Below are 71,696 nucleotides of genomic sequence, written 5' to 3'. Positions count from 1 at the left end.
AACTGAACTCTCCACTTCTCACTTTCTCAGGTCACCTGCAAGCACTAAAGATTTATGTGAGCAAGAAATATTGTTACTTTTTAACATGGCGATGTTTTTTTAAGCAACATATTTCAGATAGAGATTTAGCCCCATGATGCATACAAAGAAAGAGACTTTGCCTTGAGAGGATTTGGTATGAACTGGGTCACAAAGGCAATTAAAAGTCGTAAACCAGATGTATTATGTCTGTTCTATCCTTTTCCTTTGTGTCAACGGGTGAAATCGTAGCATGGTACGCCCTGGCTCATTTTGTCATTCTAAAGCCAGAAATGATGTAAATTAAAAAGCAGCTCTTTTTTAAAAAAATTTTTATTTTAGTGTTGTGAAAGACAGTGATTTTATTTCACTTAATGCCAAACTCAACGCTGAAAATGCATGTGTATTTTTAAAGATTCTGATTTTTAAAAGTACATTCCATAGTCTGTATTCACTTTCTGATTAATTTGTTTTCTTCTGTATCCCCAAGCACAGGATGAAACACATGTAAATAAATCACACCATTAACACTGTGTTTTCCTTCACCTGTGGAATCTTTCAGAGGAGTTACTGGCTCGTTTACAGGACACACTTCAACTTTCACGAGACTGAGCTGCGCTTCCAGTGAGCTTTCTGCTTCCACGGAGGATCAGTTAAACACAGGGAAAGAAGCAAATGATGTATGTTGTTGCTCAGCGCAGAGTGACTCAAGTTAATTACACTTCTGTTGGTTTTGGCTAAAAGCTAACGCTGCAATGTTTACTTTAATAATTTGAAGTAAGCACTGAGCCTCTTTAAAATCACACTCCATAGAGTGCAAAAACTGTAAACACTGCAGAACTAGGATTCCACTCGAAAATAGATTCATTACTTATTTGCCAAGCTTCCTGCAGTTGGAGAAGACTGCTGTTCTCAGTCGGGTCTCTTCATATGTCACTGCTGGGAAAACTAGTCCAAAAACCTGGTGGCACAGCTGTGCTGTGGCATCATTCCTAAATAAATGCCATCACTGAGAGCTCTTGGCCTCTTTGCTACCTGAGTGGAGATCAGTAGCTAGTAAGTTCATAAATGTGTCTTGTATGCCCCTTTCTCTGCTCCAGTCCCAGAGATGCGCTGTGCCTGGCTGCCCAGATCTCCAGAAGCTTAGGGTGCTGTGGCATAAGAGGTGTTGCCTTCATTCCTTCAGTTTTCCTGCATTTTCTGTGACATCAGCCCCTGAGACAGGGGCTAATAAAAATGGGTAGAGATTTCCATGGCTGCACCTCAAAAAGCTCACCTTCACAAACCATCTGGTCCTTTCGTTCAGCTTGCTTCGCTTGGGTCGTGCCTGTGCTCTGATCTTCACCTGAGGGACTTCCAGACTCGAGCTTGACACTGTTATCTGCATTTGGTGGCAGAGGGGGAGGAAATGCCATATGTTGTCCCTAAATAGCTGACTTTCCACAGCCAGACAGAAATGTGCCTGCAATTTGCTTTATACTGCCAATACTTTTTGTAAGAGGAAATTGTTGGGGCACTGGAAGTTATTTATTTTCCACTATATTTTATTAGGTTATTTCCTGTTTTTCTTCCTGTTCCTTTGCTCTGTCTAATTTGGCAGATTGATTTTCTTCTTGCACTTTCCTTCCCTTTAGCTTGTTGTCTGAGTCCTACCAACCATCCAAACTTTCTGGTCATCAGCTGAGTCTCAGAAAGCAGAGCTGGCCAAGGATTTCAACATTTAAAATGTGGATAAAGCTTTTCAGCTAGTTTAAACCTTCAGGCTTGCCATTAGACCGATGTGCAAATCTACAAAACTGTAACTTCCTCTGTGATTTTTTTTTTGCATAATTATTTTTCCCTTTAATTTATTTCCCCTCAACTTATGTTAGCTTCTATTTTATCTTGTTCTTGTTCCCACTAAAGTCAGTTTGACTGAATTCTCCTAATTCTTATTTAAGGTATTAACATGTTCCCAAAGACTCAGGCACCTTGACCTCTGTAGTGTTTTGACGTTTAAAACGGGGCTGGTAGAGGGCAAAAGGACTGGAAAATAACAAAACATTATCACCTGATGAATACTGGGTCAAAAAGAACATTTTTGGGCTCAGGTAAGCAAGCTTACCTGGCCCAAGGCTTTTATTGCTGAACACACTCACCTTCCTTCTCTGTTAATATTCAAGTCTGGCCTCCAGCTCAACCTCTGTTCTATCCTGCATATTTTATTGTCATGGAAAGAAGCGAAAATTGCTCATTTCATGATGAAAATTAAGCATATTTCTGTGAAGGTGAGTTTTCCAATCTACCAGCTCACAAATTTCTAGTGAAATGCTTCAGGAAACCAGCCCCTCTAAACTTATGTGTCCCTCTAGACTGAGATAAGTTGAACAATATTAGATGCATCTATACCTTGGGAATAGAGATCACTAAGTTCAACTCACGGAGAAATAGCCCCAGGAGACCTTGGGCTTATTCAGGCTAGCCAAAGGCCACAGCCAGCATTGCAAAAATTCCAAATTTTGACATATCTAAGCTATTCATTTGAATTGCCAAATAGTCTTTAGGCATACTCTTACAGAGCCCTGAAGTGGAATTGCTCATCAGTAAATTTTAGCTGCATCCACACGTCTTCAAGGAAGGCAGGAATGTTGTGCAATTCCTGCAAATTTTATTGTTTCTTCCCTCAGAAAAACCGATTGGATTTGTATTTGTTTTTAACAAAAGCATTACTTTTGTCATAGGTCTTGAAAATAACCAGAGCCATTACAGAGCTATTGATTCCCATGTCAATGGCACATAAAACAACGGAGGGGCTTACCAAAATGTTATCATTACAAAACCCAAACGAGGGAAACTCGTTTATTTTAATTACATATTTAGTAGTAACTGTGCACGAGCCATTGAAACCGGAGAGGGAACCTCCTAACATTGCTTTCCTAATCCGTTTCTGAAATGTTATCTAAGTTTCAGCATTTGTTAACTAAGCACAAATTTGATAGCATTGAGGGGAAGCAATACACTCAAAAGAGATTACAGAGACAAGAATATGCTGATACTAAAGGCAGTGAAAAAATATTTTTTATGCCAAGAAAGAAAAAAAACTTGGGGTATGACCTGGAAATTTGAACACTTGAAGAACAAGGGTTCAGCGTTTCTTGTTCTTCATTTTTGGCACAATCCATTCACTCCAATTTACTGCTCGTGTGTTTGGACACAGATTCAACTGTCTCCTGTATCCAAGGATAATGACCTAGGACTCCAGTGATTTAGCAAACCTCAACTCTGTGCAGCCACTCAATCAGTGATGGGCTAATCCCTTAATGGCCATTTGTGTCTTTCCAGTGCATCCTAAAGAGTCCTGCAACACTCCGATTCTGCTGCACAGAATTATGTGCACTTCTTCCACCCTCGTTATCTTATCAGGTAGCTAATTCCCACAAATGATCATGCAGTTTCAAGTGTAAGATGAAATTGCAATTGAATCATAAATTTGTCACTCTCCAGACAGCTGCTAAGTCAGTAAAATCTTGATCAAGTGGGGATTAGTCACTGGATTGAACAATTAAGACCTGTGAGTGCATCTGGCCCTCTGTCAGAGACATGTTTATTGATAAAAAAAATAGTTTATGTAGAGATTTAAAATGTTATTAATTCTGAAGTGGGGTACAATCCTTTATCTAGTATATTATGACACATAGCTAACTATCCCACTAACATCTTGTTCTGCTCAATGGATTATTTAAACAGAATTAATCTTTTGAAATAATAATGACTGTGAGCCTTAAATTACCAGAGCACAATGCAAAGAGAGATGTCATTTACAAAAAAAAAATTTGTTTGCTTCTGTGACTTTTTTTTTTTTAATTATAAAGGGAAATAACCTTTCAGGCCATTCCCTAGTTCTAATTAAAATGTTGGGCTACACTAAGCAATTTATTTCCTAAATAAGAAAAACCTGTTTGCTGCAGAGAAATGTCGTAGATGTACACCTCTGAGACTTATTTCAGAAAAAATGGAGGCACAGTGGGATACTGGAGTGCTATTTTGCACTGCTCATTACATAATGGAAACAAATAAAGGAGATAAGCACTTCCCTCAAGTTAGTGAGCCCTGTCCAGAGTTTTCTGTAGTAGATACTTCTCCCATTGTATCATGTATCCATGTTTCACCAGGATCCATTTTGGTTAGTTTATTGTAGGAAAGAGAAAATCTCTGAAACATGAAATGGGACTGTTCTATGGCTGTAAATTTTACACCTCTTATATTTGTAAATCCAAAGCAGTCTCTTAACTACAGGTAGGTGCGGACTGAGATTCTGGTGACTTCTATAGTTCACTTATGGACTTGTCACTGTGTTATCAACCAGAACTCAACTTGCTGAACAGAGCGCGGGCTAAAAGCCTCATTTCAGGCATCCTACAAAGAGCAGCAGCTTTTGTTCATCTTTGTGCTGACTGGGACCTCAACTGGTAAATCAAAAGTAAGTGATTTAAGGTATGATTCACTAATGATAGCATGAGTGTCTGCAGTCTTGTTACCTGACAGATTCAGTGCCTGCTAGGTCTGTAGTAGGTGGCCATTGACCAAGCTCTCCAGCACCAGCAGTATCAGTTTTTCTGATTTATCTGGTGTAATGAAAAAAAAAACAAAAAAACCAAACACCAAAAAGCAGAAACAAAAACAAAAAAAAGAAAAAACCCCACCAAAAAACCCAAAAAAACCCAAAAAACCAACCAACCAACCCCCCCCAAAAAAACCCAAAACAAACAAACAAAAACAGTAAAAAAAAAAAAAAAAAAAAACCCACAAAAACACAAAAAAACACACACACACAAAATAAAAACAAACAAAAAAACCACCCTAGAATTCCTGTATCTCTAAACAAAAATGTGATTTGCTTCCCTGTTGGAAATCTCCATGCTGTACTTGTTTATTAGGGAAACGATTCACTGGAATTGCACCAGAGAAAGGAGAAAAATTGAACTTGCACTTTCTGCAGCCGAAATGCTCTCATTCCACATTTCTGAATACAGGACTTCTTTGTTAAGCAGATCAGTACCCTTCAATCCCTTTGCTTTTGTTTTTTCAAGATACTGAAACAAAATATTCAGTTTGGGGTTTGAGAGAAACATTTTGTTCAACTTGACATAACAGTTTTCACCATTTTATTTCTAAAAAATAAAAAAGGCCCCAAAGGATTAAATGTAAATTTGGCCAAATTAATTTGAAATTTGAGATAGATATCAAGGATTGGATGCCCATCTGAAAAATTAATTCATAACCCTAATTAACTTAGAAATGTTTCAGTGTTCATAGCCATATCAATACCAGAATCCCACACCAGAAGCCAAGAGGAATTAATGTTGTGGAGGAAATTAGTACCTCCTTATAGAAACAGAATGGTGAAATTTTTTCCTTGTATGTTTACAGCACCAAATGCAGTATCACATGCAAAAAACAATCATCATAACTTTGAGCTCTGTGAAATGTTCATGAGGCTGGAGATAAAGGTTACATCATAAAATGCATGGGTTTGTCAGTGCACAGTTAAATTCTGTGTCTTTAAAATACTCTTTGTCAGGCACTTCATGGCTGCTGCAGGCCCTAAGTAAGGCGTAGAAATGAAATCAAGTGTGGTTGAAAAAGTTCTCAAGGGACAGCTGAGTCAGGTAGGTACTTATACCTGCAGTACAAATATTAGGTGGGTTTAACAGTGGGATTTGGTGGGAAACTTCATGTCTAAATCAACTCAAGAGTCCCAGCCATCTCACAGACAGCATTTCTGCAGCCCATCTCACTCCAAAATCCTCACCATACACTTATGGGTCACAGCTATTTTATTTTACCCTTGCCTGTGGCTAATTAATGCAAATTAAATCTTATGCCAGTCAGCTCAAGAAACCTGTACAATGTACAGAAGAGTCTCCAATAGATGGCAAAATTGCTTTCACCAGCTATTAACATTTTCACAAAAAGAGTCAAGAATGCACTAACTTATTTCCAGCAAATGGTCAAGTTAAACAATACAAACTTGCGAAATTTCCTCTGACTAAAAACAATGTAATTTTTTTATGATTATTCACTATATTGCTTCTAAAGTGACTTCATGGTTTGGGACAGTATGGGTCTGAAGATTAGCTCACTCCTATAATCTAGAATTTAATACTCCTTCCAGGCAGAGAGCAGAGTTTAAAACAATAAAACAACAAACCAACAAAAGTAACAAAAAACCTGCTTTAGTTTTGCCTGTCACCTGAAATTTTATTCTGCTTATGTATCATTTACAAATCTTACCATGTTAAAGGTAGAAACACCTACCAGAGGTACTGGAATACATCTGAACTATAAAATATACAGAATATAATCCCAGTATATAGACCTTCCAGTAGTATTCCTGTCCATGCGACAGAACATCCACTAGCTGTCTACCCATGTGGAATAACTAGGACACTAAATTTGGAATAAACAGTGAGATTTGAATTTTTTTTCCTCAGGTAAAAGTCCTATGTGTATTAACTTCATGAACCTGGGGCATTTCTAAGTAAGAGTCTAAGGCTGCACTTTCAGCAGAGGCTCATACTATTAGGAATGCATTTACATCTATTAACAAGGGACATTAATGTTTTAACTGGCTAGTCTCAAAATTCATGGCTAATTCAGGGTCTTTAGCATGTTTTTGTTCCCTACAGGACCCAGTTTCAATAAGCACTCCAGTGCTATTAGTAATTACATTGCACAAGTGTCTCTTAAGTAAAACATTTCAAGATGTAAACCCTTAAAAAGAGCAATATATGTTTTACTGAGGCTATCCCTCTGAAACTGATTTTTATCCCTCTAAACCACGATTTTTAATATGATTTTGGATATCTAGTCCATTCAAAACTTTTCATAACCTAATTAGATAGAACAAAATAGCATACCAAAGGAAATAACGTGAAGTCTAGAGGCTCTTCACTATGAAAACTTCACTTCCTTTATTTCTTTGAGATTATTTCATGGAGAGTTTCAGTTCTCTCTGAAATGTACAAGAAAATATTTGTTCCCTAGGCAAAATTCACCTGTGCATCTGTGAGGTTTAAAATGTTATGGTTCTACAGCAATCATCACTGAATAGCTGAATAACATTGCCAATGTATCAGCTGCTTCAAGTTTGTCAGTGTGGATGTGGAGTCTTCTCCTGTTAGCTGAGTGCCTTTAATTTGGACCAATCTCATGATAAAATATTTGGCTGGAGGACTAGTGGCTGATGTGAAGGGAGCCTGGGACTATGTTTCAGGTTCTAGAGGCTTTATTCTCCCCGTGTGCAGGTATGAAGCACAAAAGCCAAAGATGGGAGGGGAGGAAAAGCAATCTTTTACCTTCCCACAGGGTGCAAGTCTAGGACTCTCCAACGTGGACCTGAAGCACAGTGCCTAGAGTGAAAAATAGGTGTCTACTGCCTATTTTATGTGTTGTGTGACTAAAAGAAGGCTCTGTCACCTGGGGAAGGAATATTTCCCCATCAGTGCACTCAGTAATTGTTTGCCTTTAGTAGTGAAAGGTTTCTAAAGGAGACAGTGGAAATTTCCTCAGTATTTGATTCAGCTTTAGGAAAAACAGGAAGTTCTGAAAGACTTGAGTATGATACCTGTGGGTGTTGGATGAGAACGAAAGGGTTAAAAAGCAGCCATCAAGCAGCAGAGAGTAGCAAACACTGGACATAAACAGGTGATAAAAGGCGATAAGAGAGATGAAAAAATTAAGAAAATAAAGAACACTGTTATAAAGATTTATAGATCAGCTAAAGCAGAGCAAAATAAATGATAACAAACACTGATAAAAAATAAATGGGGCATCAGCCTTATAAACACGCAGGGAACTTCAATGCTTCTGTGTAGTACTATGACACTGCTTTGTTTACAGCAGCATTGACCTTTTGCTCCCAAAGAAGTTTATTAACCATCTTGGTCTTTCTTTGTGTTGCTTTACTCATCAAGAGAAAGTTGCACGGGGTTGATTCTGATGAATGACTTTTTCAGAAAGTCAAGTTATCCTTGACTAGATGCAGATGGCCTAGTAAAAAATGAATGCTGCCAGCAGACATTGTCTTTATCAGTAGTAAAAGTTCAGCAGGGACTAGACTTCCTCATCTCTGGCCAGAGAAACCCAGCCTTCTGTTTCAGCACCATATCACATATTGTCCTAATGAATTCTTGTAACACACTGCAGCCCAGATAAATATGCTTATATTAATGTTTTTTGGCAGTCTGGGGCATGGTACAGAATTGACACAAGTGTTTGGATTCTGCCTGCAGCAGACACTAGGAATTTATACGGCTCAGAAATATTGGGCTGTTGTTAGGTTGTTTGTCCCGTGCAATGACCTTCAGTGTTGCAAACTGCAGCTCACCCTTCCCAGACTGGCTTCACAGAAAGGGAGTCTGGAGCAAGGCAAGCTGAAGTCCTGCAGCCCAGAGCTGGGAAGGGAGCAGCTCACTCAGGGCTCCATCCACTCCACAGCCATCCCAGCACCGTGGAACCTTTCCTTTCCTCGAGTCTCAGTCATTTTTCCTTCTAATAACAGAAGCACCCATCCCCACAGTTCTGAGGTGACAAGCAGGCAGTGGTTTGGAGTACACACCCTTCAGAGCATGAAGCACCATCCTAGGTAACCTCAAGGACAGCAGAGGAGTTGGCCTTTGAAGAGCACCCTAGGCAACCAGATTTTGGGAAGTTTTTAATCACCAATAGTTACCCAGAGTCACGGGGATAGAATCTGTGCCTGTGACAGCAGCAGCACAGTAGCACACGTGGGCTCTGGATGACATTTGGGGTTGCATCACATGAGAGTCTCCAGCTCTGACTGCTGGTTTGTGAGGGCTATAACTCTCTGTTGCAAGTTTGGAAACTCCTCCAGCAGCAGCAGGGGCTTGGTGGCCCCACACTCCCGGGAAGGCAGCTGTCCCAAGAGCCAGCAATCCCACTGGGCCAGGCCATCTTACGGCTGGTAGCAAAACCACCTTCCTGCTCTGGACAGGGCTCTGCTGGGCTGTGGGGATGGCCACACAGCTCATAAAAACCCCTCTATTTGCCTTCACAATGCACCTTTGCTGTGCAGCCATGCCATAACTTAACCTCAAAACTTCAGTGATAGAGTTAAAAATGTCAGGGACCTTCCTGGAAGGAAACATAAGGCAGATGTGATTATTGAACCAACAGAGCATGTGAACAAGGACACGCCATTTCCCAAGAAATCCTGGGGCAGGATTTTTCCAGGCAATGAGATTAGTTTTTTTGGGTTTTGTATTTTGTGGTTATGTTTTTCAACATTTCATTCAAATAAATGGGAGTTCTGGGGCATGACTCAGATGAGAATGAGCCAACAGTCTGAGAACAAGTACAGTTGTATTTCTGCCCTGCACCTCCATACTAAGGTGTCTCAGTGCCCTGTGTTATCTTACAGTTCCTTTGCAGAGGGCTTTTTATTTGATGTTGGGGAAGAACAGTTAGTTTTATATCAGATTTACTTAGCCATTCAAGTCAGGATGTCAGTCATGTCTTTCTGTTATTGCTCAGACTATTTTTACAGATCAGGATCTTGGTTCTGCCACAGTTCATCAGAATGTAACAAGTCTATCACTGAAAAACAAACTGTGATGCAATTAGATTCTGCTTATCCCTGTGGGATAGTAATTTAGTCATCAGGAACAGGAAAGTCCTGCCTGCAAGAAGACTTTCTAGTTCAAGATTTTTCATCTCTTGAAACGTTTCTTTTTAAAGCCTTTTCTGTGGCCTGCACAGACTCTTTTGGGCAGAGTCTTCCTCCTACTCCATTTCTCCAGCACCTGGCAAAGCTCTGTCCATGTTACATGTCCCTTCTAGGAGAGAACCATCTTTCAGATCATCCTCACCGCTCCAAGTGCTTTGGGGTATCAGAGCTGACGTTTTTTAGCTGCAGAAGCTGGCATTTGTGTTTGGGTTGCAATCTATACAGAAAACTGCACTTTGTTCCTTTGATTCTCTGCCTTGCTTCCCCTGGCTGTGCTGGTCTTTTCTCCCCCCACCCTCATTTAACCCCCTTGCTGTGGTGGTGGAACCAACATCTGCTTGTCAGTGCAGAGATGGCCAAGCCAAGCCCTTCCAACCAGGCTCCACCATGCTGCTGTGCGAGGCTATGCCAGATTTTTTTATGGGAATTGACCCAAGCTGTGCTGACAACGTGAAAGCATGCAAAGCCCCATACAAGTATAACCTCTGTATATTTTGTCTTTGCCTCATTTGAATCATATTCTAGTCAACCCTTTTCTTTCTTATGTTACAAGTGGACTTTCATGAAAAACGAAAAGTAAAAAAACAAGGGAGTTTTCTTCCTGGGATTTTCTTTTTTTCATCTCTTCCTGTGCTTTGCATTGGCAACTTGCAACAAGACAAGCTGCTTGGGCAGGATTTCTTCAAAACTTTACTTTTCAGCAAGTTTTCAGGCAATCTCACTGGTGAAACCAAAGCAGCACTTATGATCAGTGCATGGAGAGCACACCCACTGCTGTCTGCCAGGCCCACCTTCCTCTCAGACTGCTCTGGCAGATCCCCTTCACCCCTCACAGGACCCTGCCAGAGCCCTGGTCAGCCTCCCTTGAATTCCAAGAGCTGCTCTACATCTCTGCTGAGCACCTGGGGCTCCGAGCATTCTCTGAGGCTATTGGCCCATCACTGTCCTCTGGGTTTATCTCAACTCTACCCCCAGTTTTGTCACTGTATCCTTCAATCCCCTCTCTCCCCATAAAAGTGTCTAGCTGTCTCTTAAACTCACTTTACCATTTGTATCTTTGACCTCGCTTGGCAACTTATCCTTGTGTTTATTATTTGAGGTGGAATAGTTCTGGCTACATTCCTGGTTTTACTCTTAATTGTCTAATTTTTAGAATGGTGTCCGTGGGGTTGGGGTTTGGGTTTGGACTTTTTTTTAACTCATCACTCTTGTGACCAGGTCTTCTGTTTCATTAGGCTCCCTTGTGTCATCAGGACTTCCAACAGCTCAAAGAATCCTAATGAATCTTTTATTAGATCTTCCCAGATATTGCAGCTGCACATTCTTGTCCATTAGTGCTATTCTGAACTGCATGCACTGCCTTTAATTACTTTTTTTGTTAATTGGAGGGCAGGAAGGGGAATGAGGATTTTCCCCAAGCAAGGAAAATCTCAGTGATTTTTCCCTGCTTGTCCCAGGGGGAAGTTACAAACAGGGCTCAAGCAGGACTGAGCAGTAGAACTCTCCCACGTCCTCTGGCAGCTGGTGCCACCTGTGCCTGCTGGTGGCCTCTGGGTGCCCACTTCATGCTAGGAGGAGGGACCTGGGGCCTCCCTGGAGCTTCTCAACCTGCTCCAGAGTTTTTTCCTTGGGCTTTTAGACAAAGTGCAGGGAGCAGCTTGCTTACCATGCTGGATTTGCTGTCAGGTCCATGGATGACAAAAGCAGACTGCACACAACAGGCTTTTCTCAGAGCCCTTCTGGGAAGCAGCAAGGACAAAGAAACAGTGGTTTAAGGCACCTACCTGAAACTTCAGGAACTGTTCCCTGCTGCTGTAAGGTGGGTTGTTGGAGCAGTGAAATGAATCCTACTGACATCCTGAAACAGATAGGCCTGGTTGGAGTGGCTTCTGAAATGAAGAACTTTCTTAACCCTCCATGGAAAGAGAAGGAAAGAGCTACTTCTTTACGCCTCCCCCCCCCCAACTTCCCTTACAGGAATCATCACCTGTCTGAAGGATGGGTTACCTCCAGGTGAGTTACCTAACTGGATTAACCTCCTGTTTGGTCAGCACAGTCCATACCCGTGAAGACACGCACCAGAAGCAGATCATGTGGCTACAGCCCAGGCTGGTTAACTCTCATGCTTTCCTAAAGCAGACAGACACTTTGCTGGATTCACCTACCTCAAGAATATTCACCCAGGTCAACTCTTGAATCCCAGTTGACACCATCAGAGAGGGAAGAGCTGACATTCCCTTTTCCACTCAACGTATTGTACTTCATGAAGTGGCAAGAAAAAGGAGAAGTGTTATCTATATAATTAACATCCTCCATTCAGGGCGGCTACAGAAGCCATGGGACAGGAAAAGTGTTCCAGTCCCACTAGGACATTAACCACCAGCCAAAATCACATAGTCTTAAGTCACCATTTTCTGTTTAAATACGGAGGACAGTGGCATGAAAGTTTTGATCAATCAGTTGTGGGATTGAAAATTTCCCAGAGAGCTGAGGATATTTGTAAGGTATAATAGAGTGCAGCCCCCTCACCTCTCATATGGAGATCAAGCTCACAGAAACTCAGCCTGCTGATCAACCTCTGCATGTCCCAAAAAGAGGAATTGCATGCTGCAAGAGCCAGCATCTGGGAGCTGCTTCTGAGAAATTCAAGCAGTAAAGCACTTCCATAAAGGTGGCTTACCTTGCTGATAGAATCCTGAAAACAGGGAAATGAAAGGCAGAGACATGAAATGCCTCTCATAACAAACACCATAAAACAAATGGGAATAAAAATCTTTAAAATCTTATAAACCTTAAAATCTTATTTACCATCGTCCTCTCCGTGCTTCACATGTTGGAGGACATCATGATCATCAAACAGCAGAGTAGCAGTAAGTCTTTCACTGAAAAAGTGGTGACAGCAAAAGCGAAAGGACGTGCTCTGTCACTCATCCACCCACGCTTCATTTTTTGTAGCCATCTACTATTATTATTAGGCATGTGATTCCCCAAGCAGCAAACAACAAAACTATCTTTCACAAAAGATAGTTTTATTTATGTTTGACTGATGCAGGCAAAACTGGAGGCTGATTTTTCTTTTTTTGGCTTTTAGTATAAACACTTGTGGCAGCTCTCTATTTTGGGTGCAGGCTGAAAAACAGATTGTTTTGTAGTTGCCGAGAACTGCCTGGGTAAATCAGAGGACATTGTTATTGCAGCTGAACTTCTCTTTCAAGAAAGCAGGAGGAGTTGCTTTATTTTTTTAATTCTGTGCAGTTTTATGTACACCATTCGCTCCAAATATTTGATGTTTGCCACACTTGTTCTGATTTTCTCCAGAGAGATGCTGTCTTTTGGCAGCAAAAGATAAAGTTGACTGATACAAATGAGTCACAGTACCCCAACAGTAATTAACAGTGATGCAATACCCAGGCGAAAAAGAGGACTTGAAGAATTAACTGTTGAGTTTTCTTGACCATGCAGCTGCACTTTAAGAGAGAAAGCTCAACCCATCATAGAACTCCATTGTGTACATTAGAGAAAAAAGCTTGGCAAGATACATTAAAGATTTTTTGCTAAAGAGATACAAATATTTTGCAAGGGCAAAGGGCGCTGAGGCAGGCTGTACTTACTTCCAAAGAAAAGTAGGCAGGATGACAAAGAAACAGTAATATTTCTTTATCTTCGTTTTCACACTTCATCATCTATGAAAGACTGTCTTTTTCAACCTGCTGAACTGATTTAAGCCACCCCAACTCTAAATTAACTTTTACTTAAAAGTCACTCTATGACATCCTAATCTAGGAAGTTATCTGTGCTTATGGTTTCAGCCCAGTTCTACAGAAGGCCAGTTCTGCTATTTATAAATGGGATTTTACTTGTTCTATAAAGTTCTTACACAAATCTCTCGGGTCGAAAGAGAAGGAATGGTTGGGTAAGAGGACGAAACGATTGAAGCAACTGCTTTATAGCACAATATGAAACTTGACACTGTTTTCTGCTGCCAGTATGATTCCCAAGTGAGATGGATAAATTGTGGTCAAGACCTGGACAGGTTAACTAGTGGTCATCAGTGCTGGTGGTACCTTTATATACAAAAAAAAAAAAAAAAAAAAAGGATACTATTGGACAGGGCATTTGAAATTTAATACCAGACATGAAACAAGACATCTGTTGGACTCTCATTTGTTTCTCTTTGAATGGGCTTTAATTGAAAGCTCAGTGAAAAATGCAGGTTACATTCTTAGTGTTATCAATAGTTTGTAACAGCGACAACATCAGAACAGTGATGCTTCTAATATTTATACATTTTCTAATTGGAGATGTCTAAGAGCAATACATTATCAGATATATATATATACACACCATTTCAAGCAATTAAAAGTAAATAATAAACCCCTCCTCCCAAAACCCTGAAATAATATATTTCCTTACACTAATAATGTCTTTTTCACATATACTTGACAAAGAGTCTTTTTTAAGTTACTTATCTTAAGAGTAATCTGTTAATGGAGATCCTGGACCAGCCCCATTAGAAGTTCAGTTTTAAGTTTATACAGCTTGCTAGCCACATAACCAGCATGGCTTTACATTGTAAACAAATCCCAAATGTCTACAATGATTGCAATTAGTTTTGTGTAAAGGAGATCTATGCATCTCATGATAGAATAGTTTTAAACCAATACATTAAAAAGAGAGAGAGAAAAGGAGAGAGCTAATTGACAAACAAAACAGTTTTGAGTGTTCAATTATGCAATTATTTAAAAACCAAGTTAACTTAATGGTAAGATTCTTATTTTCTGTACAGAGAGGCTCTGGTTCATCTGGTTTTAGCTGCTCTAGAAAGACAACCTTTAAAAAAATATTTGACTTGTGAAATTCAAAAGCAGAGCTTCCAGCTCTAAAAGTCTGCCCTTTGGCAGCACGAGTACAAAGGTTACCAGGAGTGTCTCAGGTGACTGTTCCTTCGTTTTGTGAGGAAAGCTGTACTAGCATCCAGGAACCTCAGCATATGCAGGGATGATGTAAGAGCAGAGCTAACCTTCAACAGGGAGGAATCATCCTACCCACTGCAGGAGTTAAAAAGGTACAGTAAATTGTACCTAGAAAAATTCAAGTGCATATAACACAAAAATGATGGAGACAGATGCGAAAGCTAAGCACAGTTTTTAGTAATCTGGAAACTGTGGCAACCTTGCCTACTTTTCTTACAAAACCACAAGTAAATATCTCTTGAACTTATTGAATAGGAACTAGTGTAGCTCCAAATGGAAGGCAAGGCTGAGCAGAATCCTACAGTTTAGTTAACTTGTGTCAAATAGGATGCGAAGACAGCTGCAGCTCTCTGACAAAGGTGATCGAGGATGGCTGAGCAAGTTTGCAGTAGCTTATAATGTCCCATCTGGTTTTTTCACTTGTTTGAACTGTCTAAAGGGCCAACTGCAGCTTAGTCATGTTCCTCTGGTGCATGTTGTGATGACGAACTAATTCATCAGACCTGGCAAATTTTTTTTGACAGCTGGGCCACCGGCAACTGAAAGGCTTTTCACCTGTTAACAAAACACCCTGTTATTAGCTGAGCATACGGCTCATCTGAGACACTGCTGTTTGTTTTCTTTCTGCAGGGCTGTGAGGAGCTGGCAGAGCCCCTGTCAGGAGGAAAGGCACCCTGGGCTGTCCTGAGAGGGCGTGGGAGTGCCCCCAACCCCTGCTCACATCAGCGCTTGGTGCTTTCCTACCTCTGCCTCAGCTGATATTTAACAACAGGCTTTTCAGGTGACGTAGAACACTCTGCAGCGGTTCATTCCTGAGGACAGGCCCTTGCCGAACATCGTGTTGCCATGATTATGCTCCTTTGAGCTCTCAAATGACCAAGCTGCAAAGTCACTCTGGCATTCACCCAAGCTTCAGTCACACCTCTGGTGCAGACGTTACTGTTAGTCACTGTGGAAACTGTCAGTGACGTTTGAGAGCTTGACCTCCAGTCAATGGGAGGTTTTTTTCCAGCTAATTCAACGGGTTTTGGCTGAAGTTCTTTGAAACTGATGAGTGTAAGGGAATATGGTAGAAGCAACAGAGTTCAGCATGGAGTCTGCTGAGCCAGACTCAAGAGTTTTCCATTACTATCTAAATAAAGTGGATTCACATCTACGGGAGACATCAAATGCTCAAAATAGCATTTTTCTAACATTTTTGTGAGCATAGTATTCACTACAACTAACTCCAAGCAAAGCACATTCAAATTTAACAAGAAATGCCACCACTTTTTAACTGCTTAACCTGGTCTCTCGATTCCCTACAATGTGTAAGAGGAATTTCAGGCTGTGTTTCTGATGCCGCAGGAATGCTGATGGAATGCTTTCATTAGCTCAGAGCAGTGCCCAGTGACTCATGCTTCCTTTTTTTTTTTTTTTTTTTCTTCCTCTCAAAATAAATGCAATATTTAAAAGTATGTTCAGCTCTGAGGCTGGGCTCTTCAATGCTGTTTACACACCTCGTCCTCTCTAACACACTCCAGACACGCTGGGGTGGTACAGCCTCACCCAGGCATCTTCTCCTCCTATTAATCTCACACTTTGGACATTTTCCAAACCAAATCCAAATTCAGACAAAAGGGGATTTGCATAAATGTGTATTTCTGTTTGCAAAGTCCCATGAGAGGTACTTTAGGTGGGAGGGGGTTGCCTAAAATCTACTTTCTCCATTTAGCATAGACGCTGGCAAAAACATCAACTATGTCCCATGAGGGCATAAAACAGTGTGGGAAAAAATTGATCTGGTCAAAACCCACAGATTATACAAGCAGGTCTCCTTTCATCAGCCTTAGCAAAACCATGCTGTGAACTGAGGTGAGGTATCTGTAAGTGCCCAGCCTCTCACAGAACTCCCACAGCAACAGCAGCACAGTTCCACTGCTTCACAGGCAATCCTGGTTGTCCTCCCCCAACAAAGGGGGAAGCACTCTCTATTTGTTCTGTGCTTGGCATCAATTACTTTGTACAGCTTCATGGTACAAGTATCAGGAATCACATTTCCATTGCTAAACATGTCTATGGATGGATAAAACTTCCTTTGCGGTTTTCTTTTGTTTAGTTGGGTTTGGTTTTTGGGGTTTTTTTGGTAGGGTTCTGGGGTTTGGGTTGTTTTGTTTTTTTTTTTTTTGCTTTTAACAGCAAAGATTTCTGTCACACTAAAATTGCTTGTGAAGAAAAAAAAAAATCCCTGAATCTTAACAAACTGTTTGTCAGTTGACTTAAAATTAGGATGGAATTACATGGAAGCCACCTGTGCTCTGCTTCCTCAAGATTTAACATGGAGCAAATTAACTTGAGCCAGGTGCTTTGTCACAGAATTTAGGGGCTATGAGAAAGAAAGAGGAATGAAGCTGTGGAGCAAGGTGGAGATGAAAAATTCCCACCCACCACTTGTGCTCATCCCCCTCAGGAGCTGACAAATCCAAAAGTGTTGTCAGGAGTGGCTCCATAACGTCTTGTGCCAGTGGCAGGTAGCAAAGCCATGGCAAGGTCTGTGGGGCTCAGGTCACTGGGAGCCACGGGGAACTAGGACAGGGAGAGGAACTTCACTAGCTAAAAAGAGAGCAAGTCCATCACTGTAGATAATCTGGGTGAAAAAAAATTACAGGAGTCATGCAAGTCCTGAATTAGCAGATCAGTTAGCAATGAAATGTGATGGGGAATGTAGTTTATCCCAGCTTGCCAGAGTGTTACCACCACTTGCCATTTTGTCTCTCCCAGAACATTACCTCTTGCTGGTTAAGAAAACATCTTTCTTCATGCAAATGCACAGAGACCCAGGCCCTGCAGCTCAACAGGACCATGGGGACAACCCAGGAACACAGCCTTTGCCATTTGCAGATTGCAAGTGTAGATGTGGCCATTGGGTGAAGCATTTATTTGGCCAGAGCCACAGAAAATGCCATTGTTCTCAGGTGAATCATTTCCTTTATTAAAATTTCTCTTTTATTTTTGGAAGTCTGAAATGTGTGTTTTTATGGTCCAGAAGAGAAAAAAGAATTCTTAGCAGGGAGAAAAAGATTTTCAGGCTCCTTGTCCATCTGTACAGAGACTGAATTTAAAAGGTTAACACCAGTATGGAAAACACCGTGACATCCAACAACATGCCAAAGTGCTCAGTAAACAATTACTTGGTAAAAACACTGCACACATAGCAGAAGGAACAGCAAATGTCAGTACACAGGACTAATTCTAAAACTTCAAATTAAAATACAGAGGTTGCAGCAGTTGCTCCTTAATGGTGTTTACATTTATGTGAGGGCAGAGTAGACTAAAAAGGCCTCTTTTTTTTTTCCCCCTTGTATTAATATGAAATACTATGGTTTCTACAAAAAAAAAAAAAAAAAAAAAAAAAAAAAAAAAAAAAAAAAAAAAAAAAAAAAAAAAAAAAAGTCCGTGAATATTTGAGTAAGCTTTTACTTTAGTGTCTGTCAGTGTGAGTTTGCAAAAGGCACTGCTTTTATCTGCTGGAGAGATTACAGTACAAGCAGCCACAGCAAGAGCTTTGCCGTGCTATCCTGCATTAGGCTCAACTGACACTTGGGAGAAGCATGAGTAGGCACGAATACTTTAGATTACAGACCTTTGGCTAAAGCTAGAATTAAAATTTCTGTCTTCTAGGGTTTTTTTTCAGTAAAGGCAGTAGATCAACTTGACATTTGTGGGCTGAGACCATGATGCTCATTTCATAATAGCTGACAAAATTTATTTTGCCAAGCTGAAATTTCTTTAAACACGAAGGAAGAAAGCATAGTTTCTAAAATCACCTAAATCCCTTTGTGAAAAGTGACTATCAGGCTAGGGGAAAACAGCCACACTGAAAAATCAGCACACTCTGAAATTTTTCTGCTGTTTTGAATATTTAAACCCTGGTTAGGACACTCTCTAGTCATGTAATTTACAACAACATTGATTTAAAATTAAAAAAAAAAAAAGAAATATAAATGTGAAGAAAAGTTTACGCACTTGTTTTACCTGTATGAGTCCTGGTATGAGTCTTCAGATGATCAGATCGGGAGAACTTTCTCTGGCAGGTTTTACACTGAAAGGGCTTCACACCTAAGAGCCAAAAAGAAAAAAAAAAAATCTATTCTTATGTCCCAACATTTTTGAAAGAGTGAATGAAATCAGATATTTCTGAAGTTTCAAAAGCCTGGAGTTTTGTTTTGTTTTCTTTTCTTTCTTGGGGTTTGGGGTTTTTTTCTTTTTTTTTTTTTTTTTGATTGGTTGGTGGTTTTTTGTATTTTGTTTTTCTGATGACTGTAACTGCTCATCCTAGCTCTGTGCCTACACATTACAGAAAACTAGTCATTAATGAGGCCACCACCCCTTGTAACCTCCTCTTCCAGTGCCTGAGTCTGAAGCATCTGAACAGCTCCATCATAAAGAAACCCCCACTTAAACCATTTCACCAAGGGAGATCTGCAAACCTCACTAATCCTGATGCTGTGGTTTGGCACAGTGAGTGTCCTGAAGGAGCTAACAGAACATCAAAAAAAGCAAGGTGCAGAAATCTCTTTTCATGTGCTCCCAGTAGTTTTGACTTACTTCACACTACTACTTTACACATGACACATAGGTCTTGGGAAAATTTTACACATTGGCCAATTCTTCTTGCAGAACTGTTTCATTTCAGACACAATATATTCTCTATATTGGGCATAGAGTATAGAGCAAACAATTTCAATATGAAAGTTTCCAAAGATGGTGTCAGGATGCAAAAGTCACCTGAAAAACCACAGTAGGGCTAAAAGGCCAGCTAAAAAACCTAGCCACGACCTTCACCTAAAATGAACTTCAAGAATTTGGTGTTATGAGCAGACAACATCAGAAAAGAGTTCAGGAATATTGCAGGATCACAATTCCCATACACAAATGAACTCTAGTTAGTAGGCAAGTCTTCTCCACAAACCTGTATGTCGTCTTTGGTGCCTTTTGAGTTGGTCTGAACGAGAAAATCTTCGTTCACAGTCTTTAAAATCACACTGATAAGGTTTTTCTCCTGGAGAGGAAAAACAGTTTCTCAGAACTTGTGGCAAAACGAGAGGACACCTCAAGCTGAACCAGAAGGTGAAACATGTTGCTCTGTAAGACCTCTCTGCAGTCTGAAGCAGTCTAGTGGCACAGTGGGACTGATTTGTCATAAAGCCATACAACTGTTGGAAAGGCTGGCATAATTCTACTGCATTGACAGTGACACTGAATCTGCTCTCTCTAAGAAAATAGTCTCTTAGGTTAAAGCTGCAAAAAAATTATGGTTGAGTGATTATGTTTTTTTCTGCTGGAGAAAACAGGAATGTCTTAGTTTATATTTCTCTGAAAACCCCATTAAACCCTTTCCACCTGTTTCAGTAGCACAAAATTCTTACAGAGGAACAACTTACAGTTTGAACTGAATTGGGTTTAAAACAAAAAGTAAATGAGTTCTATCCACATAGGTGACAGTTTCGACCACATTAAATTAATTAGAAAAAACTGAGCAAAAATTCAACCACAGGAAGAGACATATTCTTCCCCAAAACAAAAATTAGGTTTCTTCAATGAAGTGCCATTAAATGGAATTTCTCACATAGCTGCACAGCTCCCACAGGCAAAGCCACGAATTATTTATTGCAAAGCCTTATGTAAATATAAACCCTTCCCCTCCTCCCATGCAGTTCAGCAGAGATCCTCAGGAGGGGATTTCTCTGGGATAAAAAGCAAGATCTTGAGTTTTTTAGAAATAGAAATCCTTACAGTTCAGTGTCTCAAATGGACATGGATTTCAATGCGAACGACTTCACCATAAACACACAAAAAGAAATTCAGCAACTGAGAAGCCTTGACAAAACAGGGAAATACTGCCAGTGGGTAGCAGAGCACCAAGGTGGAGAAATTTGGCCAAGTTAAACCAAAACAATCCTTATGCTGTTACGGGAGGAGCTCAATGATCTTCCAGGATGATCTTCCAGATCTGACTTACATCTAAACTAAGGTCCCTTTGCACAACACTGGAATCCTGCTGAAGCCTCAGATATAATTACAGCTATGCCCACATAAAGTCTGGTTCCAGTGCCACAGCACAGAGCCTCAGCATGAGCAGGAGCAAAAGCTGGGAGGATCCTGGCTTTATCTGGGAGGGACACCCTGGAGCAGCTGGGACCTGCTCTGTCTGCTGTGGGAAGCTGAGATGTAAACCAAAGCTCCTGTGGGAAGAGCCTACAGGAAAACACCACCTGGAGCAGGCAGAGGGTTTGATTTCTCACTGTTTAATTTCCAAATGTATCGCTTTGATAAACCTTCCTTGAGGGTGTCTGCGTGGCTGATTCTACCGTAATGAGGAAATGTGTTCTGGGTGCCCTGGTATTCTGAGACACCAGAACAAAGCAGTTTAGTTTAAAGCAGATGCATTTTCATCCAGGTGACAGAGAATAAGCAGCATATTAAGGAGAGCATTCCAAATTCCAAATTCGTCCTGGTGTAGCTAAAATAAAAATTTTACAAAAGCAACTAAATCTGCAAGAACGAGCCAACTTCCTGTGACAGTCACCCCAAGGAGTTTACTGATTCTCAAACCTAGGTGTGGACAATTTCTATGTCTGCTGTGCTTAATTTATTAGCGTAAGAGATTAAAGTTGCCACAGGTGTTTGAAATAGTTCCATACACTTTGACCGCAAGGACTCCCTGGGGGTGCCTGCTTTTCAGAAACCACTTACTTCCAAGGAATTCAGCCCTCTGGCAGATTTAAGAGGGGGAATGTCAGCAGAGCAGAATGCAGTGACAGGATGATTGTCTGCTAATTGCAATATGAACTTAGAAGATAGTTAAGGAGGTATTGGAATAAAACAGCATAGAGGGTCCGATGGTATGCATATGAAAGTATTTCTTTAAATACTTTGGAATATAATCTTGATTAAATTAAAGTCAGGTTTAACCCATGCAGATATTAAAGGAATCAATCTAGAGTGTTTACATAGGGATATGATGAGACTGGGAAGAAAACAGAAAAGGAAATAAACAAAAAGAGACACAACATTGAGACAGAAATCCAAATTTCCCTTTCCTTCTGCATGTTCCATGTCAGCTGCCAAAGCTGTCACATGCCTGTGAACTCCCATGAATTTCCTCAGAACAGGACAACAGAAACATCCCAGATTAGCAAAAGCCCGTTAGTAGCCCATTAAATTCCCACTGTGAGAGTGTCTCGTTTCCCCAGGCCTACCAAAGCCTCTCCAGTAAAAGGCTAAAATTCTCTCGACGTTTGAAAATATCCAGTAATGCTGACACCTTCTTATGTGAACACACACAGTCCCAAAACAAACAAGTGGAGAGATGCAGCTGGAGCTTCACCAGCCCTTCTGCCTGAGACATGATTCCTCACACTGCTGAAAGAGGGCACGCAAAAGGAAGGCTGATGAAATTATATAATCAGGGCATAATGAAATAATAAAGATGAGAGAGGGCAGAGGGAATGGCATGTCTTTAATATTTAGGAAAATAATTTTTTTAAAAAAAGTCAAGTATTTTAAAACAAGCGTGAATCTGCTTTTGCACATGTTGCAATAAATGTTTCTAGGAAACAAACTGATTGTGTCAAAAGTAGTTAACAAACTAAGGGAAGTGTGCACATTTTCTCTGGAGCAAATTCATTTGCTCGGGTGCATGGGAAAACAACATCCTATTGCTGTAGCAGTTGCACAAAACATTCACAGTCATTGCTTTTAATTAAGGAGTTCTGCAAGAGTAAAAGCCTGTCTCTAACAGGAATACATGAGAAAAGGAGGCTGATTTTGAAACCAGAGGCTCCAAGTGTGAATGAGAATCGGAAGGCTGGTCTATACAGACTTGACCAATTTAAACCCCTTTTCCTATATAAGTGTACCCACTCAATCAAACAAGTGCCATGATCACAACTTTGCCTTGCTAATTCTACATTTTTATTCACTATAATTTGCTTTAGCAAACACACAAAACATGTTTGTTCATTTATTTAGTAGGGAGCCTTTATAGTTAACATTTTCTGTTGTCTTCACATCGTATGTGTGACATGACATTATTATTTTGAAACTAATCCTGTACCTTAGATCCCTAAGTATATTTATTTCATGCTGTAGAAAGGATATAGCTTGACACCCTATCATAAAGGACAACCTTCCTGATCTACAGATTCTCACACTCCATTGCAGATCGTACCTGCAGCTGAGCCCATTTAGGCTAAAGAATATCCCTGGCAAACAGGCAGGAGATTTTCTCTCTGCAAACCTGCTCAGCTTTGTCTTAGGATAAATGCAATGAGTGGCACTGAACCCAAAGAGTCTCTGGCAAGAATGCTGATGCTTCCACCAGAAGTGAAATTTATGGAGGTCTAGACATCAATTTGTCTCTGCAAGGAAGTGCCTGAAGCCTGCCACAGAATGACAACTCACATTATTTGCTGAAAAGTTGTAAAGTTAGATGTATTTCTGCATTTCGTTTCAGAGGTCTATCTGCTGCAGCAAAATACACCAAGATAAGAAAAAAGCTTTTCTGGCTGTACATGTTTCAATAAAGGCATTGTTAAGAACAGATAAGCAGCCTCGGAGGGTACAAAGTGTTAACGTATTTTCAACTAAGGCTATTTGAAACATTGGTAAAAACTGATTAGAGAATCCAACTTTGTGTTTCAGGGCCTTGCTTGCAATACAGCAACTGGGAAAGAAGGATGGAGGATCTGATGAGCCAGTCCTTTTTATGTATCTATTATAGAAATAAAAAATATCACCTAAAGCAAAAAATATCATGCAAAGATAAAATCTGTTCCTTTAATATCATATATATGTAACAGTTTGATTTCAAATCATGTGTTCATCATTTAAAAAATGATCAAAATCACTGACCTACCACTACACTAAGATAGCATAAGGTGGAAGAGCTTCAAACCCATGGGTGAGTCCAAAACCACCTTACAGGAAGATTCTTTTTTTTTTTTTTTTTTTTTTTTTATTAGGAGAGGCGCTGCAAACCCAACCTCATTCTTTTTGGAGAAAACTCGTTCCAATTTTCTCTTTTCACACGCAGGAGAAACAAGTCAGGGTTAGACAAACACATGAGGTTGCAAAGGAAGTGGATCTGCATCACAACAGTGGGTTTGAGTGCCCAGGGCTCCTGAAGAGCATTGCAGAGGAAAACCCTCATGGCCACTAAGTCCAGACCATCCACACATCAAACAGCCAGGAAAATATGCTAACTGGGAAGTTATCCCCTCCAGATGCTCCCACCAAGCCCTCCCAAAATCTAGGACTGACAGACCACAGGAGGAGACAGGAAATGAAGAGCATCACATTCTAAGCCTCTACAGCAGCTGGGAATTTGGTAAGTAGAAATCCCAGATCATAATAATAGGAAATGTCTAGTACCCATTCAACAGGCTGAGGACGAAACTCTGCCAGATGATAAAGAGGAAAACTCCCTTCTGCTCCTAAAGCTGAATGCATCAGCCAGGCAAACTACCCAAGCAATTTTCACTCCAGCAGTGCACCATCCCTTGCTTCCTCTCTTCAGCTGCAACCAGCCTCAAAAGCTTACACAGCAATGCTGGTATCAGCAAACACAAGCTTTGGGAAACAAGCTGCCCTCTCATGGAAAGAAACTTGCAAAGATTCGAGAAATAAATAATTTTTGCAGACAACCTATCAAAATGTGTGTGCAGAAGGATCTGTGCCCACCTGTACAGAAAAGGTGTTTGAGGGGGAAAAAAAAAGTGGTTTTCCTCCACCCAGTTCCACTGCAGCATGAAGCAGAGGAGAGGCATGCATGGCCTCAAAGACAATGGGAGAAGCCTCTCTGAGGTGTTAGACCTATCCCCTATGTCTCTTGGGGGTTTTGCTGCATTATATATGATACAATATTAAAAATCTTCTCCAACCAAGGAAAAAACACAACATATGTAAGCTGAAGTCCTTGTGATTGGTCCAGAAATAACGCTGAGAAAGGCAAGCAACTAACTGGAATAAAATACAGGACCAGAACAAACAAATAATGACTGCTAAAATGCAGAATATTTTAGGAATTTAGGAATGAAGGAAATAGTGATGATGAGAAAAATTCAGAACTGTTTAGGCATAATGGAGAAAAATACTGAATTTAATGGCCTTCAAAAGATTTCCAAAATGTTCTTGATTCCAATTTATTTGTCAAAAGTAAAATAGCATTTCTGTAGACCTTACTTTCTAGAGATGAACTTGCACTTACAGTCAGAAATATCTTAAATTTTTAATTTCAGCAGCTCTGAAGACAGCTGTCTCAGTACTGTCTGACTTGCCCACTCATTAATTAAAAGTGTTTTGAGTGCATTTCTCCCATTTTACACAATTAACAGACCAAACGGTCTCCAAAAGGAGAAGACTGCAACTATCTTTTATGAAATGTTAGATAATCTGCTAGGAAACCCGGCATGGGCTGCCTTCCTGTTCTCTTTCATTCCTTTGATCTTCCACGGTATCAAAGGTTAACTGAAGATCCATATTTACAGTTTACATCCCCAGACTTCTAGGTAAGCACAGATGGAACTTTCTAAATAAAAATACGAGAGGCCATCCATATAAAAAAAAAAAAATTAAAAACCCATAAGGAACGTATCTAAAGATTTATCATAATATTACACATCCAACACCATAAATCTCCCAATAGGGGAAATAACTCTGTCTAGTCTTTGGCAAGGTGCAGCAGAGCTTTTGATTTCCACACTTTGAGGTCCTATTTCCTGAACTCAGAGAGAATGCAGACATTAGCCTGCACATGACTGGGTTAAGGCTCAGTTCGTCATGGAAAGATCCCATAGCAGGGAACCTGTTTGCAAACCCCTGCCTACATCCCCAGCTAGAAAAGCTCTATGCAGAAGAACTAGAGGATGCTGAATGTCTAAGTTCCTCTTGCAGAGGAAACTTCCTAATAATGAACATTAGATGACATTTGGAGTGAGATTCAGTAGTTCCCAAATGAGGGGGGAAAGAAGGGAAAGAAAAATTTTTAAAAGAGAAAACAACTCACAGCCCTGTAATAGTAGGAGAGGGAGGGAGGTGGTCTCCTTGCTGTGTGTTTTTCTTAGTGAGATCCAGGGAGCCTTCAGCTCCAAAAGAGGGGTTGCCAGATGACAAAGAGGGTTTGCCCAGATGACAAGGAGGGGTTGCCCGGCTGTCAGAGCACACGCTCACTCACCTGATGGATTCTCATGCTCCCTGACCTGGCAGAGCATTTCTTGCCCCTTGTGCTATCTCAACACACCCCCCCCGCCCACTCTGCTGTGTCGTGATTGATACCCACCAGTGTGCTTTCTGCTGTGCATCTGTAAATGGGACAGCTTGAAGTATCTCTTGTTGCAGCCAGGGTAGGCACACATGAAGGGACGCTTCTCGTTCGTCTCGCTCGCCGACCGCACGATGGTCGGAGCCACTCCGGGCACACGGCGGACGTCCTGCAACGACAGAGACCTGCTGAGGCCACCTGGGTGTGCTCCGCTCTGCCTTCACACACTCAGGCCACTCAACACCTCCCCAGGACCAAGAGGAACTTGGATAGATCATAATGGAAACAGGAGATTTTTGTTGCGTCCTACATCAACAACCTTCGTGTGCCTTAACTGGTCCTTTGCAGGGTGTTAAAGCATCCAAAGGGGAAGCACAGTGAACTCTGCTTAGTGAATTATCTCACCAGAGTTTGTAGCTGAGATTGAATGGCCCATGCTCTGACCTCACGTATAACAATCCTAGCAGAGTTCTCATTGCCACATAAAAGAATTCTAAGTTAATACCAGGGTGAAAGGTAAGACCATGAGCCGGAGGAGTATTTTAAATACTTTTTATTGAAAATACTCATATGAAGTGAAAGGGCAAGCAAATGGATGTCTTGGATTAACACAAACTGATTACCAACAAAACAAAAACAACTGTCTAGGTGGAGCTGGGGAATAGTTCAGCCTTAATGCATTTTGGCCACTGTCACAATGTTCCATCAAAGATGATCTCCTCCCTCTGGCATAATTAACTTCCTTAAACAATGTCAACCATTTACTTTTATTCACTCAACAAAAGCTGGCTCGGGAGCCTGTTTCTGAGAGCTTGCCACTGAATAATGACTTGCTAAACTACCCAGGAAAGGAAAAGGAGAAAAGATGCTATCTAGAAACACTGATGTATGACAACACAGAGCAACATAGAAGAGACAGATATTCTGTAATGACTTTGCCATCAGCTTTAACAAGGTTCATCTTTTACAGGAGTGTTTAATAATGATATGACTGTCTCAGAAAGGGAGGAAATGAACTCCCATGAATGGTAACTTCCTCTTAAATACTCACTAATTACTTATTTATTAGGAAACAATCACATATTTCGTTTTAAGGAAATACATTTGAATTAGTAAAGTTTCAGAGACACATGAAAGCCAAATGTCATCTAACACTTTTATATATGGAGTTAGTAGATATAGTCCATCATAACCACAGAGGCTTTCACATGGCCAGAGTGATTGGAGCTAGAAGCTGGGAACTGGATCACATATTTTTGGACCATCCTGAGAAGCTGGTAAGGAGTATTGCCTTGCAGACATGTTTCAGAAGAAGAGATGAGCAATTTTAAGTGACTGTGTCAGAGAGAAACCTTATGCTGGAGTCCAGTGGCTTCAGTGAAGTCAGGACACTTACCTAAAGCATTTCTTGACAACGTGGGGAAACCAAGGATGGGTTTTATGAACACCAGTGAATGAACACCACGAACAGACAGCAGTTTTACTTTCCTAGGAAGAATGCCCCACCATACTCACTTGTATGCCTCTAAAGACTCCATGGGTGTGTATTCTGTACTGGGCCCCACAGCTGTACAACATGGGAGTGCTGTGGTTCTCATTTTCATATCCCGCTGTATGTCTGCAAGTGAAGACGAGAATAATGAAAGAATTAAATGTTTTTCAGTACTCAGCTCTGAGAGGTTTCTTTTCCTAAGCCAGTGGTAACATTTGCAGAGTTTGCTTTTACAGCCATGATATCCAAGTTCAAGCAAAATTCACTATAGGAGACCTTCTTTGCCTTCATTTTCATGGATCTGCTCCCACTGGCACGATGCACTGGCTCCATGCATACATCTATTAGTATCCATTAAGGTATCCAGGGCAAAAAGAAAAAAAAAAAAAAAAAAAAAAAAAAAAAAAAGAAAACAGAAATTGTCATGATTTGTCTCTGATGTATTTCCACAAAGATTTTAGGTAAGAGGAAAAAATTCACATAGCAGCACAACGGTGTCATGTGCACATGTTCACGTTATTTATCAGTCAAACGTGGGCCTGGCTATTGCTAATATCTTTTGGAATGAGCAAAATGCCTCAAGTTTCACATTAAGTGCAGTGGATTTTTGTCAGCACCTCATGACTCAGATATTACCTGATACTACCATGCAAGTGATGACATTTATAAGAATAGCAGTCATGTACTCATAAACAGAGATTACAAATCAGTGTCTAAACTATTTATCCCACGTATCAGCTTGCAGGATGCACTACAAATTAACCCTTTATAAAAATAATTTTTTTAAAAAAGCCTATCTCTACTAGGTATAAATTTTCACAATAACTAAGAAATTATAAATTTTGGTGTGTTTGGCGTTGCCACAGCCATATGTTTCCTCTAATTATGTTCTTCAAAATCCTATGTTCTCCTGTCCTGAATGTTGGAACATTGCTGTGTCTCCTGTTTACAGCCTTCCTAATGTCAAAATCACGTAAATAGATTTTAGGTTTAAATTTTGAACCAGTATGTTACATTATCACTTGTAGAAGTATGCATTGGCAATGGTAAGTGTACATGTTTTGTACTACACCAGAAATTAGAAAGCCCAGAACAAAACCCCGGGGCACACAGCTAGGGACAAAGATGGATATGTAGGATGTTATCCCAGCCTTTGCCAAATGCTTGCAATAGCAATTTGGAGGGGTCCCTGAGGTCCAGACTCTCATTTCACTGGTCCTTCCTTTCCCTTCACTCAAAGTTCATGTGCAGAGTAGAATTACAAGGAAGTTTTAAACCTCTTAAGTGATTTGCAGAGCAGGCAGTGGAGCTGGAATGCAGGCCATGTCTAGAGGGGAGCAGTCTGAGAGCAGCTCTCCCTGCACAGGGTGGGTTGCACTCCCCACCATTCGCCCCCACAGTGACTGGCAGGCTGCTACCTGGCAGAGGTGTTCTCTGAGGTCAGTTCTTTCACTGCTCTACAGTGCTGATTTCAAATCCTGGCTCCACCTGCCTGTTCAAATTAAAGGCTACATCTTTTGGGAAGGTATGCTCTGCTTATTTCAATTTTAATTCAGTTTTAAGATGATCATAATTAAATAAGTTATGGAGGGGTGGCAAGAAAGGATCTCTTTTCTGCAGTAATATCTGTAATAATAGCTTAAAAAGATACCATTAGCTGATGAAAATGGATTAAACCATGCTGTAGATTGCACCACGTCCAAATAAATAAGGTCTTCTCTCTGCCCAGAGCCCACAAGCAGCCTTTTGCAGCCTAGTTCAAGTAACAAATTATCCTTTGCTATCACCATTTGATCACCACAGATTCTCCACCAATATCAGATTTTCCTCTGTGTTCAAAGACAGTAAGTCTTTACATGTAAAAAAAACTCCAAAAAAAACCCACCCAGAAAAAGCTGTGAAGAGGGGTGTTGAAATCCCCCACCCGCTGGTGGCACCCACGTTGATCACAAATTACACAGTGCATTTTGAAACAGGAATGGAATGAGAACCACCATTGATAAGGAGGAAGTTCTGCAGCAGAAGCTGTTGCTGACCTGTAGCCCAGCAGTAAATCAAGGGAAAATGTGAACTTCAGCACTGGTCACCCTGAGTGTAACCTCCCCTTCACGCCTGTCCTAACAACCTTAAACACTACAATAAACAACAGACACAAGGGCAGATAAGAATTCCCAGGACTGAAACTTTAGAAGGAGAAGCAGGAATATGTAGTAAAATCTTATACCATAAAGCACAGCCCCACTTTCCCTCCAAACTCCCACGTTTTTCATCTTTCAGTGGTAACCTTTTTTGTAAAGACCAGTCAGTTCTGAAATCATTTCTCCCAGGAACAAGAGGCAGAACAAAGACCTTGTCTGTGCCCTAAGGAATGGCTCTATGAATGAAAGGTATCCTCCAGATGATCTCCATCTCAGTTTTTATTGCACAGTTGGGAAGTCATCCTCAACAGCCAGCCTTTTACATATTTCCTCCCCTTATTTCTTCTAGTTATACTTCACTAAAACTGCACATACAACTGTAAAGCCATGAAGATTAAAACCTGTTTTCTGAGCCCCTTGACCCGTAATATACTAAGTCCTTAGCCAGCTCCCTAGGAGAGATGCTTTAATAACCAGGAGCCCTATTTCCCATTTTACATTGGGCACATTTCCATCAGCATTGGCTGGTACTCAGCATGGCCATATGGCTGCTGACAGCAAAATGGATCATGAGAGATCTCTTGGTTAAAACAGTATTTATTCGTTATGGAGCACTGTGGAATAATCTGACCTTTGGGGAGATAGAAATGAACAGGTGGATACTCTTTCCAGTCAGTGGGAAACTGGAACACTGAAGGAGTTTTCACAAACTGTCCCTATACTGCTGCTCTCTTGAAGTTCAGCCTTCACTCTGCATCCATAGTAAGCCTGTGGGGAAATAGAGCGCCTTCTCTTCCAGACTCTTTACTCCATGCTTTACCCATTATTTACGCCACAAAGTGCATCACAGTTGGCACAATTGGCTTGTTTCATATGGCTGTAGTTTATACACCATAATAAAGGCAGATAGAAGAACAGATACAAATCTCAATCCTTTATTAAACTCAAACACCTGCTTTATTGCATGCAAGAGATAATGAGCAGATACAATGCCACACAGATAAGGAATGCAAGTAGCTGGTGAATTTATACCTGCAATACATTAACTAAATAGAAATCTCCAGAGGGTAGGACAGTCCTTAACTTTCATCTTTTTTGGTCAGGCACTCTGTGTTTAAGTAGGCAATTCAGGCTCAGCTGAATCAACCAAAGAAGAAAAAAAGGCAGGAAAAGTCTCCATTAAGGCCCAGAGCCACACTTAGACTGATGCCTCCACAGGTCCTAAAAGGACTCAAAACTAAGCAAGACCAGATGCAGCCAAACTGCCCTGCCAGGATCCAACACAAATTTTTGTTTGAGCAAGGACTGAAGGATTTGGCCTCACAGTCCAGCTCTGCCATTATTTGTACATATGCAACTCCCTTTAACTCCAATTGGATCTGCTCAAAGGCAGGAATGGACTGAATATTTAGAGTTTGGGTTAGTTGGTGAAACAAGGATTCAGTGTATTTTGTTCTCTGGATCTAGATAGCCAGACCTGGAAGCACAGCCATAAAATGTAATTCTAGATAACTGGGAAACAAAGGCTGATACTTAGAAAGGAAGAGCTCGGTGCTGTCCAGTATTTAGAAGCACTTGCATTTACCATTAGCCCAGCAAATCCTTAACACTCGCAGAGTAGCTCTTTTAAAATGATTAATCTCAGAGTTGTACAGATTGTACAGAGATTAATAAAAATGAAGGGTTTACAGATGAGAATGTGTGATGAAAAGCAGAACAGCTTTAGAGAGTTGTATCAATCTAAGTGGTTATAAAAAAAAAAGTCATAAAAGATGACATTCTAATCTGAATATTTAAAAAAATAATCAAGCTGCAATTTCTCTCTCACACCATTTTTACTTTGTAAAACTGAAATTGCCTGTCTAATGTACAAAGCAGCTACAACTTAATCTGAAGAGTTAAGCTTTTTAGTATTATTTCATAAACCAAAAAAGGGAAGCTTTAGGGCACACTGAGGAGAGCTAGAAAATTTCAGATGAAATGTGAATACACATTGATTCATGAGATTCAGACTTGGAAGAATAAAAAAAGCCAGAAAGCAAGATTACATAAAACAGGCACTACATTAAGCTTCAATTTAATTGTGTTTCACTGCAGGAACAGGAATTTTAGGGTTTAGAAACAGAGCCAAAAATGAGGCAAAGTGAGGGTGTGGGCTAGTCCCGTTGATAACAGAACATAAAGGAAGAGAAGTAGAGTTAATTCCCTCTGCTAAAATATTTACCATCCTAGCACCCTGGGAAAAATACGTATGGAGACAGAAAAAGATCCTGATTAGTTATATAGAAGATCCTGTTTCTGCCTGGTTTTTGTCTAATGCTATTATGGAGGGTGGAGTATGAAGCTGCATTTTTATCTGCCCTTTCCAAGGCAAAAGAATACAAAAAAATGTGATTTCACAGATTCGAGCCCTTCCGCCATCCTCCATGGGAGAGTCAGCTGGCTGATGAAAGGAAGGCTTTAAATTTTCAGGGAACCCTTGTGTTTCTGACTTCTGTAGTCTTTCTTTGGTTTGGGATTTTTTTCCCCCCATTGACCCGAGTGGAATCAGGATTTCACTAAACCCTTCCCTTCAGAACGAGACTGTCAGCTATCAGTGGGAAAGGATAAATTACTTATTAGAGACCAGAGGTTGTTGCCCATTTCCAGCTCATCTTGATTACGGAACTAAACCCGAGTTTCTCACCTCCAGATTTTACTAATAATACCACCAAAGCTAAACAGAAAAACCTTTACAAACCACTCCTAAACAAGAAAGGTTCTCACTGCCTTGTTTTAGATGCGGCTTTAATAGTGTTCTACAGAGATCGTATTTAATATTCCTTACATTGAGCCTTAGAAAGCAGCAATAAATACCAACTTCCATTTCCATGGAACATGCTGAGTGTTTAACACCCAAGCAAAACCAAAAGGAGAAAACCAAAATGTTGTCTGGTTCTATGCCTGATTTCAGATGACTGTTAGAAATATGGATCAAAGCATTTTATTGAGCAGCTGAAGAGACAATTAAATTTAGTCTTGCTGTTGGGAATTCAGCTACACTTCTTGCCTACCATGCTGTATCACTTCCTGCTTGGTATCAGTTATTTCCATGACACTTTTACACTTAAGTCATCAAAACATAAAGGAGAGTTTTATAGCCCTGAAATTTTCCTCTAGAACTACTTAGGAAGGAAACAATGTTTTTCATACTGGACAAATGAAAAAGCAACACAAAGATACGAAAGACAGAAACCAATGGCAAAAGTGTCCATCGATGTGGACATGAATTTTGAGATGTCTAGGACCCACTGACTTTCCTGCAACAGAATAAATCTGACCAGCAGCTACAAACAAAATACCACAAACAAGGAACAAATCATCAGCAAGCAGTCTGAGGAGATAAAATCCAGTCCCGCAGTGAGGTTCACTGCCTTGACAATGAAGCTTTCCTTTCAGATTCTAGAAGCTGCCAGTTTGTAAGACAGCTCACAGACAAGCCACCCCTCCCTGTGGTCCACTCAAAGTTCAGAAGGTGACAGAGGGATGTCTGGACAAACAAGCAACACAATTAACACACAAAAGAAGCTCACAAAGCACTCCTCTCACGTGAGTTGTAAGAACAACTTGAGCTCAATCAGAGCTCAATCAATTTGGAATTCAGAACCCAGGTGAAAATTTAAAATGCAGATTCAAGTCACTTGGACTGTATGGTAGCAGTAGTGGGTCGTCTTCTTCTCAAGGGACAGCTCTTGGCAGAGGGAAGGTCATCTGGGGCCATCAGACATCCTTTTGGTTTGCCAGCAAGTAGAAGCCTTTAGAACTCATGGCTGCAGCCTTTTCCATTTGCTCCCCTGCTAACACCCCTCTCCCCCTGCCAGTCCATCATGGTGCTGTACTCCGGCAGAAGACAGCATCTCTTTTCACTTCAGGTGTCTCTCTTCACCATTTAGCAATGGCTGGCCAGGACCTCTGTTCCATACCTTTTACTGCCCACCTCTGCCTTTCTCTCAGGCCATGCCTTCCACAGATTCCTCATGCTTACACCTACTCAAAGCACTCAGACCAAGCTCCACTGATACACAGAAACTTCTTGCTTTCAGTTCCAATATCCAACATTAAAATATCCGTGAAGGAGAAAGCATTCAGGAAAAACAGTCCTCCGTGGCCTTAAAGCCACAGGCTGAAGCAGGCTCTGAGCAGATAAAATCATTCAAGAGTTTAGAGGCCAGGGCCTTGCTGCTGCTGCCACAGAATGAGCTTGCAACTCAACAGGAATGATTTTCACAATGACTGGAAAGGACACAGCCTTGGCCCTGACAATACTCTTTGTCCAGTTTCAAATTTTTAATCTGGGTTGAGGAGATTCTGGAGCTGATCACTCAAGCATTGGCAAGATTGTAAAGAGGTAGAACCAGGATGCTCTTCATCTACAAGACAACTTCAGCACAGAAACTGCCTACTAACTCTACCTAAATTGTACTGCAAAAGCTTCATTTCAGTGTGTTAAACTCATGCTGAACATGAACGCAGAAAAGCAAGCTACTGACCTGGTCTGCTGTCAAGTATAAAGTGTGTGACCCATAAGTTTTTTATAACTGTAGAGTTCTCTAACTATTTGCAGAACTTACTGGCAACGTTTTCTTCCTTCTTATAATGTGCAAAAGTCTCACTGAAGCCAAGAAGTGCTGGGGAGAACTGAAGGCAAGGAGCTAAACAGCGACTGTCATCATTGGACAGAATCTAGAAGCTCCATATTTCAACAGGAAGATTGACTCCAAAATTCTTAAATTACAACTACGAGATTGAGAAAAGCATCTGAAACACTAAACGCCTGGGAATCACTTATGAACAGTTCATATATTTTTAAGATGTAAATCTTGGGAAGAATACCTTATGTTCATGGCAACAGAGATTGGAGGTACTGTGTATTGTAACTCTCAGCCAGAAAAGACAGATAACTATTTTGGCTCATATTACCAGTGATGAGGCTATGTCTAGCACTGATTTTCCACAGATTCTACAATCTTGGCCTATACCAAAACTTTCAGCTTTGTTTTACCATAGATCATTCATCTTGATTCTTTCCCCCTTTTCATGCATCCTAGGTCACATATTTTACACTGCTAACAGTCTGACTCCTGGACAAGTAAGAAGCCATTTGTTTTGTTCAGTACTCCTTTAATATTTCTATTGTGACTTTTTTTTTTTTCACTGAGTTCCCCAATGAATAACCTCTTCCTTGCTTTAATAACTTGGACCTCGGTCAAGGTTGATGTGTTTCTCCATTTTGCAGGATATTTTCTTCAGAAGAGACAAAACAGTGTCTAATATTGCAATGACTGATCTTTAAAGGGTACACTTTCAAGAGGAAATCAAAAAGACTTACGGAAGAAAAGTAGGAAATAGCCTTTAAAAAGAGGGGACCAGCAGCAAAGACAATGAAACGTACACAACTGTAGGATTTGGGAATCTTCTCTAACCAGAAGGAAGCTCCTTGATGGATTTCTTCAGGCTCAAGTCCCTTGTTCACTTCAGTACAGATAGTTTACTACACTACTCCCTCTATCCTTCAGACACCATTGGTTTATGAGCTACAAGGAGACCCATAATATTTTTTTTTTCCTTTATCACAGTACCGCGGTGTACACAAAGTCCATCTTGAACAAGATTTTTCACGTCTATGGACAACTACATGAAAGCACAGATCCGTGCAGGCTTTTATCAGCCTCTCCTGCTTGTTCCCTTGAGACTGCACACGCTTGGCCACCGAGAACATCTCAAAGTTGGCAATACCTGCTGTTGGTGGGGGAGTTTTCAGAGCCAATTATCTCCTGAGAACAGTGAATTATCTACTCCGAGCAGAGCAGGCGATCTGCGGCTTTCCCTCGGCTAAGAACAAAAGGCGGCTCTGCCGCTGGACGGATCGAGGTGACGATGCTGGGTCCCGCTGCACCGGGGATGCCCAGCCCCGGCAGGACCCCGGCGGCCCCGGGCACGGTGGGTGCGGGATGGAGGCGGCGGCCCCGGAGCGCTGCCCGCCCTGCAGCGGCCGCCACCCCGGCGGGGCCCCGCGGCGCCTCGGAGCCTTCCTGCCCGGCCGGCCGCAGGAAGCCCGCGGGGGAGGCGGGCCGGAGCCTCTTCCCGGCAGGTGGGAGGGCGACAATGGCCCGAGGAAGGAAGCCGGGAGGCGGCCGGGCCGGGACACAGGACGCGGGGCCTGGCGAAGGCAGGGAAAGGGAAGAGGGATGGTAGGAAGGGACCGCAGCTCAAGGAGGAGAGCGCGAAGTGGCCGCGGCTGCCCGTCCGGGAGGGGCCCAAGCAGCGGCAGGCGGCACAGCCCTGCCCTGCCCTGCCCTGCCCTGCCCTGCCCTGCCCGGCCCTGCCCTGCCCTGCCCGGCCCTGCCCTGCCCGGCCCTGCCCTGCCCTGCCCTGCCCTGCCCTGCCCTGCCCTGCCCTGCCCGCTGCCACCCCGGCACACCCAGCGCTGGGCTCCGTGACACGGCCGGCCAGCATCCCGACCCTCTGCTCGGGCTGCGACAAGGACCGGCAAAAACACTGCAAACTACCGCCAGGTGATGAGCCACTCTCGGGACCGGACAGTAATTTTTTCGTGCAAGTGACCGGAGTCAAATGATAAAATCCAAGATAAAGTTAACTCGGTAATGCAACTTCACTAGGGCAACAGGTTAGAAGAGAACAAAGCTCCTTACCCTTTCAGTGTGGATCCCAAGTTCATTTGATTCCATGTCATGCATTCAAGCTGTGAGGTCATCTGGTATAAATTGTCGCTGTTGTGAAAAGATGTAAAATTAGAACTAAAATTGCAGCTATCAAATAAAAACTAAAACATGGGAATAGCAACAATTTCTTTGTTATTTGTTTTAAATATAAAATACCAGGAAGTGAATTTATTTTATATAATTCCTTTTATCGATGCATTGTGAACTTTTAAAAAAACAAAAGGAAATAAAAGGAAATCTGTGGCTCGAAAAGACACTTTGAATCTGCAAGCCTGACGATTGGTAAAGAGCTGGAAATAGAAACATAAAACTTTTTCCTTGCCGAAAAATAATATCCGATACCGACGCATTGAAGTGAATGAAACGAATATAAGCAGCCCGGCGGGGTAACGCAGATGATTATTTGTTTTAAAAAGTCAAATCTGTTAACTGTTTTAAGCAGGAGTGTGAGAGACCACGTGGGTAATGGAGTGAAACAGCTATCGGGACTCGTGATGGATGTTGCTACATAGAGGGGCTTGACAAGGAGGAGAAAAATGGAGTGGCTGAGCGATAAACGAAGCTCACCGCGGGAGCGGGCTCTTTCCCCGCCCGTACACAGCGCGGGCAGCCCGGCCAGGGCTGCAGCCGCCGCGTCCCCGGCCCCGCTCTCCGCTCCGAGCGCCAAAGGCGGGCGGCAAAGGCGGGCACGGAGCCCCGCGGAGCCCCGCAGCGCCCTGCCGCCAGGACAGGTCCCCACGGGCCGGGCAGGTCCCCACGGGCCGGGCAGGTCCCCACGGGCCGGGCAGGTCCCCACGGGGCTCTCCCCGCGGGGCACGGAGCCGGGAGAGCGCGGGATGCCCCCGGCCCCTCAGGCGGGCGATGCCATGGATGCCGGGGAACCGCCGCTCACAATAAACGCAAGTCTCCCCGCTGATTAATTACACCAAAATTCGCTGGATTTACGCGGTGAATTGATATCGGTTTGTTAGTAGAAAACGGTATTATTATTATTATTATTATTATTATTATTATTATTTTCTTTTTTACCCCGTGCCAGGTAGAAGCGACCTAAAAAAGCCAGAATCCAGTGGGAAGCTTTTGCATATAAAAACAAATTAAGTGACTTCAATCTCGAAGTATGCGTAATATCATTTGTCAGTATCACTGGACACTATTATTCATTAGTGTGTCTGAAGCGCTATTATGCTACTACAATGTCCTGCATATCAGCTCAGGAATTGTTAAACTCTCCTGCAGTTTCCCTATTTGCAATAGCAGTCCGTGCTGGTCTGTGCCAACTACGTTTTGCAATTCCACGAATTCTTGCTGTAATGCTGCTGTAATTAATTCCTCCAGGACCCTGATTTTTATTAGAAGTGCCCGCCCGATGCATTTACAGCAGGAGAGTTCCCTTTAACTTTCTTTCGCTTGACAGTTCATTTATAAGAGCCTCCCCCACAATATCCACTTTTTTCCCTCCTTTGCTTTTTCATAAAGCAATACACTTATTCATCTTGTCACAGCCCGTGGCCACTGTATTCCGTGCCGCCCTTGGGTGACGGTGTCCAAGACGAGGCGCCCCGGGAGCAGCGCGGTGCCCGCGGCCCGGCGCCGCCGCAGCTCTCCGGGTGCCCGCCCGGCCAAACGCGCCCGAGCTGGCTTCAGCCTCCGAAGGGAGCCCCGAGCGGCTCTCGGGCAGGCTGGGTATCGTGGGAAGCGCTGGGAGAGGGATGGGAGCTGAACTCCGCTATTTGCGCTAAATCTGCGCTGCCCCGTTTGGTGTCTCCTGAGCGGGGCGCCTCAGGAGAAACCCTCAGCCCTCGCCCGCCCTTGTCCTCCTGCTGCTGGGGGCTGGAGCCGGGCAATGAGCGCGGGGGAGGCAGGTGCCGGGCCCGGACCCCACACCAGCCCGGGCCGGACCCCACACCAGCCCGGGCCGGACCCCACACCAGCCCGGGCCAGACCCCACATCAGCCCGGGCCAGACCCCACACCAGCCCGGGCCGGACCCCACACCAGCCCGGGCCAGACCCCACACCAGCCCGGGCCGGACCCCACACCAGCCCGGGCCAGACCCCACACCAGCCCGGGCCAGACCCCACACCAGCCCGGGCCAGGCCCCACATCAGCCCGGCCCGGACCCCACACCAGCCCGGGCCAGGCCCCACACCAGCCCGGGCCGGACCCCACACCAGCCCGGGCCAGGCCCCACACCAGCCCGGGCCAGGCCCCACATCAGCCCGGGCCAGGCCCCACACCAGCCCGGGCCGGACCCCACACCAGCCGGGACTCTCGGCACGGCCCGGGCCAGACCCCACACCAGCCCGGGCCAGGCCCCACATCAGCCCGGGCCAGACCCCACACCAGCCCGGGCCGGACCCCACACCAGCCGGGACTCTCGGCACGGCCCGGGTGTGCAGCACCCAGGCATCGGGATGCCCGCGGAGCGGCACCGCACCCGCTGCCACGGGCTGCAGGTGGGGTCTGTGCCATCTCTGCGGCCGGCAGCGGCCAAGGGGAGAAATTTCTGTGCTGAGCCAGGGAGCTGCGAGGTTCTCATGTCGAAAAAGCCGGGATTGCCGGAGCTTTGGCTAAATCGGCCCTGGGCGGGGGGCAGGGGGGCACCGCAGAGCTTTGCACCCCTTAAGCCCGGAGATAAGAGCTGCCCCGCCGGCCGCCTCTTGCCCGGGGGTCACCGGGCAGTGGCTCGGATTAAACATCTCACATCTCACATGTGACAGAGAACAGGACGTCCCCAACGCCATTTACGCCTCGCCATGGTTTATTATTGACAGTACCGTGAGATGATCTCATGGAACCAAGAGCTCCGCTCAAAATCTCGGCTTTGGATGAGGTTTGCATGAGGAGGAGGAAAGCGGGGTCTCCAGGGATACGCCTGCGCTGATTCCAATCTGAATCCTTGGCCCTTCGAGCGGCCACAAAGAAGACACTAAAAATAACTTATTTTCATTACAAAGATGCTTTTAAAGAGAAACGAGAGGAAGGGGGGAAAAACATTTCTACAACAGGGATTAATGTAAGTTGGAGTGGAATAAAAGGAAGTCAACGCTGAGCAAAAAGAGAACTTAAAAGGAAACCAGTAGTAGATCATATAGAGTTTGTTTTGGCCTGCACTGCAGTATTACCGAGTTCTTGACCTCTGCACAGAAAGAGCTATAATCTCAACCAAGACTCCTCCACTTTTAAAGTCTTTGCAAGTGTGACTCACAGTAAATTTTCAACATCGAGCATGTTTACTACATTAAACAACGCGAGGTAAAAAAGTTCACATCACCATTTTTAATGGACTCACAAACGCTCGCTTGCGATCTGCGCGGGTTTGTCGTCCGCGTCCAGCTACCAACCACAGGCGCAGGGGCAGCGCAGCTGCCCGGGCCGTAAACACAGAGCAAGTAGCGGCCGGGGCGAGATGTTTCAGAGATAGTTTTGCTTCCAGCCTAAGAATTACGATCTTTCAACCATTTCTTTCTTCCCGAGTTAGCCGCGGCACGGGAGAGAAGGCGAGGTTCTTGAGCCCCGAGTGCCTTCGCGCTGCGGACGGGCCGGACCCTCCCACGCCCGCCTTCGGGCTGGGGCAGCCGGAAGGGTCCCTCGCACCCAGCTGGAGAGATGGCGATGAGGGGGAAGCGAGAGCATCAGGTGGAGGTGACTCCCTCGGCATCCTCTCCCGCCGCCCTCTCGCTCCACCTCCGCCCGCAGAAGCATCACCCCTCCCTCGGGTCCTGCCGGACGCGGCGGACCCGGGACGGGGGTGACGGAGAGGGGGATGGCCGCCGCTGAGAGGCGCTGCAAGGCGGAGCGGACCCCCGGCTCGGCTGGGCTCAGTGGGGCCACAAACCAGCGCTGCTCGGCGTCCCGGGAGTCGCGGAGAGGAGGCGGTGCAGGGAAACACCGGCCTCTGCATCCCGCCGGGGACGGAGGTAACAACACCTCCTGTTCCCGAGCTCCTCCGCCCCTCTCCACTGCTAAAGGCGAACGGGAGCTCCTGCTGTCCCCAGTCAGTGCGAGGGACAACAGAGCCCCCATTCCGGGGCTGAGCACCATCCCCTGAGTGCTCTCTGAGCACTGGGTGCAACAGGCGCCATGCGCGCAGAGGGGCGCGCAGAGCCCCTGGGCATCGTCCCCAGCCCCGGCACTCGGATGTGGTGGCTGAGCAGCCACTGGTCAAAGCAGAGCTGTCGAACCTGACCTGAACTAAGAAAAGCGAAAAAAAAATCTTCGAGAAGGAAGTGCGGAATAAATACGGTCTTGGAAAAAAAAAATCACGATTTTGCCAAATCAAGATAAATATGGATAAGGACAGCACGGTCGTTTTCAGGGCGTTGGCCATGTGGCAAGTGAGTCCGGCCCATTTCTGTCGCAACGACTCATCCGCTTTCCTGACCACCCTTTGCAGGCGGATTGGAACGTGTTCGGTAGGGGACAAGGAGAGGCCGCAGCGAGCCCAGAACCCGTGCGGGCCTCGCTGCGGGAGCAGGCTCTGTACGGCGGGGGCTGCCCGCGACGTGGAACAAGCTCTGCCTCGCTTACACCCCCACACATCAGTATTGGCTCCTGTGAGCCTTAAAGGCTTAAATCCTTATCTTACTGGAGTAAGCCGTAAACCTCCCAGGGAGCAGGGCAGGAGCGGGGCTGAGGTCGGAGGAAACCGGCCCCCGTGGCAGAGCGCTGCCCACTCGCGCCGGGTGCGGGTCCCCAGGCGCTGGGCGGGAGGTGGCCGCGCTAGGGAGGCGAGCTCTGCCTCAGTGGAGGCCCATGGAAGAGAGAGCTCTCGACACTATCCGCCTTCTCCTATCGGAATCACACCTCCAGGTGCTGCCGCTTCCAGGAGCGGGGCGAGGGCGAGCCCCGGCGCCCGGGGGCCATGGGAAGGCGGTGGCTGCCCGCGGCCACTCGGAGCTGCCCTCCCCAAGCCTCCTCCAAACCATATTTATAGATTTCCCTGCTCGGCGAGCAATCTCTGTCACTTCAGCTCAGGAGTTCACCCCGCCAATTATTCTGCAAGCTAATCTCTCTGGATAGGCTTCTTTCCTTCCTTCATTACCTCATTCCCTCCTTCCCTTGACGTCAACTCACGTTCATTAGCGAAGTGGCTTCTGGAAGTGACAGAATTTTGTTGTCTCAAGTCCAGTGTCGATTAATGTGAGATGATATAACCGGCCTACAAGAGGAGCCGCTCGCGGCTTCCTTCGCAGAGGCACATTGTTTTGTGTGCGAGAGTTACTTAGCAACTCCGAGATACGGGACTGGCTCCAAGTTCACAAAAAGTTGAGGAATAAATTTTGGGGAACTTCTTTTACTCACTAAACACGCTGTAAAACTCCAACGCCCAACCCCCATGTCAGACCGAAAACAAAAACCGGGAAGCCGCGCTTGCCACAGGCCCGTCTGTTGGCAAAGAGATTTCATTGCTTGCAGCAAAGCTCCAGAGGCACCTTTCTCCCAGCAAGGAAATCCGATAGGTTTATTGCCCCGATTTCAATAAACAACCTCCCTGCAGGCCAGTTCCCATCGCTCCTGGGAGCCATCGGAACGGCTCTCGGCCTTCAAGACGAAGCCCTTGGACAAAGCTGGGTTTAATTGCCTGTACCACGCACTGCCCGCGGCTGCTGCTCACCAGCCAGCACTCCCACACCTTCTCGGCCCCGGGGAAGAGTTCCATGGCTGCGGGCACTCCTGGAGCCAGGACCGGCGAGGACGCGTGGGGCCCCGCAGCTCAGCCCCAAGCTCTTCCCCTCGCTGCGGTTAAGGGCAAACCACAAATTAACCGCGCTGGCAGGCTACGGGACAGGCCCGAGGAGTGCGGGCAGCCCGGCTCCCGGCTCCCGGCTCCCAGGGCCGGCCGGCACCTGCTGCCGGAGCGCGGCTCTCCCGACGCTGGAGCTCCGTGCCCGGCCCGCCGGGATGCTCTCCCGGAGCCCAGCGGCGCCGCCAGCCCCGGCTCGGGAAACCTCCGAGACACAGCGGGGCCCGAGATGGAAGCAGCGGCGTGTATTTTTCGTTTTGTGGGGGTTTGGGGATGTCGTTTTGTTTGCGGGAGGTTTTTTTCGGTTGGTTTCTTTGTTTTTGTTTTCTTTCGCTTGTTTGTTTGGGGGGGGTGGGTGGTGTTGAGATGGTTTTGCCTTGCTATGGTTTGGGTTTTACGAGTGAATCTTCTTTTTTGGGGTGTGGTTTTGGTTGTGGGGTTTTTTTGGGTTTTTTTTTGTTTGTTTGTTTGGTTGGGTTTGGGGTCTTGGCGTGGAGGGGGCTGTTTTTGTTTTTTGAGAAGGGAAAGAATAAATCTGTTTCCTTGCATAAAGGAGAAGCTGTTTGAACGGCATGCGCGGGAGAGCGCGTCCCAGCAACAACCCGCGCACAAGGAGGGCAGGCAAAGCTCCTGCCGGCCGAGGTACCTGTTGTAGGGCGTCCGGAGGAGCAGCGCCTGGCTGCCCGTGCAGCTGTCGGTCGGCGTGTGACAGCCGTACACCGGGGGAGGCACCGAGTACTGCTGGTCCCCTGCGGAGAGAGCGGCACACGGTTAACCCTTGCGCTGAGCGGGGAGCTCCAGGGCCCGTCCTCCAGCGCCGGGCAGCTCCGGCTTTGTGCCGGGCCTGCGGGGGCTTGCGGCGGGTCCCTGCGGGACAGAGCCCTTGGGTGCCGACCCCCGCGGAGGCAGGAATTACCTAGGGAGGGCTGCTGGCTGATGGGGTCCTCGTGCTTGAAGGAGTGGTTGGTGAACTGAGCGGCCGGGTGGGACGGCGTGTGGCCGTAGCTGGGGGTCCCGTCAAAGGCCACCGTGCTGTAACCTGGCGGAGAGAGGGCAGCGGGGTTAGCAGGAGCCTCGGCCGAGTCCCCCCCGGCGGCCGGCCGGCGAGAGGGGCCCACGGCCACGCACCGTGGGCTCGAAACGCTCCGCGCCTGCCGCACGTCGCCGATCCCCCCGGGGCGGCTGCCCACGCTGAGGACAAGGGCAGCGCCGGGCTCCCGGAGCCCCTCCGCGCCCCCCGCCGCCGGGCCGCGCACATCTCTCCCCGCGGGCAGAGCCGCGCAGAGCCAGCGCTAAGCCGGAACTCTCGTTCGTGTTTAAAGAGAACAAAACGGCTTCGGTAATAAAAGGGATGTTTTCATTAATTGTTGCTCATATTAAAAGAGGAAGATTCCCATCTGCTCGGTGTGCTCATCTGGCGCTTCCAATTTAGAAGTTACCTTTTAATCTTGCGGGTTTTTTTATTTTGTTAAGAGCGACTTTCTGAAGAGTCTGCAATAAAGAGGCGGAATGTTACGTGCAAAAATAAAACTCCTCCTTTCAGCGAAAATTGCTCTCCAAAATAATAAACAGCCTATTTTGTTTCCTACACCGAGCAGATTCAGATGGAAAGAGACCACCTCTGCTGACCTCGGGCCGGCACGGGATCGTAAATCAGGTGCTTGGACACCAACTTTCATTAATGACTTGGAGCTGGCTAAACAACTTCAGCTAAAAAAGTAATTACAAAGTAATATTATCTCAGACGCTTCTCGGCTCATCAGCATTTACTCCGAGAACCAACTTAAAAAAACCCCAAAGCCAGGAAAAAAAAAAATCCTAAACCAAAACAAACCAAAGCAAACAAACGAAAAAAAAAAAAAAAAACCTACCAAAACAAAACCCCAACAAAACAAACAAAAAAATCCTAAGCGAACAGGGAAAAGAAACCAAAGGGACTAAGAGCGCTTTCTCCCTCACGCCTCTCCCTGAAGCCACTTATTCCAGCACGGGCATCCCTCAGGGACCCGTGTGGATGGCCATGGGGCTGGAGAGTGATTTTGCCAGCCGAGAGGGAACTCTCGGGGCTGTTTTCAGGCGCCTGTCTCAGCTCCCTTTCGGTGCCGGGTGCTCGGCGCCGGCCAGGTCTCTGCTTCGCCGACGATCCGTAATCACAGCAGGTTTCAGAGAGAATAAAACGGAGAGGCAGCAAAGGCATTCGAATGTTGCTTCTCTTTTTTATTCTCTCCGCTGACAGGCTGGGTCCAGAGACATTACGGGGCTTCATTGACCTGCGCGGCTGAGCGGGAGAAACGGAGGGGGTCACAGGAGGAATGAAAATATTCCAGAAGACTTTAAAAACCTCCACTTTCGCGGTGATTTGAAGTCGGCCCTGAGACTGCGGGGCTGGGAGAGGAGTGGGGCTGGCTCGTTCCCGGCCCAGTGTCCCCCACATCCCGCTGACCCCAGGAGCAGAGCTCCTGTCGCGGCCACGCGGGCAGCGTTGACAGGCCGGTACCTTAGGGGCTCCCATCCCACAGCTGTTTCTCGCTCCTTATCTCCTCCCTCAGCGCTCGGGGTAGAGGCTCAACCTTCAACTCCCTTTCCTCGTTTCCCTCTGTCTCTTTTTTAACTTTCAGAAAACACTGGCACTTTCTACATTACTTTTGGCCCGCCACTGAGTTTCGGTGACCTTCAAAACTCAGTTCGGAGCAGGACGAGGTTTTGGCCGCATTTTCCGGTGTTGCCTGACCCAAAGCTTCAGGAATGTGATAAGAAAGTTGAGTTCTGAACCGAGTTGCCGATAGTGAGGTCTCTTTAATTAGGGCGTTATCAGAACTAGGCCTGATTAAAATGTGCTGAAAATAATTGAAAGTTGTACATCTGCTGGAGAACGGGGCCCGCTGAAGGCACCCAGTTGTTGGAAGAGCCCAGCTGGATGGAAGAAAGAGGCAGGCAAAAGAGAAGAGGAAATCTGGGCAGAGCTTTCAAAGCCTTAGTTTCCTATCCCCCATCCTAGACTTGGCAGAAATGTCATCGCAGAGCCAAGGTAGCGTCTTTCCCACGGTCGGAGGAACCGTCTAAAAAAAAAGGAGTTCAACCTTGAGGAGAGCCAAAGCAAGAACATTTTATCCATCCACCAAGAAGAAGAAGGAAAAAAAATAAATAAAAAAAATAAAAAAGCGAACACCCTTTGCCGAAGGAGCCCTCTCTCTGCGTGTCACCGAAAATAGCTGTGGCTGAGCCCCAGCGCTGCACGTGCGGAAGGGCTCCGTGTGTTGAGGCGCTAAAGGCTCCATTTCTCCACGGGCTGGGTAAACCCGCACGTCAGGATGGCGCGGGGTCGCAGCTGTTTTGTCCCTCTCTAATTCGAATTTATTTCCCTTCTTTCTACTTTCTCGTCGCTATTTCCACCCAGCGATTATGAATCCCCTCCGATGTCTAAAATCCTTTCAAATGTCTTTCAAAAGTCCCCGGCAGAGTTCCGCCGGGCTCTGGGCCGCTCCTCTCCCCTCCCGCAGCTGGAGCTGGGACCTCGCGGGGCACGAAGCGGCTCCGGGGCCTCGGCGCGGCCGAGCCTCTCGCCAGCTCTAGGGATGCTGCCCATTTTCCCAGAGCCGGGATCGGCAGCACGGCCCAGGAGCCCCGCTCTGCGGTTTCCTAAGTCGGAGTCCGGGCGAACCCCTGGGGCAGGGCCCGGCGTAGCGAAGGCAGCGGCGCGGTGGCACCGGAGCCGCGCCCCGGCGCTGCCCGGGGGAGGCCCGTGCGCTGCTGAACAGCCCCTGCCCCTCGCCGCAAACATCGCCCCGGCATCGGGCCGCCCCTGGGCCAGCCCCGAGCGCGCCCGCCGGCCTCGGCCTCCGCTCTGCCCCTCGCCCTGCAGCCCGAATGGCCCAGGCCCCGGGACGGGCGGTCCCAGCCCCTCGGTGCCATTGCCCCCGCGGGGCACGGCCACCCCGAGCTGCCGGCTGCGTGCGGGGAGCCGAGCGCTGAAAGCAGAGAGACCCTGGCCGCTCATCCCGCTCCGGCAGGACCACGCACACTCTGCCGGGCCCCCGAGCCTCGGCGCCTTGGCTGCCCGACTCCTCTCGGTCAAATTTCCCCGGCGCCTCGCCCGGGGCCGGGCAGTGCGGAGTAAACCACGGCACGCCGCCGCTCCGGGGCCAGCTGAAGGCGGGCGAACGAGACCCGAAAGGTCTCATACAAGTTCTCCTCACGCTAGCCCCTTTTCCTTTCTTCCTCGCGTTTGCACCCGCCAATGTTTATACTGCAGGCGCTGGGAGAAAAAGGATTAGATGCTGACCCCGGTGCCACACGCGGATGACCCACTGCCCGGCCGTTCAACCCTCGGGAGCCTCTCAGGGCGGTGCGAACACCGGGGACCGCAGGGAGTTACCGCGCGGCTGGTTCTGGCCGCGGAGATGCGGAGGAGAAATGAGGAGTCGTCCCTGCTCGTGCACTCCACCCTGGGGACACTCAGCCCTCCCGAGGTTATTTCGACGAGAGGCTTGAAAACACTAGTGTGCGGACAGCGCTTTTCGGATTCAGGAGGAAGTTTGAGGGTTCACCCCCGACACCACCCCATCACCCCCGAGATACGCAGAGGGAGATGTCTCGGGCCACGGGCCCCAGCTCCATTCCAGGACTCGTGCCGTCTCCGGCCCGAACAAACCTTTGCGAAGGCGAGAGGCTGCTCCAAGCCGGGAGGGGGCCGGGGGGCTCCAGCCCGCCTGGCAGAGCCGCCAGCTGCATCCGCTGCCCCATAGGAAGGGTGAGGGGAGAGCAACTCGTGGCTCCTAAAGCTCCCGGGAGCGACGTGGCCGCCGCACAGGGAGGGAAGGGAGGCATGGGAGGGCTGGCTCGCCTAACCCGGCTCGGCCGCCGCGGAGAAGGACTGGGCTTCGCGTTTACATCAGGCGCGGCCCTGCGGGGCTGAGCGGGCGCCTCCGGGGGCCGCCCCCCGAGCCCGGGGCGCCCGGCAGCGCGGCGCTTACCCTGGTTGCGGATGGCTTGCTGGCTCTCCAGGCAGTTGGGCAGGTAGGGCCCGTTGGGGAACATCCGAGCCTGGCCCGAGGGCGGCTGGCTGGGCGGCGGGGCGCCGAAGGGCCCGTAGCGGCAAGCCCCGGCCGTGCCCGTGAACTGGCCGGAGAAGTGGACGGTGAAGGCGCTCAGGTATTGCTCCTCGTGCGGGTCCGATCCGTTCCAGCTCGGCTCCTGCTTGATGAAGGAGTGAGGCCCCAGCGAGCCGTAGGAGGCCCCCGGGGGAAAGTCCAGGACGGGCGCCCACTGCGCCGCGCTGCTCACCGGCATGGTGCAGTTGCTGTTGCCCGGCAGGGAGGGCACGGAGGGCAGCAGCGCGTTGAGGTCTCGGACGTCGGAGCCCATCTGCTCGCAGACCTTCTGCCTGCCGCCGGGCAGCCAGTCTCCCCCCGGGCCGCACTTGTTCCAAGACACCTGGCCCCTGCCCGCCAAGCCGGAGGCCGGCTCCGGCTGCAGGCACCAGGCCGGCGAGCTCAGCCCTTTGGGGGAAGTTTGCTCCGCGACGCAGCTCCCCGGGTCCAGCCCAGCGGGAGCCGGCAGCAGCGACAGGGAAAGGTTGTTCTCCAGGATCGCCTCCGGGCTTGCACCCGCTCGCAGCGCAGGGCAGGGTGCGGTGTGCGTGTGTCTGCGTGTCCGCGCGTGTGCGTGTGTCTGTCTGTACGAACGTCCGCCTGTCCGAGCCAGGGGGGCACAGCCTCCGCGCACGCCTCACCTCGGATGCCTGCTCACCCTCAACTTTGCAAAGCTCAAATAGAGGCGCTCGCAGGGGAGGAGGAGTCAGCCACGCCGATCCTCCATTCACACAACCTCCGCCGAGGGGCTGCCCACAGCCCGCTCTGCTGAACCCAGCCGGACCAGACGCGCGGGGGGGAGGGGAGACACAGGAGAGCCGGGGATGGAGGGGGAGAGGTGGCTGTGGGAGAATATATCTCCCCTACACATCACTCCCACCGTTCTTCTGGTGCAAGCGCCACTAAATCTCACCCTAACGTTCCTCCGCTTTAGGAGAGACTTGCAGGACTGTTAGAGGGATCCAGGTGGCCAGTAAGTACGTGCTGGCTGACTTCCCCCGCCAGCTCCGTGCATGTCCGTGGGGATTCCCGAGGGCGGCGAGGTCGCAGGCCCTGGGGACGGCGCGGAGAAGCCTCCGCCCTCGCAGGAACCAGGGGAAGTGACACGACCCGGGACGGGCGGCCCCCGTTCCTGAGAGGGGAAAGCGTCTTTCCAGGTGCCTCTCCCGCTACGGGAGGAACCTGCCCTCGACGAGCTCCTGCCGGGTGCGATCTGCCTGCAGCAGGGCGCCTCCTGTCCCTGGAGGCGCAGGGCCGCGGCACGCCGCCCAGGGCTGGCCGGCCCGGGGCACCGAGGGCTCCGCCGGCGAGGGCAGGGCTGGGCGCCCCGTTCAAGGGGCGCGGCGCCGGCGTGTGCCCGGCCCTAGCCCTGTCCCTCCGACTCGCCTGTGTGTGAGGGAAAGGAAGCGGCTGGGCGGGCGGGGGAGGACAGCAGCGCTGTGAGTAACCTGCTTTTGGGAGATTCACCTGGCATTGCTCCCGGGAAGGCCCGGAGTCTCTCTTTCCTCTCCAGCCTCCTGGGTCCTCAGCGGCCGTGCCGGGGTCGGCGGCCGCAGGGCCCCCGAGGGCACCTTACGCGTTATCCCCGGACGGTCCTTCCTCCCAGGAGACACGGCAGGGGTCGAGTCGGCCCTGGCAGCGAGGGCTGCCGTGATTCTGGCGGTGAGGCAGCCCACCTAGACCGACTGCCCAGCCAGCAAGCGCCGGGGCGGGCGGCAGAGCCCGCGGGAGCTGGGGGTACCTGCCGCGGGCAGGACACGCTCTCTCCAAAGGCAAGGAGGGGAATCCTACCGCCCTCCTGCAGAAATACGAATGAATGATCACCCGGGGGTGGGGGATGCTGCTTCTATAGCATCGTGGGGCAGCTGCCGGCTCACGATACTCGCGGAGTACGCGGGCTCGCACCGGCCCCGCCGCCCTGTCCCTTTCACTGTCACCGGTCATTAGAACCGTGGCACCGTGGCAGACGCCGCCGCGGCGCTCAGCCCGCGCCCTCGCCCTTCTCGGCAGCGACAACAGCGACAGAGCCGTGGAGGTTCACCTGCGGCAGGACACGCCGAGCACCTTGACAATGTACACCTCAAAGGGATTTCCTTTCCCTCGCGGCAACAAAGGTTACCGCAAGCGTCGCCAACCTCGAAGCGATGTTTTAGGATTCAAAGGGTAACCGCTACAACAAAAGAAATTAAAATAGGTCGTAATTGGAGTAGCCAAGCATAATTTCATTTTCTCTTAAAACTAGTTAGTCGTAACGGTCGGTTTTTGTTATTAGCGAAATTATTTTTGACAAACTATTTCAGATAATCCCCTATTAAAATCTCTCTTTGGGCGGACACATCTGTTTATTACAAAAATCCATGTGTAACGTAGGTGTGAAAGATTTGCTCGTTATTTTTGCCGATATTAAATACCCTCTAAGTTCACAGGACGTGACGCTTCAGAGTCCACGGCAAACCGAAGCACCCTCGGACAGCACTTTGTGCAGGCAGCCCGTGCCCGGGCGGGGGGATGGCGCTGACCTTGCTGACGCCGCGGGCTCCCGCTCTCCCTCCCGCTCCGGCCGCACCGGGGCTCCCGCACACCGCGGTCACCCCCTGCCCGGGAGCTGCGGGATCGCCATCGAGGCTGCTGCTGGCTTTGCTCGTTTCTGTGACAGACCGACACACGAGGTTGGTTGAACTCGGTACCTTAAAGGTCTTTCACAACCTAAACGATTTTATGGTTGATTCTATTATTTCCGGCTCTGCGATGGACACCGTACATACAGGAATGGAAGTCTTTGGTCAGGCTAAGCGGGGTATTTAATTTCCCATGAAAACTAGAGCTCTCTAGGGGCAAAAAGAAAATGCGTTTTCCGTAGCGGGCTCTTTTTCGAGCTAGCATGGGGGTTTCCTCTTTTCTTGAAACAACCTAGCTTGCTCAATCATCTTGAAAGGGGGAAAATGTTTTCTTGATCGCTTAGTACTGCATTAGTCCACCTGGGAGGAAGAACTGCTGAAGCCCTTCCAAACGTTCTCTCGCACTTTCCAGCAGTGAAACAAGACAACTCCTTGGCCATTAGCGCATCCTTTTTCCCCGCGGCTGCTGGCGAGGCTGGGGAGGGACTCTGGAGCTGCCAGCTCAGCTCAGCTCAGCTCAGCTCAGCTCAGCTCAGCTCAGCTCAGCTCGGCTCAGCTCAGCTCGGCTCGGCTCAGCTCGGCCCTGTGCTGCGCCCAGCTCCGGCACCTGCGCCCTCCTTCCCGGGCCGCCTCAGCCGCCCGGGGCTCGGAGCGCGCCCGCCGCGAACGCGTCCGGCGGCGTCCCGGGACAAATCCTCAGCGGCGGAACCCGAGGACGGGGAGGAAAGCCTAGACCCTTCTGTCTCGGGATGGGCTGAAGACTTTTGGGAAACGGCCAGCACAACTTTCCTCAGCTGCTCCCGTCTAGCCAACGCCAGGGAGAGAGAGAAATCTCCCGCCCCGCTACACTTGTCTAGCACAGGCCGGCAGCAGCTCCCCGCGGGGGCGCGGGGCACGCCGAGAGGAGCTGCTCCGTCTTTGCAGCAGGCATTTGCCCGCCTCTTCCCCCCAGGGATCCCGACCCCGATTCCAGTCACACTTCGGCGTAAATCACTCCAGGTTTACCACGTCGTCGGCCCGCGTCCGGGCTTGGGTGCCCAGTAGAAAGCAGTGGCCGAGGAGGTGGCAGTTCAGGGACAGCATCTCCCATATCGATATCCAGACCCAGACGGTCCGGAACATTTTGCCCCGTCCCCTCCAAGCACGGCCCGATCCAAAACTGACGGGCTTCACCGCCCGCTGTTCCAATAGCTATGGTAATTCCTGATAACGCTCAGTCTTCGATTGTGCTCTAAGGCATGCTCTGCAAGGTTAAACAACAGCTGTAGGAGGATTATTCTAGTGAGACTCCCACTCGATCCCGAGAAAAAAGGGCTCGAGAACCTGCTTCAACCTGAGCGCCGCGCCGCACCTCCCCAGCCGACGTTTTCCCTCTGCGATGCTAACCAATTAAAGGACCGGTAACTCTTCTGAAACTCCTAAACTATCCCCCCGCGGCTCGTAGGTGGGCGAGACTGACTGAAACAGAGATAAATCCCCAGCCCTTCCCCTCCTGCTCATGCCGTTCACAGCACGCAGGGGGATCTGTCTCCTTTCACTCAGAGAGCTGATCAGAGTTTGATTATTTAAGCGCCAAGAGCAGCAGAAACAAAGCCGCGAAGCATCTCCAGGAGCGCAGGGGGCAGAGGGGCAGGAACTCATCACGGCCGGCCCAATCTCCCATTTCTCGCTGCCGAGCGCTGCGAGCACCACGGGAGCCGGGAGCCGCCAGCAAGGCGAGACCAGCCTTCCCTGTGCGGGCTGCGTGGGCACTGGAAGGCTTTCGAGCAGCGAAGAGGACGTTTTGTTTATCCCCTGAGGGTAAAAGAGGTTTTTTTTGATGCACAGAAGAAGCAAAGATGCGTGGCCTCTCCCCGTAGCTGACGGGAGCGGGGCACTGCTGGGCCGGGCGGCTGCGGGGATGGCGAACAGCCCCCGCGGGCTGCGGCACGTCTCCCTTGGCCCCCGCTCGGCCGGGGCAGCCTCCCCAGCGCCGAGACCGCCGTGCGGGGCCGGGCCCGGCCGGCGGGGCTCGGGCCATTATTGCCCCGTAAATCTCGGGAACGCTGGAACTAATTACGGAGAGGATATGTCTCAATTTGTTCCGCATTAGTGCCGCGCCGGGACGCAGGCACCGAGCACGGGAAATTGATGGGCCCGGCCCGGCCCGGCCCCGCCGGGACAGCGGCCCTGACCCTGCGTTCAACCCGGGGGGCGGCCCCGCTCCGCCTCCCGCACCTGCGGGGCCCCGCGGCCGCCCGCCCCGGGCCGTGCCCGCCGCAGCGCCGAGGCCGCGGCCAGCAGCGAGGCACCGCGCGGCCTCCGCCGAATTTATTAGCGCGCTGCTAGGACGAGGCTCGGTATAAATCACCGAGCTCTATAGGGCCATAAAGCATCCCTGTGCGTCCCGCCCTCGCCGGGGTTCTGGTGAATAGGAGTTCATAGAAAGCTGAGTATCAGTAACATCTTTCAGATCTGGAGCATGTGATGTTTTAAGAGTCTTACATATACAATGGGATGTACTTACGGAGCGGCTAAAACTATTATATAGAATTTTTATAGGTGGTTAGTGCATACATACGAAAGAAACTTTGGGGAAAAAACCTGTTAGGCAATACACTCAGTTCTTGGCATTGCCGCTAATAACTTGAAATAATTTTATTAGATTATTATTTCGGCAGGAGAAAATAAAAATATTCTAAAATGTAGTGCATTATAAACGGGTGTCTGGTAACTGAGATTTAAGGAATAATTACTCCCAGGTAGTAGCATGCAGATCCCACTGTAAAGGCACATTGAACTCTAAATGTAATAATACATAAACACATCAGTAACAATACCTGGCATGGACACCAATTCAAAGAATTCTTTGAGCCACCTGGGACACCATCTTTGAATATGGGTACATACAGGAAACATAAACTAAACATTGATACATTCAAAAGAGTTAGAAAGGCTCCAGCTGCAGTGGGCAAACACTGCGGTATCCTTGGTACCTCACGGGTAAGAAAAGGCACTCACAGCCTCAGGTCTCACTAACTGTAGGGTATTACAGGACAGGGAGAGAAGATGAATTGTCCTGTACCAGTTTCTTCACAGACTGGCCATGGACATGTGTTCCTAGACATTAACCATCCATGCCTTTTATCAATCAACTTAATTCTTTAACAAACACACTTTACCAACGCAAAGCAAAGTTCAAGGCTCCCTTTGTCCTGGCAAAGCCCTTTTTCAGCCCTGTGCAAATATACCCTCTTCATCAGTTGTCCTCAGTGGGAAACAAGAAGGTTCCAGCAGCTAGGTCTGGCTTAGCTGAGGGTCTAAACCCCTTTTCACTGGGTTTTGTTCATTGTACACACCTCAGAGGAACTCATCCATGTAAGCTCCTGACAAAAATGCTGCAGGGCAAGTGTTCCCACTGAAATCAGTGCCTAAGGATGTCAGTCCACCAGGACTTGTACCATGCAGTGGGGAAGGCCAAGCACATCCTGTGCCTGAGGATGTTTGGTGAGCATAGAAGACAAGCAATGGGGACAATGTGCCTAATGCCTAAAGCAGAAGAGCACCAAAAAGCTCCTGGGTTCTGTTCAATACCTTCTGCACACCCCAGAGAAATGGAAGAGGTGGCAGTAGTTTTGCCAGAACAATGGGGGACTCCAGCAGTATTTCTGGAGTGCTTGGAGACCTTGGGTAAGCAAAGAAAGGCAGATGGTTGCATTTTGCAGCACAGCTCTGTGCGATGTGTCAGTGATGTGACCTGTGAGGGGGTGGCAGGGCAGGAGAGCTGTTGCAACACGGCAAGTCCCTCCTCTCAGCCCCAGCAGCACAACACAGCCAACACCCACGGCTCCCTCGCAGCCTGGGCAGACATTCCACTGCCCCCAGCCTCCAGCACAGCCCTTTGGCTTCCTTAGAAACTGAGCAAACCCAGTCCTTCAGAACCACAGCTACATGAAGGTGTGTGTGTGTCTATTTTCCCTCTGGACTGCGCATACTGATACCTGTGGATTGCAGCAATATGCATGAGGCAGAGAATCTCGTTTTACTCATCTGGATGGCTGGAAGCAACAGGCAGCAAAAATGTAGCCCCAGCTGAAATAAGAGTTTTCCCAGTTCTTAATTCAGAAGCTTCCCACTCAACGTAGCTTTTGGTCAAACTGAAGGTTTACAGGCAAACTCTCCCTTGTGTGGGTGTGGGATATCTGGCCTGGAAACGGGTGTTAAAGGCCATCGGAAAAGTCCATGGTTTCAGGGCATCCACCCAAGAGAGATCTGCTGCAAGTAGGGACAGAAACTGCAGTATCAGATATAATTCAGACAGGCTCCAGCTGTCACTGTTTTCAGATGTGTGACAGTCACTGCCCAGCTGCAGCTTCTGCTGCCTCCACTGCCACTGTGCCATAAAGCTCATGCTGAGATGAGCTATGCAGAACAGCTAGAGATGAAGCTGTGGGGAGAGGTGGGGGAAGAGAGGAGAGGAGGGAGGGAACCCACATGTTGAACTTGCCTTAGAAGTCAAATTTCTTCTTCATGAGATGCAGGATATTCCTTTCCCTTCAGATTTTATGTCTGTTTGATTGCACTAAATTCATCTGAGCACTGCAGTGACACAGGAATTAAAAGCACCGAGGGTTTGCTGTAGCTGTTGAGTCATGGGTGCAGACTGATCAAATCTACTGCTTGTTTTTCTTCCTATTACATGAAAGTGGAGTTCAATAAAGTTCAGATCGGAACTAAGACCTGCTTTGTGATGTCTTGACAAACCTTTCCTGATATATTTATCACATGTTAGTCAGAAAGAAAGAAGCACAAAGGAGCCCTGACAACTTGTTATTTATGTTTTTTTAATGAAATAGTGAAAGGAATGAGCAAGTAAGTGTGATTCCTTTCTCTAGATTGCAGTATCATAGATTAATAGCTCTATGAACAGATTTGCAAGTAGCACCATCATGCTAGTCAAGATATTAAAAAAGTTTATGAGCAGTTGCTTAGGAAAAACAAGATAAAGCCTATGGAAATCTGATACTGGTCAATGGTGCATTTATTCAAAACATAATAGTCACTTCAAGTCCCCATAAATCCTTTGCAAATGAAACTTCCATTGTGATCATTGTTCCAGATCTAAATGATTTACTTTTTTTCCTTTGGTACACGTTAAGATAGATCTCAGAATGTACAAGTTATGTACCTACCGATATGGAGTTAGCCATGCACTCATGAGATGATAAATATTAAATTAAATAAGAAGACATTTCAAAGAAGGACTGTCTTCACAAGAATTTTTCTTTAATTTATTTATTTGTGGATGAACTTGCATGAAAAATCTCACATTTCTGTGTGATTTTTTCCAAAATTCAGGGCTTCCTGTTCAAAACTGTGAAAGATCATGGGAGCAAAGCGGATATTAGATTGGGTGCAGTTTCAAAATTGAGTTCTTAGAAATATTTAGAATCATAGAATCCTTTTGGTTGGAAATGGCTGCAAAGGTTATCTTGTTTCAAACCTCCTTGCATGGGCAGAGACACCTTCCAGCCCATGAGGTTGCTCCAAGCCCCTGGCCTTGAACTCTTCCTGGAACGGGGCAGCCACAGCTTCTCTGGGCAACCTGTGCCAGGGCCTCACAGTAAGAATTTCTTTCTAATAACCAATCTAATAACCTGCCCTCTGTCAGAGTGAATCCATTCCCCTGTGTCCTGCTTCTCTGTATCCCTGTGACAAGTGCCTCTCCAGCTCTCTTGTAGCCCCTTTAGGCACTGGAAAGCTGCTGGAAGGTCCCCCAGCCCTTCTCTTCTCCAGGCTGAATAACCCCAATTCTCAGCCTGTCTTCACAAAGAGGTGCTCCAGCCCTCTGAGCATCTTTTGTGGCCTCCTCTGGCCCCAATCCAGCAGGTCTGTGCCCTTTTGTTGTTGGGTGCCCCAGAGCTGGATGCAGAGCTCCAGCTGAGGTTTCACCAGAGCAGAGCAGAGCAGAGCAGAGCAGAGCAGAGCAGAGCAGAGCAGAGCAGAGCAGAGGGGCAGGATTCCCTCCCTTGCCCTGCTGCCCACAGTGCTCTGGATGCAGCCCAGGGCACATTTGGAGTTCTGGGCTCTGAGTGCACATTGCCAGGTCCTGTTGAGCTTCCTGTCAACCAACAGCCCCAGTTCCTTCCCCTCAGGGCTCTTCTCAGGGCATTCTCAGCCCAGCCTGTGTTTGTGCTGGCCATTGCCCCAGCCCAGGTGCAGAACCTTGCTCTTGGCCTTGCTGAACTCCCTGAGGCTCTCCCGAGCCTCTCCAGGCTGTCAGTGCCCCTCTGGATGGCACCCCTGCCCTCCAGAGACTGAACACAGCTTGCTGCTTTTAGCCAACTCACTGAGAGTGCCCTCCATCCCACTGTCCATGTCACTGACAGAGATGTTGAACAGCATTGATCCTAGCTTATCACAGTTTCACCCTGAGCAGCAGCAGCCTTTGCAGTTTCTATGTGCTTTTGAGGAAATGGGCCCCATTGCTCTGGGAAGCAGCCTGAAAACAAAGAATGTACTGAAAGGCCAAGCAGAAGAGACCCACTAGGAACGAGCCTGTCAACTCATTATTTTGACTTCATGATCTGAGCTCCCTCGTTTATAGAAGCCATGTGGTTCTTCACTGCCTCTGGGTTTTTGAATGCTTCTTTCCTAAATGCTCAAACCCAAATGGACTCTCAGTTATGAACCTACTCTAAAAACTTCTGGGCAGAAGTCAAAATAAGTTCAGCAAATTGGTTGGATATCAGCTAAAAACACTTAATTTTTCATCCGATAAACTTCTCTCAGAGGAACTACTGGAGTCAGCTTTAGCCAGACACCAGATCTATAATGAAATAATTCTGTGATTGGGTAACATGAACACCCTGTAATAGCTGCATCTGCTTTATTGTGGAATGAAAGTTCTTAAATCAGCTGGATAAGTTCTCCAGCCAAATATGGATTTCAGATTATTTAACACTCGCAACATGCTCCACTCCAACACTGGGTATCAGTAATATCAGTAATATCAATCCAGATATTGTAAAGGGTTGGGCTCAGCGTTCTGAGGACATACACAAAGGCATTTGCAATTGCCACCTAATGCATCTTCAGAGATCCTGCCACTTTGGACAGTTCAACCCAACCTTGCAGCCTCCTGCCCTTAGCATCAAAGAAGCAGGATCAAGCCCACAACCTCGGAGGAGGTAGAGATTTGCATGCACAAGCTCAGAGGAGGTAGATTTTCTTCAGGATCTGTAGTATTATTTAGCAAGCTCAACTAAAAGAGAAGCCAGAGGCCAGCCAGCACTCAAGAGATCCTCTGGGCTGCCCAGCAAATCCAAGGAATCCAAGGAACCTCAAACACAGTCAAAAGAGGAAAGCACTATGCACTCCTGGATGCTACGTTGTTAGGTAACTAAGAGCTGTGCATTGTGAGGCTCTGAACAGTCTTGTACAACTTTTCCCAAATCACAGAAGTCCCCTGGGAAACATCAGTAATCAAACAAGATCTCGCGGTCAGGAAGCTTTTCTTCATCCAGCCGACTTTATTTCCCCTTCATCATTCCATCTATTACTCATTACATCCTCCTGCCAAACTCCACATAATTCTTCTGTCTCTCTCTCATGCTGCCATGTTTCAGTTACATATAGACCACTATATTCTTTCATCTTTCATCCTTTTTCCTACCCCTTATTCAGGCTGCACATATTTAGTCCTTCCCATTTTACCCACTGTGCTTCTAACAGCACCTCAGTTGAATAGAAGCACACAAAAATGAACAGATATTCCACAAACACTTGTATTTGGCAGTCTTTAAACGTAGAGACACACAAACCAATGATTAAATCACCTTGAACAACGGAGTGAGAGTTCAAAACCGTAAAGTTGTCAAATTGGGACAGGGAACTTTGGATGACACTGAAAGATCAACTTCACAGGAAGCCCTCAAGTAATGATATATTAAAAAATAAGCCCAAGTTTGCTTTACGGTCCTTGTCTCAAGCAGTATGTTGTTAGGTACATATCTGCAGTGATTTTCATGTACAAAATGTTTTAGAAGCGTTCTGCCACTGTGAGGTCAGGCAGACACTGGTAAGTGCATACTGCCCTTATAGTCTTACAATATATTCTTGAGCTACAACATAATTATTGTTCCAAGATGTATACTGCAGTTCATGTAAAGGCAACTTTTTACACAATTAAATCACTCACTGTTGAGCAACTTGTGCTTCAGACCTTAGAACATCGCTGTGTTACAGAGTTACAATAATTTGCTCCTAACATCATATCCTGCTCAAAGATGCAGCTTCCACAGCCTTTCACTGCTAGAAATTGCTAGAATGTGGGTTTTATCGATAAACAAGGTAAGGTCATTCCACAAACCAGAGCATTTTGCAAATCGTACTTCATCCACATAACTTAAAATTTTATAAGCTTAGTTTGAAAGACTTCAAGTTTAGTCATCTGAAGATGAATATAGTAATTTATCTCTTTGAAACCTGGGAGCACTATATATTTGGAACTGGCTTTACATCCAGTGAGAAATACAATTATCTAGATACCCATTTATGAGCTTTATGATGAGACATAGATAACGGGATGGTCTGATAAAGGTGGTCTGATTCCCTGACATTTATTTACCAGGAAAAAAGGGGGTGAAGAGACATCCTCCTGCCCTCACTATGGGTTGCTGCAGCACATGGCTCTGCCTCACCTCCTGCAAGACTCTTGGCTGCTCTCTGACTTCTCCCACTGTGAACTGGGGTCACGTTCTCTCCTGACTGACCAGAAAAAAAAATAGATGGCACAAGGTATGCAAGGTATCAGGCCCATGACTGCTGACAAATCTCAAAGTACTTCTGTGGATTATATGTTGGAAGCATATTCCTGGAGATACTGCTCATGTTTATAAAGTCTTCTGGGGTGAACATTGCTCAATGGAAAAGCAGCGCAGAAATTTAACAAAAGCTATGCTGCAAAAGGCAAAAAAGTAATTCTCCCACAGGAACTGAAAGGCATTTCATACATGTCCAATGAGACATTAAAAATAATTATGTGGAAGAGTAATAGCTCCCTTGGTTGTTTTAATATATTTTTGTCTACAAACAAGAAACGTTCTCTAAACTGCTGCCTTGGCTTGGCTTGAAAGGTCTCTCAAACAAAAGCCCTTCAAGTGACCCTTAGATTATTAAAGCTCAGTAACAATGAATGTGGATCTCAGTTCAAACAAAGACTGTAAAAATAAAAAGACAGCAGTTTTGGTCTTGGAAATCAGTGAGCCTCACTAAACTGGAAACACATAGAACGTATTTTTGATCAGTTGTCATCCTTCTGCTGAACAAACCTGAAACCTTTTGTCTAAAGATTTCAACACTGGGGTTCTCTTAAACAGTAACTGCAAGTAGTCTCACTTCTAGTGCAAATGGAAAGGTTGGATTCCATATCTGAATTTTAACTCCTCAGAACTCATTCGGAGAGCACTTCAGACTAACAATGGAAATTTTTTTATTCTATTCCTAATGATTTTTTCTCCAAAACTTGCTGAACTGTTATTAGGATCATCAGAAACATTTGTGATGAACAAAAATGCCAGCAACGCCAAATTACAAAGTTTGAACACTCTGATCTGTGTCTCTCACAAGAAAGATACAAAGGTTGAGATGTTCAATGACAGACATTAATGTCAAATGCCAAAGCAGGAAAAGCAAACATAGGAGTGGGGAGAGATATATGGGCCCCATAGAATATTGTGTTTTGAAAGTCATATGTCACTTAAATGGCCTTTATAACCGAAGAAGTTCATTAAAAATATATTTTTGTATAGTTTGCTGGCAGAACATGCACAGCTGCCAGTTAGTTGATAGAGTCAGTTGGAGATACAAGGTTTATGTATCCTCTACATCGCTGTGAGCACCAAGCATAGGCCAAAAAGGATCTTGTCAAAGCAAGTGGGACAAAATTCAAAATCCCCTCAGTCCTTTGCATCTACCAAGGTTGCTCTTGCAGCCAGCAGAACTGGAGAAGTAGGGATTGTAGCTATAGCTGGGAGAAGGGGACGATCTCCCTAAAGGACAGTGGTCCTCTGTCCAGCCCACCAGGAGCTTCCCAGCCCCTCACCAACTGGCCTTGCATGTGTGCCCTGGTCTTTATTGTCTCAATATAGATCTTCTTTCTGCTCTCACTCTTTCCTTCAGAAGCAGCAGCCAAGCTCTCTTCTTTCTATCTCTGTGGCTCACCCACTTCTACTGGGAGCTCCATTTGCTATTATCAGCCCAGTGGCATCCAGCACAGTGTTTAGCCATGACTTAGCTGGGGACACCAGGACATACTAAGATTCTGATGTTTTCATTGTGGAAGTTCAGCACCACTGGGAGAAACTGTAGAGTTGAGCAGGTGGGTAAAAATGCAACACATTTTCCCTAAACTAACACCCTCTATACATTAACAAGGGCACACAATGAATGTGTAGAAATAATTCCATGGCTACACTTTGTCTCTTCTTTGTCAAATTTCAGAACAGAAAATGCAAATGGGCTTGATATTTGTAATAGAGAAAATACAAACAAAACTGTGTGTCTGCTTTAAGAGCTTATAAGCCGTAAGATCACTTCTCTACCCAGGGAAGTTTAATGACTGGAACTGGATTAGAAACCCTTGCTGACCAAAGCTTTCTGTTCAGCCTATTTCTATTCAGAGCAGTAAATTAGCTACCTTTGTGCTATGCATGATTCCTGCCCAGGGGGTTAGGGAGATGTTTGTTCTGCATAACCATGGCAACAAAGTTGGCAATTAGCATCAAGTTTGGCTATTTCCCTGAGCAGGATTTACCCTGTGAACTTCATTTACCAGGCATCAATCAGCCAGCAGTGTCACAATGATGCATTTAATACAGTCAAGACTGGATTTGAATACAGTATTAATAAAAGACACTGTGGCCTACTAATCTACATTTGTATTTCGTTTTTAGCTGCCTCAATAATCATCTCTTTGCTCTTGCATGGCAAAGCTAATGCACTAAAACTCATCTGCAGAATGGAGAGATCACATCATTCTCTCAAAGTATAGCTTCTTTTAGTACAGTTAGACAATGCATTAAATTCAATACAGGACAAACATTAAATATACACACAGGAGAAAAATGTTTCTGAATGAGATCTGGAAATGAATACAGATGAAAAGACAAAATACAGTTTACTGAATAGACTAATAGTTAATAGTGTCATGACTGATGGTTTTCAAAGCAGTGACTTTTTTTGGTGAGAATTCACAAGCCTTAAATGCAAGAATCTTCACTCTGTTCTGTGGTTATATGGTGTTTAGAACAGTGTGGCACGGGTCTGCCACCAGGGTTCCGAGGTGCTTCAGTGGTACAAATAAAAAACAGCAGCAGATGAAATGTGATTATTAGAAAATATTAACAGCTTAGCTTAACTTCTGGTACTGTGAAATTAGGGCCTGGATTTCAACACAATTCTGAGCTACTCATCAACTTTGCCAGTTGCATTCTTTTTACAGTTTGTACAACTCTTTTTACTCTAAAGTTAGATAGATTATCATGTCATTGATGGCCCTTTGAAGTTATCTTTTTATTATTGTTCTTTCCATATTACTATAGAAATACTATATATTTCTATATTACTATAGGATAGAACTGCTTGGTCAGAAAAGAAATCCTAATTGCGTTGTGTCTCTGTACTTCATGCCCTGCAGTGTAGTACAAAGTGCTGGTTGTAATTGTAGAATGAGTTAAGGAAAAGAAGATAAACATTTGATATGAAATGGGTCTTGTGAATGAGATATGAATTTAAGAACCTTTTGGTTTTTTAATGAGAATGAGCCATCTATTAATATTGATGGCTGCTATGCTGATAAGGAGGAAAATGAAATACCTTTATCATTAAAAACGATATGGTTATATGTGCAAAAACACTCTATCCCAGTATTCATTTGTGTCTGTCCAAACAGAGTGACTGGACACGATGCCTTTTCAAGGAAATGAACTAAGGGCTTGTAATTTCTAAAGTTTTTTAATATTTAAGGTGTACTTATCCATTTCTTTATAATTTTTGATCTTCTGTATTAGATAAAGCTGAAACACTTGAAACCATGCTAAGGTGAGGAGAAAAATACCTTTGGACTTATACCATAACCTTTTAAGAAGACAGCAAGTGCTCAAAGACATGGTGTATTTCTCCCATAAAGACAGCAATATTTGGGTGATGTATCAAATGCAGAGAAAGAGAAGAGGGATATAAAATGAATAGCGTCATGATATCAAAAGTTATGTAAAGCCAACATAAACTAGGCAGGGCTAGCTGTGCCATACTTTGCTTGTAAAATATGTAAAGAAATAAATCCACTGCTATTAAAAAAAAAAGAAAGAAATATATAAACTAGCAGAAGAGTACTCACATGCTTACAGTATCATTTAATACATACATTTAGTTTAATCCAAGCAGTTAACAACTCTTGGAAAACAAAGCAAAAACACTTTATCTTGGTTCAAGCAAAGCATTTGAAGGCAGGTTCCCCTAGGAAATGAGGCTTGTGTGATTGCACTGCCAGTCCATCTGTCTCTCAAATAACTTCTCAACCTCAGAGCTGTTTCAGCCAAATTCTGTACAGACATGACATTCCCAGCAAAGCTGAGTGAGCACAAAGTTCAAGGAGCTGGCAGCTCAATAGAAAAATGGACCTACACCAGTGCCCCCACTAAAGAAGCTCTGCCGAGTGAGCTCAGCAATTCTTTGCAGTTTGCTCCCCTGGCCAGTTACTCATCAGAGCAAACTGCAATCTGTGCTACCATTGCCCAGCTGTTATCTGGGGAGAAGGAAGGGAAGTGAAGGTAGCTGGAGGGGAGGGAACCACAGGGGACACAGAGGGAGCAGGGGTTGAAGGGTGGGCAAAGACCTGTGAGGCAAGGATTGAAATCCAGGCAGCCAGGATTCATTAGCTCCACTGTCACAGAACAACTTGTTTCTCAGCATTACAGTTCAGCCAAGAAACCACTGAAAGGAGTTACTTGCACAGTTCTGTTGATACGGCATTTTCAAAACCTTTATTTGCTGGCATTTTGGATCCCATCTCCACCCATGGAGGCTTGTGCAGGGAGATTTGATCAATCCTCAGCAAGCTGAACCAAACATTTATATGGATGGGGGAAGGAAAAGATGCATAATATTTCAATCTGGAGGTGAAAACATCAAGTTGTTTTAAATATGCCAGAGGAGAAGTTGTCTCCTTCCAAAGGGAAATATTTTCTGTTTCTTTTCATCTGCACCACTCTCTCCTATGTTTTACTCTGCTTGGGAATAGTAGAATGTGTGAGTAAGGACAGCGTTTACTAAATGCTGGATTAGTTGGGATTGATTTAACAATTTAAGCTTTTACTTGTGCTTAGAGAAATGTGCTGGACTTTGAAGAAGTTGTTTGATGCCATTTTTTCTAAGTGGGATGTAAACTGATTCTCCTCCTTTTCCTATAAAGGACCCCATAAAAAGTTGTCCTGTGATATACACAAAAGGACACCACAAAAGAAATAGCCAGTTGACAGAAACCACCCTAGACAGATGTATTTGCGAGATATATATCAATTCCTTGCTCTGTCATAAACTGACTAGGTACTATAAAAATATCCAGGTCACTCTACAATACAAAGTCTTACAAGGAAAATTTCCCAGTTTTTCCTGTGTGATGAGACCTGTGACGCCAGCTCCATTCTTATGGTACCCCTCATTCCTGAATGTCATTAAGCATGAGTGATATCCAAAATCAGCGTCAGTTTTGCTTCAGGTAGGGCACAGACCCAGCCATTATCAGGGCACTTGACAAGGACAGAAACAGAATTATCAAAATCATGAGTTCTAGTGTCTATCAGATCAGTAGCTGTCACTTAAAACTCCAGCTGCTAGTTCTTAAAAGTAATAAAAAAAAAAATCCCTAAAGGAGTGGTACAAACTCCTGGAAAGCCTTTTCTGCTTACAATTTTCTTTAGGTGCAGAAATTTAACTCCCCCATGATTTGCTCCCAACACCAGTAGTAGCTGAGGTTCCCAAAGAGCAGGCTCAATATCCATGAGAGGGAGAAGTTTGGACAATTCTTCAGTACCTTGCCAGCTACAGAGTGGGACTAGAAACACCTAGGGCTAAATCTTCCTCATAAATTTTCCCATCCCAGTGCTGTGTCTGCCTAAACCATCTGAAGGTATCTCCTACAGCTTGTCCTGAAAACCTGGCCCTGGAGTTACCATGTGGCTTCCAGAGGACTTCTGGGGGTTCCTTCTTAATTGCAATTGATATGTGGGAATAGAAGAGAATGAAAAATACTGGTATGTGCCCAGTTCTCTCTCAGATTAAGTGGCCAAAGCACACTGAGTTCAGATGTACATCTGATCACTGAGTTCAGATGTAACATGTGGCACCTTCCTAGAGAGGAAAGCAGCAGAATTAGCCCATGAGCAGTTTTTAAAAGTTTGGTTTCTGTGTTCTGCAGAGCTAAGGGGAAGGTTCAGATGCAGGAGCCAGAAAGGACCATGCAAACTCTCTCGCGGAGCCAACCTGGACCTTTAACAGTGAAGCCAAAAGTCTTTGCTGAAGAGAAGCAGAGCTGTTTCAGGAGTGTGGAGGGGTGCAAAGAGGCCTGGAGGGATGTTGAAGACAGTTGTGGGAGATGGCTGCACTCCTGCCATCATCTCCTGTCCAGAGTATGCCAGACATATCTCTATTCTCTAGGTGCCACCTAATGGGTGCTGTAAGGCAAAAAGATAAAACCATAAGGTAGTCATGGGGGGGGAGGAATGACTTCTCACACCAGGGAACCTACAGCTGCTTTATTGGTGGTCAAAGCTGGATGCAATTCTTTCCCACTGCTGGCCTTCCATCTGAACTGACACATTCACAGAGCTTCAACTGAACATGTGAGAGCTGTAGGCCCAAGAAAGCCCAGATAATTTTCTCTTGTCTCTATTCATCTGGCACTTGTGTTCTTAGATTTCCTTCAGTCCAGACAAGGACTCTGACAGGGCTAAACAACTCCACAGCCAGCAAATAAATTCAGATCATATCAGTGTCTCACATGTCAGTGTCTCATATGTCAGCACTGACTTCCCATGTGTTCAAAATACATACAGGAAGAGACACCAGCTACGAAAATGCCTCATATGAACTAAAGAATCCCTTGTTTAGGAAGCAAGCAGGATTCCACAATGATGTGCTTCAGCAGCAGACCTACCTCCATACAGCAGCACCTAGGGCTGCCTGAAATAAAAAAAGGGGGATTACAAGGCATTTGAAACATTACTTTTTTTTTTTGCTGAACAAGACTTGCATGAATCCTAGCTCAGAATAGCTCACAACTGAAATGCACTTAACCTTCCCTTCATCAGATGACAAGGAGAGGTGGAATTTTGTTGTGTTTCACAAAGGGAATGCTACCATGGCACTCTGCACAGCAACTGTAATCAAAAGTAACCAAGTTCTGACTAGTTCTAAACTAGTTCTGACACAAATCCTTCCATGAATCTGTCACCGGCCTTCAGCACCTTGGTTTTCCTATGGATTCAAATCAGGATGTGAATGACAGCGATCTCAGCAAAGCAGAGATCATCCTGCAGCTCTCTGGACCTTCCATGGCAGCATCAGGTAACTTCCTTAGAAACAAAGCTTTAATTGAACTTGAGTGACTAATATGTTCAAACCAGAAACTTTCCTGTGGGTTTTAAAAATTTAATTATATTCCATCCCCAAATTTTCCTAGTGCTACTCATTGAAAATACACAGCTGCACTGGTGAAGCTGTCAGTGAAAGGAAGCAAGAGGTTTTGGCAGCTGCAGAGAGGGGAAGAGGTGAGGCCCTGGACTCATGAGAAGGCGTTGGAGACAGTTTAGGCTGGGAGATCTCTGGAGTCTGATGACATTTTTGGCGATCTGAAGAAAACTCATTTCATCCCCACCCTTTTGTGAATAAGGCAGAGGTGAGTAGGTTACCAGGCAGCAGGTCTTGGTCCCAGCTCCTGCTGCAACAGATCGTATGGCCACAGTCAAAGTGTGCTTGGTTCCCTCCTTCACCTGCAGGAAAGAGGATGTGCACTTTCCAACATGAACATCCAGTTCTGAGGCAGTCTGGGAGGAGGATTCTTAGCTCTATGGAACAGATGCATTGGAACCCAAAACTGCTTAAGGTACATGCTGATGTTTCCAGCATGGATTTCAGCTCAGGAGCACTGCATGTACATGCTGATCTTTCCAGCATGGATTTTTAGCTCAGGAGCATTGCTCACACAATTCTGAGCTAGAGGATCTTCTCAGGAAAGAACATGTTCATTCATGCAATTCACTCTGAAAGAGCTGCACTGAGCAAAAGAGCAGCCTTCCTGGTATTTGTCTTCCTCTGCATGCCACAGAAACATATTTTTGTTCTGTCTGAAGCATCTTCTCCTACATTTATACAGCCCCTATCACTGGAGAGGGAGCCAGCAGCATGGGTCCAAGGCATTGGCACAGAATAAAACAGAAATAATAATTATTTAGGCAACTTGTTTTCAACCTATATTTCAGTAATTTTAAATGTAACAGAGAAGAGTAAAACCCCAAAGACGTACCAATAAGCTAAGAAACACTTGGGATTGTAAAATACCATAGAGGAAAAATAAACCACCTTCAGAACAAGTCTGTCTGAATAAAATAGGACTTTCCTGTGCAAGAGATGCTATTTCAGTGGGTAAAAAGTGCTCCCTAAATATTGATAAGTGTTGATTCTTACCACTGTTACTGTTATTGCCTACAGTAAATATGGTAGAAATATCTCCTTCCCAGCCATGCAGTACAGCAAGACACTTTGAACATAGCAAAGACAGCTTTCAAAGCCTAGCTTTTAAGGGGTTCAGTATCAAAGTCAGAGTATTACACCTTCACTGACATTAGTATTAGCCTGGCAGAGAATTGCAGTTGATCCCACTATTTTATCCCTGAACTAGGCTTAATTTTAAATACGTGAACAATGTATATTCATAGAGTTTCTCTTATTCAGAGCTTCTTCCCCACCCCTTTAGTGCAGTAAAGCCTTTCTGATGCTGTTTCTGAAGTGCTCTGCCTTACAAACCTCACAGATGCTGAGGAACTGGTGATATCTGAGGTGCTGTTAATAGGGACCTGCTTCTTCAGATGACACAAAAGCAGCCCATGTGCACCCTCTGACACTGTGTAAAACCCTCCTGCCCGTTCTGCTGCACTGGCCTCTGCAGCTCTGCTTGATGTGCTAATGCAATAGCAGACCAAAAAGAAATGAGCAACTCTCGGCAGTGTACATCAGTGAGGGGACCAAAATCGGTTTATCAAAGAAAAATGTGACTCTGACCCATCCTTGGAACCAAATCAAAGAGTATCTAATGGCAGTAGTAGGTCTCCAAGAAGAAAATAAAGCTAAACTAATTTAAAATAGATCCAAAGAAGAATACGTGGGGTTTTCGGTTGTGGTCATTGCCAGCCAGATTATGATTGGTTGCAAATGTTAAGGGCCCTTGAGTTGTTTGAGTTCTTAATCCATCAAACTGGCCATCACTATGTGCCAAGCAATGACCTCAGTCAAAAGCTATAAATCACTGCTCAGTTAAAGCACCAAACCTGCAAGCTCCCTCACGTATCACTTCTCTCAGCACTTGTGTGTGGGGAAGGCACGCTGCCCATGCCTTGGGATTAGCTGATTTACATGGAGGAAGACACAAGAGCTCTCAACTCCAAGTACCACATCTTGCATTAACAGAAGCTGCTATAGAGTAGATTGAATAAAAAAAGCCAATAAAAGCCAGAGTGCTTGCTTTGCATGTGGGTAAAGAGCTGAAAGATCCGCTTCCTTACAGTGTGAGATTTAAAGCAGCATGTCAGAGGTTGTATCAGATTTTGTATGTACTATCCCTCTAATTTTCTAATTTCTAATCCTCTTTAGGGCATCAACAGCTACCTTGCAGTTACTACACTTTGTGAAGAGTGCCAAAGACATGTGCTGTTCATCAATATTATTGTAAATGCTCAGAAAGTTCACTCTCCATTCTGAAGCTGAAGAATCTCTAGCTGTGTTCTATTTGGCATCAATACCAAAGATGATTAAGCCTTTTTTAAAGTATGAAAGTTAGTTCATCTTTACGTATATAAAGCAGGTGTTCAACTACAAAGCTTTCTACAGTAGGAACTGTACGATCAAAGTGACCTTAACAAAACCTGTTTTTATAAGGATTTTGAGGATCCAGGAGAATGTAGAGGGAGGAGGGAGAAAGTAATATTTCAAAGAGGAGAGAATAAATGTGGTTACATTTTTCTGTGCTCATTTTTGAGCACTTCACAGAAAACTGTGTTTCCTGTGGTAGGACAGCTTTCATGAAGCCTTTCCCCATCTCTCTCTATTTCAGTGATTTGCAGCCTTTTCTCAGACTGTGTTGTGTATGCTTGTGTTTCCACACTTACATCGATGAGACACAGATACATATTTAAGAGACAATAAGTAACATTATAGGTTACTTAGTAAATAGTAAAAATACACATTCAGGTGCTGTACCACTAAATGCAAATATTTCCAAGGCAGTTTGGAGCTGAAGACTGTGTCTGCATTAATGATACCCCACCAAAAGTTTTAATCTCACAAGCTTTCTGTACATCCCAAATTAGGCTGTGGCAATTACAGCAGAGGCCACTCATAGTGTTCACTCAAATTTAAATACAAGAGTCAGTTTTTGCAGGAACAGACTGTATTTTGGCAATGAAATCCTACCTTTCACAGTCCAAATAGTATCTTAAATGGCAATTCATCAGAATTAAAAGCATTGGCAAAGTAAGTGTTTTGGACTTTCATACAATCTTATTTTTAAATGCTTTTGGCAGCTAACTCCATCTTTAAAATTCCATTACAATTGTGTGGAATTGCCTTCTATGCTGAAAGGACACAGAGCAAAGAGAATACATTTACCTCCTTTCTGTTTCCGTTTCAAGAACTCCTGAGGAATAAAACCTGACACAGAGGGGATGAAGTGACTTGACTTTCACAGCAGGATTACACAAACCACAGGAGGACAGAACCACTCTACCCATTCCAGTCCTTCAGACCTTAAGATTCTAGCTCCAGGAAAGGGAATTCCAGGGGAATCTTGCCACTGTGCCAAAGCTAGTCATGACTGCATCCTCCTGTTGCAAAAGGCACTGTGACTGGAAACAGCTTTTAATCACAGGCATTTCTCCACACACCTGCCCCACCAGCTTTTTTTCAAACTTGTGTGCCTCCTGACATTTAGGAAATTGAGAAGTACAGTCCTGCTGTGTGTGGGAATCATTGCCTAAAGTAACCTAGAGCCCCAAGACTCAGAGTGGAGCTGCAGTCAGCAACATGCTGGACATCCACTGGCTGCAGACAGCCTGGGTCTGACCCGAGAAGCTCAACAGAGAAAGCAATTTAAAATATACAACTGCCAATGCAACATGGTGTCTTTTTTGGCAGAGGAGATAAAAATAGCAAAGAAACGACAGCTCTGTTCTTTTTATGAAAGCCTGGCAGTTTTCCAGTAGAGACTTAAGTACTTTTTGTACTTTGGGGGAAAAAAAGGGTGATGGGATGTGGTCCAAGACTGGTCATACGAACCTGAGAAATATGGAATCAGAGGCTGGGCTGAAGCAGCCAAAGTGGTACCACCAGCTGCAGCCCCATTAATTAATGCTCTGCGGTATGTAGCTGTAAGAATGACCTTGATAATTGTTGAATACGAGCAGATAACTTTTACAGAACAGCTCTGCCTTTCTTACTGCGGTGTACTTACCCAAGGAGTACCTTGCACATTTCCCTTGTCTCACAGGACAGTAAATTAGTTCTAATTGCAAAGGTATGTAGTAAAAGCTAAGCTCAGCCTTCTGCAGCATTTGAAGATTTATTTTACAGTTTTAGGTTTTCTCTGGATGCCTAAAACTGGGGGGGAAGGGACACGAGAGAAAATGCAGATTTTAGAGATCTATAAAATTACTTCACTTTAGACAAATAAGTGTTTCTCTGCAACTCAAACAATGTAACTGAAAATTGCAGTTCTGTGGGTGACAGCACAGCGCACTAGAAGAGAGATTCCTTTTTTTTTTTTTTCACAGTTCTTCTTTAAATTTAAAAAGAATGACAACTTTATATGCTTAAAGGGGAGACTATGACAGTACAATAAATTATTTTTAACGTGCCCTAACTCTGGTTTTTGTGAATAGTTTTTAGGAAAAAACTACCTATAGCAGATACAGAAAAAAATTCTACAGCTCCACTGACAGCACTGACTTATGCAAACAGCAGCAACTGCCCAGGATTTCAGATCCTTGTGCTGTGCCTTTAGTCTCTGTGTGGCACTCAGTCATGCCCTAAATCTTCTTTTACAGATATTTTTTGTCTTTTTTGTCTCCTCTATGTTTCTGTCCCCCCGCCCCTGCTACAGGCAAGCCTCCACACTAAAATCCATCAGGGAACAGCAGCTGCCCACAGCAGCTCCTCACTCCTTCCAGAGCCAGATCCTTCTGGTAGCTGTGAACTTGACAAACAGCCCGAGGATTTTATCTCAAAACAAAGCTGTCGGGTCGATTCAAGGAAACAATGCTTATCTCAGACTGCAGCAGACACAGTTTCATGTCCTGAGCAGAGCGAGGACACCGAACATGCACTGCTTTTAGCACTGAGCTACCTGTTCCTGTAAGGGATCTCTCACACAGGGGAAATGCTGCTTTCTTGTTTCTCAGTAAGAGCCAGCAAGGAACCACTTCCTCTGACCAAAACCCAGCACCTACATGCATGACAATAGAGATGTAGTCTTGCAAATGAAATCCACAAACAAAATATAGCCACCCAACTACAAGCTAGACAAAAGAAGAAAAGACAGAAGGTTTTTGGACTGGCTGGTTCTTCCGGGAATGCAGCTGTGCATTCCAGCAGGCAGTAAGAATGTGGGTTTTTCCACTTTTGCTGATCACAAGCTTTGCTACATTCTAGGCAAAAGCATTCATCCCACATGTATGTGGCTCAACTAGATAGCTTCACAGAATAACACTACTCTACATGAAAGAATGGAAATTAAACAAAGATTCTTTGAAAGGCTTCTAATGTCAGCCAGCATCATAGGGCAGAAAACTTAAGTCGCTGTTAAGAACACACATTTCTTTTTCTGGCTGTGCAAGCCTGAATATACTGGGCATATCTGACATGTAACTTGATGTTGTCTCAGGTTTTCTCCTCCCACAGCTAAGTGAAACAGGATCCAGAAGTTTTGCCAAAATTGTCCCATGTAGCTCTTTATACCAATTTATCAGTAATGATCAACCAAAAAGCCTCCTCAAGTCCTTGTGTTGCTCTGTATTTTTCTGTCTCTCCAAAGAGTCACAAAGCATTGACTTTTCTTGTGCCCCCACTTTTGGCTGAAACCCTCCTGTGCTGTGAACAAAGGGATGCCAACAACCAAAGAACAAAGGAACTTCTGAGAAGGACTCCCCCGAGCTGCTACCAGTGGTGATTGTTAGAGATACCACTAATCCTATAGCTAATAACTGAACTACTGCAAAAGATCCTTGGAACCCATTCCTACTGCCAAACAGCACAATGCTCAAATAGCATCACTATCTGCCTCAAGTGTGCTGCATAAAAACAGATCCTCCCCTCACCTTCTGACACAGCATTGTAGAAAGAGAAGCCAAAAACCAGAAAAAGAACTTTTGTAGGAGCCAGCTTGTAATGACATGACAAAAATGACCAGTGAAGGGGAGAAGAGTCACAAGACAATGTGATCTTCAAAGTGTGTGGTTTGTCAAATTCAAAGTGAGTTCATCACTACAAAAATGCCTAATCTTCAATGACATTTGATTCAATTCTCCATATTTTCTAACAGTGTTCTAATGTGAAAACAGGC

At 45.7% G+C, this 71,696-nt stretch overlaps 1 protein-coding gene across 3 annotated transcripts; it reads right to left on the bottom strand.

The window, feature by feature from the left end:
* Positions 1 to 13,027: 13,027 nt before the first annotated feature.
* WT1 (WT1 transcription factor) lies at positions 13,028 to 47,847 on the bottom strand. Of its 3 annotated transcripts, none has more exons than XM_066320495.1 (9): positions 47,094 to 47,847; positions 43,037 to 43,159; positions 42,767 to 42,869; positions 36,343 to 36,420; positions 27,536 to 27,638; positions 26,039 to 26,189; positions 19,670 to 19,759; positions 18,724 to 18,816; positions 13,028 to 15,273 (listed from the first exon to the last, which is right to left on the bottom strand). In XM_066320495.1, exons 1-9 carry the CDS (start codon positions 47,482 to 47,484, stop codon positions 15,152 to 15,154), a joined length of 1,254 nt encoding a protein of 417 aa, XP_066176592.1. In that variant the 5' UTR covers positions 47,485 to 47,847; the 3' UTR covers positions 13,028 to 15,151. The 3 variants fall into 3 exon arrangements, with proteins under 3 accessions (XP_066176592.1, XP_066176593.1, XP_066176591.1); XM_066320496.1 differs by having other exon boundaries at positions 18,733 to 18,816; XM_066320494.1 differs by having other exon boundaries at positions 13,028 to 13,809; positions 18,733 to 18,816; positions 47,094 to 47,563.
* Between the last annotated feature and the right edge of the window lie 23,849 nt (positions 47,848 to 71,696).

This window comes from Sylvia atricapilla, chromosome 6 (assembly GCF_009819655.1).
Source record: "Sylvia atricapilla isolate bSylAtr1 chromosome 6, bSylAtr1.pri, whole genome shotgun sequence".
Lineage (NCBI taxonomy): Eukaryota > Metazoa > Chordata > Aves > Passeriformes > Sylviidae > Sylvia > Sylvia atricapilla.
This window is presented reverse-complemented; position numbering and strand designations above follow the sequence as displayed.

Excerpts from the sequence above, each read along its gene's own strand:
- WT1 (XM_066320495.1), bottom strand. The coding sequence starts at position 47,484 with ATGGGCTCCGACGTCCGAGACCTCAACGCGCTGCTGCCCTCCGTGCCC. Across the intron at positions 43,160-47,093 it reads GCAAGCCATCCGCAACCAGG|GTTACAGCACGGTGGCCTTT; the intron begins GTAAGCGCCGCG and ends TCTCTCCGCCAG. Across the intron at positions 27,639-36,342 it reads TTGGGATCCACACTGAAAGG|ACATACAGCGGGATATGAAA; the intron begins GTAAGGAGCTTT and ends CTTCACTTGCAG.